This window comes from Athene cunicularia (genome assembly GCF_003259725.1).
Source record: "Athene cunicularia isolate RWA chromosome 11 unlocalized genomic scaffold, athCun1 chr11_part1, whole genome shotgun sequence".
In the NCBI taxonomy this organism is placed as follows: Eukaryota; Metazoa; Chordata; class Aves; order Strigiformes; family Strigidae; genus Athene; species Athene cunicularia.
Window position 1 is genome coordinate 17,310,801 of NW_020799113.1, and position 67,305 is coordinate 17,378,105.

General features: G+C 42.7%; 2 protein-coding genes across 4 annotated transcripts in view; both read left to right on the forward strand.

Moving 5' to 3' along the window:
- The first annotated feature begins 26,106 nt into the window (after positions 1 to 26,106).
- Positions 26,107 to 47,097, forward strand: OSGIN1 (oxidative stress induced growth inhibitor 1). Of its 3 annotated transcripts, none has more exons than XM_026856847.1 (9): positions 26,107 to 26,148; positions 27,264 to 27,370; positions 29,434 to 29,500; positions 35,915 to 36,029; positions 40,208 to 40,310; positions 42,973 to 43,109; positions 43,439 to 43,630; positions 43,968 to 44,059; positions 44,735 to 47,097. In XM_026856847.1, the coding sequence occupies exons 5-9, from the start codon at positions 40,226 to 40,228 to the stop codon at positions 45,726 to 45,728; spliced, it is 1,500 nt and encodes a 499-aa protein (XP_026712648.1). In that variant the 5' UTR covers positions 26,107 to 26,148; positions 27,264 to 27,370; positions 29,434 to 29,500; positions 35,915 to 36,029; positions 40,208 to 40,225; the 3' UTR covers positions 45,729 to 47,097. The 3 variants fall into 3 exon arrangements, with proteins under 3 accessions (XP_026712648.1, XP_026712647.1, XP_026712649.1); XM_026856846.1 differs by lacking the exon at positions 26,107 to 26,148 and adding an exon at positions 26,700 to 26,807; XM_026856848.1 differs by lacking the exons at positions 26,107 to 26,148; positions 29,434 to 29,500; positions 35,915 to 36,029 and adding an exon at positions 26,700 to 26,807.
- A 20,013-nt stretch (positions 47,098 to 67,110) lies between these two features.
- NECAB2 (N-terminal EF-hand calcium binding protein 2) overlaps positions 67,111 to 67,305 on the forward strand; it is an 82,490-nt gene continuing 82,295 nt past the window's right edge. The window contains exon 1 of the mRNA XM_026856964.1: positions 67,111 to 67,209. Within this exon, the coding sequence (XP_026712765.1) occupies positions 67,111 to 67,209 (99 nt within the window). The remainder of the gene's footprint in view (positions 67,210 to 67,305) is intronic.

Genomic DNA, 67,305 nt, shown 5'->3' on the forward strand with positions numbered 1-67,305 from the left:
AATGTTGTACGTTTCATCGCTCCTGCTGTTAACCCCTTTGGCAACGGGGCGGCGGCTGGTCCGGGGGACACTGGCCCTCGGGCCGCTGCCATCGTCGGCTCTCATGGGAGGGGGGGCACGTAATGGCGACCCAGCACATCGATGGCGGGGAGTTACTCGGGATGCAATAGTTGAGGGGCGGTTTAACCAGCTTGGATCAGTGTTTGTAACAGTAACCCACACGGCAATGAATGGGAGGCCTTCGATTGGAAAATAATTAAGGAGGCAAAATTAACAACACAATATGGTCTAAAATCACCATATACTAATTAGGATAATCCAGCACATTTTAACAGCAAATTTATTAACTCCTTATGATGTCCGTATGATTATACAAACTTTACTAACACCTTCCCAACAATTTTTCAGCGTTGGCAAACAGCCTGCGAGGCTGTGACAGCCGGACCCCGGCAGCAAGGAGATCCTCTGTATGGAGTGCGAGCTCAGATGCTGGTGGGGGCAGGTCCTTTTGCCAACCCGGGCTGGCAAATGGGACTTCAACCGGAAGCGTTTACGTATAGCCCGAGATTTGGCCCTGAGAACAATTTTAGCCGTACATGATGAAAAATCGGCGCCAGCATTTGCAGGAATAAGACAGGGACCCACAGAGCCCTATTCAAAATTTATTGCTAGATTGCATGTTTCTATTAATAGTAATCCTGACTTAAATGATGAAATGAAAGTTAGATTTCTTGATATGCTTGCTTATGAGAATACTAACGAGAAAACTAAGAAAGCCTTAAGTCTCCTACCGCGAGGATCCACCGCTGCTCAGCTGTTGGAGGCAGCTGAGCGAATGCTTGATCAGGAAAAAGCTGCCTCTATGGCTGCTGCGAAAGGAGCTGCAATTGTGCGAGGGAAAAGCAGAAAAGGGAAGCGAGATAAAAAGTGTTTTAATTGTGGAAAATTGGGTAATTTAAAATCAGAATGTCGGAAAAAATGTTGCCAGCACTGTCGAAGAGAATGGGAGAAAAGCAGGGAATGGGAAGGCGGAGCGCGCCCCGCCGTCGCTGGAGGACACAAGTCCGGCGGGCTCGGACCGCCGCGCCGCCGCCGCCGGGAGGGCGCGGGTGCGCCCGGCAGCAGCAGCAGCCGTCACTCTTACGGGTCCTACGGTGCGGCTGGGTGATTCAAACCTGGTGGGACCTTTAGGATATGGTTTAAGTGCCTTATTAATCGGACGTTCTTCGGCATCTAGGAAAGGTATTTTTCCAGGACTTATTGATCCTGATTTTGAGGGAATTAATGGTGTATACACTTACTCCCCCCTTGACTATCATGGAGGGATCGAAAATTGCTCAGCTAGCCCCATTTGAATCAAAAGTACCCAATGCATAACAAAGGAGGAGGGGAGAAAAAGGTTTTGGATCCACCGGACAACCAAATGTTTTATTAGCTATGGACATCAGTCGGGGAAAACCAGAGGAGCAGATGGAGATGAGACACCCTAGTGGACAAACGAGCAAATTACAGATGATCATAGGATGTGACGATCATACCCTTTTATAAGTGGCCTAGACAATGGGCTTTAGTGCCAGCGACTACAGGAATACTAGGAGTTGGAGGGACCCAAGTCACATCCATCAGTAGAGATGAAATAGCATTTATGTTTCCGGATGGCAATGTAGTAACCGCACGTCCCTACATGATGCACTTACCTATGGCACTGGTAGGGAGACATCTGCTCAGTCAGGTGGGGGCTCGATTGATTGCTTCACCTTTTTAGGTGTGGCCACGGTGGAGCAGCCAATCCTAAAGTTAACTTGGAGGACTGATGATCCTGTATGGATTGACCAGTGGCCGCTGAAACTGGATTGGCTGCAAACTATTAATGATTTGGTACAGAAACAGCTAGATGCTGGACATATCATGCCTTCAACTAGCCCAAGGAACACTCCGATTTTGCTAATTAAGAAAAAAATCTGGGAAGTGGCATCTGTTACATGATTTATGAGCAATTAATGCCATTATGTGTGATATGGGCACCTTACAACCTGGCTTACCTTCCCCAGTAATGTTGCCAGAAGGTTGGGACCTGGTGGTTATTGATTTAAAAGATTGTTTCTTTATAATCCCCTTACATCCAAAGGATGCTGAAAAGTTTGCCTTTACTATACCATCAGTAGATAAGGCCAAACTAGCAAAAAAAGTATCACTAGGTGGTGTTAACACAAGGCATGAAAAATTCACCCACGATGTGTCAGTCATTTGTTGTGTGGGCTTTAGAACCCGTCTGGAAACAGTATCCTCATTTACTTATTTATCATTATATGGATGATATCTTGGTAGCAGGAAAACAGCTGGATTATGAGACAATTTTGGGTCAGCTGCAATACAGTCTCAGAGAGAGGGGATTAGAGATAGTGCCAGAGAAAATTCAGAAAGAGGGGCCGTGGCTGTATCTGGGCTGGATTATTGCAAATTGAATGATTCGTCCTCAAAAGGTCAAAATTAACATGGCAATAAAAACATTGTCTGATGTGCAGAAATTAATAGGGGATATTCAGTGGGTTTGTAATATCTGTGGAATTACGAATGATGATCTGAAGCCATTGATGCCACTCCCGGGGACTTCTGTACTAGCTCAGGAGCACTGTCAACTGGATGAGGATCAACAACAAGCATTACAGGTAATAGCCAATAAAATGACAATTTATACCCACAGGCGATTGGTTGATAAAGCTCATTCTCTTGTTAGTTAACCCTGGGGGTGAACGTGAACACCCATTAGGGCTTATTATTCAGTTGAGTGAAACAAAACCAAATTTACGAATTTTAGAATGGATTTTTCTCCCATTCCAGTCCAGAAAAACAGTTGTTACATGCCCTGAATTATTTTCACAGCTTATCATAAAAGGGAGGCAGAGAATTTTAGACATCTCAGCCATCGAACCAGCAGTCACCTATGTACCTGTATCTGTTCGAATACAACTGCTTACCACAGATCAGATCAAGGGACATGACATAGCTTGTAGAGGGTATTAGCAGAAATTAGTTTAGAGCTTTGTAAATGCTTAACTTTGCATTGTGTTAATTAGAATAATAAGATAGTTAACTTTGCAGTGTGTTAATTAGAATAATAAGATAGTAGATAGGAGCTGTGGTGTTGGGATATACGTTCCTCGAAGTTGGCACGTATACCAGGACAATTGGAAATAAGAGATAAAAATGATGACAACATGTAAGGCAGGGACAACCCGGACAACATTTATTTTAACTTGTTTTATGTTCGGTAGTGAAGGGATTTTAACATATTACCTAGAGCAAACATTTGGATAACATGGGCAAATACATCTGGGGTAAAGGATTTCTGTGTGAGTTTGCAACAAGCAGACAACCTTTTTCGAACCTGTTTAATTGGTATTCCGTTGCGGGAGAATGAAACTAGCTTTGATGGATGTTGGAAACAGCAGAGAGTGGACTTGACTAGCAGTCAAAAGCAATGATGGTTGTTTCATTTCAAATGGCATCTTCATCTCGCCTTCCATGAGTAATGCAGCTTGGCAAAAAACAGTCACTGAGAATTTAAATCAATCAACTTCTTTACCTTTGCAAGAATTGGATTTGTTGGCTAGTGTTACACCTGTTGAATATGTTAATGTTACCAGGAAGCGGAACTGTGATGGGGTGGTTCCGCAACTACAGCCAGTGAATGGCACAGGAGTGGTTTGGTTTGGTGATCCATGGCTTATTAGGTTAGCACAGGATGGACAACATGATTTGTTTACAGGTTATCAAAATGTAGCAGGGCATTCCTCCTGAAATGATTTGGAAACAGGAGGATTTTATGACATGAAGACAACGGGAGGTTTTAAGCTTCCACCCGGAGTGTTTTTGATTTGTGGGGATAGAGCATGGCCTGGTATTCCTGTACGGCCTGTCAGTGGTCCTTGTTACCTTGGGTGACTAACCTTGTTTGCTCCCACATGAAAGAACTGTTAAATCCCAGAAAGAGTCATGAGCTAAGATCACACAGATCTGTTCTAAAGTTTGATGAAACATGCAACGATGGAGTACAGCTGACATCATTAGCTGCTGTTGTAGCCACATCCTTTTTCCTTCCAGGAGGAATGGCTGCCATAAATGCAAAAAACATACGTAGATTAGCATGTTGGGGTGAAAAACAATTCAATTTGACTTCACAAATAATAAGTGCATTACTCACTGATGTTGATAGTGTTAGGCACGCTACTTTACAAAATCGAGCTGCCATAGATTTTTTATTATTGATACATGGGCATGGATGTGAAGATTTTGAAGGAATGTGTAGCTTTAATTTGTCTGACCATTCGAGAAACACACCAGCAATTAGCAAAACTGCATGAGAATATGAAACATATCACTGAAGGACATGATCCCTTTTCTGACTGGCTCACTGGACTTGGGTTGGTGGTTGGTTACAAATCTTGGTTAAAGGAGTACTAATAGTGCTAATAGTATTAATTGATTTTGATGTTGCTTCTTCCCTGTCTATTTCAGTGCTTGCAACGGATGTTGAATGGTTTAATTGAGAAAATGTTTAAGAAAAGAGAAGTCTGGATCACTCAAAACAAAAAGGGGAATTTGTGGAATGGCTGGAAAACAATGGACATATTATGAGCGATCCAGACCGAGTGGCCTCGCTGTAACAACGGGCAGTAGCTGTTGTGAACACCTGCAAGGCCAAAGGATGGAAAAACTGCGTGCGCAGCAAAAAGATAAGGAAGCTGGACTGTGGAAAACAAGATGTTTGTCTGGCAGAGGAGCGGCGCGTGGACACCACACCGGGACCAACCACAGAGGGCAAAAGGGCGCGTGGACAAGGAGCCTTGGCCCGTCAGCCATCAGGTCGCTGTGCGTGTGCTTTATGTGGTCTATAAATTGCTGTGTATCCTTTAATAAAGTGGCATTAACTTGATCACATCGGTTGTATAAGTTGTGTCCAGGACTTCCGCATCAGCACTTCTGTAATTTGGGTTAAGTATGTTGAGAATAGCTGCATTTAGTCAGCTTTACAGTATATTGCACTAGTTTTTATATTCTTTTAAAAACTGTATTTTTTTCATAATTTTCTGATACTCATGTACAAATAGGGGTCTTTACAGCAGTACTGGATGCTTGGTAGTCTAAGGTGAGAAGTCAGAGTCCTCATATTTCATAAATCCCACCTTTCAATATCTATAAATGCAATCTTAATCCACAGCTGGTGTCAGTCTTTCACTGATACCATCAGGAAAACCAGTTTGACACATTTGCTCACTGTCCTTTGCAGATATGAGATTCAAATTCGGAAAAATCTTTTCACTACTGTTATCAGCTGAATTGAGTGTCACTGGCAGCAGTAAATGAGCAGTAACTTCACAACCTGCCAGGAAGCTTTCTGCTTATGGCTGCAGGGTTTGAGTTTGCTGCTTGCTCAGCCCAGTTTCACCACGCAGAGGCAGTGTGGGATCACACAGCTTTGCTCCACGCCAACTTTAACTTCCCTGGACTGGCAGTGTGCAGTAATGCCGGACTGTTCCAGGGGCCAGACTCAAATCCCTTATGTGCAATACAGGGACAGGTCCTGGTCCCTTGGAGAACTGAATGGAGAGAGAAGAGTTAGTGGTGGGAGGAAAGGGGAAGGACAGAGTGTTTTACATGTTGCTCCCACAGATTTAGCAGAATTTGTGGTTGCTCAGTACTTCATTAAGATCAAATGCAGAGGCTTATGACTGCTTTATGGGATTTGTGCTCTCATATGATCAAGTAAGAGTCAAGAGCTGAAAACATGCATTTTATCTTTTTTTCCTGTTTGTATTGCTTTTCTTTGTCACATGGGCAGTGTGGAGTGTAATGTACAGGCACAACACATGCCATTTACAGTTGGTTGATATTCTGAGGTTATTTTGTGATTAAAGAACAGGGCTTGAAATCATTCTTTCCCCTGAACTTAATGCCTCTGCCATCGATTTTTGGGTGCGACTGCAGGCAAGTCACCCAGTAGGTTGTGCCTCAGTTTCCTTCCCAGTAAAATTAACAAGAATATTTTTATGAGGGTAGTTCAAGGTTCATTTAATGATAACACTGGTTTTTGATAACCAGTGAAAGCATTAAAACACAGTTGTGGTATGTTCATGCCAGTAAATTGAAAAATAATCTTCTGTAGTTTTAAGCCCTCTTATTAGTAGAAACAGGAGTGCACTTACCTTGAGGCAAGAATACTTGCTTTTGAAAATATTGTTCTTTTAATTTATCTGAAAGAATATTAACAGCAGGTTTAATTTAGCTCAAGAAGTATGAAATAGCATCAGCCATACAGCAGAGGTCACTGCTGCATTATTTGGATAAATGCTGCCCGGTGGCTGATAGGCTTGCCCAAGAGGATTTCTATTTCACAAGAAATACTGGGAGTTCAAAGAAATAAACATTTCTCTGAAATTTTTGTTTCTTAGAGAAAAAGCACCAGATGACCTATATGTACACAGAGCTTGTACTCCCAGAATTCTGCAGCTATATGAAAAACTTGGCCTTGACAGTTTCACAGGCTGATAGGAAACTCTCACAGACAGATAGAATATAGGCAGCTATTTTCATATCACGTCTTTCACTCTTAACACCCACAGAACTGACAAGAATCAGCTTAACGGAGAAGACAGCTCAGGTTTGTGTCTTATTGGAAACGGGGCACTCAAAAGGCTCAAGCTCCCAGATCCTTGGTGGAGATCCTCAAGCACATGGCCTGTGGGGCTGGTGGTGTGCCCATAGCTGGTGTGCCCATGCTGTGCAGGACAAAGTCCTGGGGCTGCTTGGCCTCCTAAGGCACCAGGGGAGTCGTGCATATACGTGGTGCCTGGAGCAGTTTGGGTCACAATGTCGGGGTGAGTTCACTTGGCAGGTCTGTTTTGAAGACACATCAAGAAGTATACCACAGAACTAAACAGTTTGGAGAGGAAAAGATGGGAGAGAGACCCACTCCTGGAGTACTGGGCCAGGACTGTAGGCAGGAATTCACTTAGACCTGTCTTGGATTTGATGGACATTCATCATACCTTAGATCCTTGAATCATATTAGATTTAATACGTTAGCATTTTCAGATGTAGCCAAACTACATCTGCTATATAGAAAACTACATTTTCTGCAGACAAAATATTAGGCCTGAAGTATTTGTGTAAAATAGCAAAAGTAACCTGGAAGAGTATCAGTCTTATTTTCCAGTGTTTCAGGCAAATGTCATGACTGAAACCTTTCCACATGCAAATTATCTGCTCTATCCTATTTATAAATGCACAACAGCACTAAGTGGGACAAGTAAAGCGGTTCAGGACAAACTGGTGATATTCGTTTGAGCAATGTAAAAAAATATTAAAGAAAAACTATACATAGAATATTTTACATTTCAAATCAAACAATTTAATTTTAAACTGAAAGAGGGTAGATTTAGATTAGATATAAGGAAGAAATTCTTCACTGGTGAGGCAATGGAACAGGTTTCCCAGAGCAGCTGTGGCTGCCCCCTCCCTGGCAGTGTTCAAGGCCAGGTTGGATGGGGCTGTGAGCAACCTGGGCTAGTTGAAGATGTCCCTGCCCATGGCAGGGCTTTGGAACTAGATGATCTCTGATGTCCCTTCCAACCCATATCGTTCTATGATAATTACTTACTATAAATAATGCAAAAGGACCTCTTTCTCAATGTACACATTAAACATCAAATAATATATTAATAAATAACAGCTCATGTGCCATAAATTTGTAATTCAGTTACTCTTTATGTATTATGACTTAATAATACTTACTTGTTTAAGAATACTTACCCAGTTCACACCATTGATCACCTTATAGATCCCTGCAACATTTCAGCTCCATTCTGAAGTGAGGTGGGGTGGAAGAGTCCAAGATGTGGTGTCAGATCTGGTCATGTTGACTGAATAGCATCAGGCATCTGAAAGTTTTTTCAGGATGCTTGTCAAGATGAGAAGTAATTCCACCCAATGTCTTAACTCTGTGCCAACTACTGAACCCAGAAGAATGATGAAGAAATGTGGTATTCTGCCAGGACTTTGTGTTTCCTTATTTAAACAGAAAGATTCATCATTAACTTTAAATTCAAATCTGTAAATGATCCTTTTTAAGCAATCCTAAAAAAAAGTGAGCCTGCTGCACTTCAGTAATTTGGGGAGTGTTATCAGGGGTTATTTATCAATTTAATCAATTGATGGTTTTAGGGAGTTTTTGGAAATGTGTTGATCTTCCTCAATAGAAAAGTGTAGTGAACGGCCTTTGTCCCTTAAAAGGAACAATAATTAAGCACAGCACCAGATCTCTCTGTTCCCAGGCATAATCCTCTAAGAACAGTGATCAAGGTATAAGTAAAGAAAAAGAACAGGGACCCAGTGATTATGATTTTCAAAATGTTAAAGACTGCATTGAGGTCAGTCAGAATGCACAGACCTAGGAGAGACAGAGAGGAGGGGGCAGTGCAAGACCCCACTGTTCTGAAGAAGCCTGCCAAAAACATAACACAGGTGCAAGGAAGAGCAGCTTTCTTACCCTCCTTTGTTCCCAGAAAGCAATACAAAAAGGATTTAAACCAAGAATTTGTGTTATGGGAGACATAAGCGGCAAAGCCTCACTCAAATGAAAGGGGTTGTGTAGAAAAAAGGGTTTCACCTCTGCTGAACAACTAGCAGGGTCAGTGTCAAAGCCATTTCTGAACAGTGTTTACACAGAGACTATTTCCGATCACAACTGAGCCAGGTTAATATCAAAGTAAATTTCTGGGCTTGATTACACAGTGCTGTACATTCTGGCTCCAGTCTAGTAGGTTGTTTAAGCGTGTCCTTAATCTGCCTAAGGAGGGTTGTAGAATTCAGGAGGTGCATTGTGAGATCAAGACCTGATCTCCATAGACTAAGCAACACCAAAGCTACTCTGGGCCCTTCTGCACCCCATGGTCAGTCCTCCAAGCAAGACACTCTTCACGTGACTGATTATATTAACGATGTCTTCACATCTTTGGGTCCTATTTTTCAACAGGAACTTCTGGATTATGTATTTTAGCTCTTATTATCAAGAGAAGTCACAAGCTCTCTCTTCCCTTTGTAACTAACAGTTTGCAGCTGTTTGGTGTTGTGAGTCCTCAGGCTCTCTGCAAAGCCAGTCCAAGCTATTTATCAAACTGAGCTACTGGCACAAATGGAGAAAAGTATAAACATAAACCTCTAACAAACATGTGGATCTGCCCATACCAGTTGCAGTTCTGCAATGGGTAAGGAGGGTAAGCCTCCAGTCATTATGGATGCTGCTGAATTCAGTGCTAGCTGAACATTTTTAAAGCAGGATTGAATATTTCCATCATCACTTTATATATAGAGCTCTTTCCTGGAACTTTACCAGATTTTAGATAGTAGATTTTTACATACTGTGATCAACATCCGTGTTGGCATGAGGAAAAAATTCCTACAGTTAATAAATAAAACCAAACTGTCCCAGGAAATCTTAACATGAACAGTCCAGAGTGATTTTGGCACTTGTCCCTGGCATTAAAAGTTCCTTACATTGTTCCATTATAGTCTGTTCTGTTCCTAATTATTTAAGAAACCAAGCACCTTGGATAAATTCCCACCTGATACTAGCAGGCAAGTGCTGTGGAGTCCTTCATATAACTGTCCTTCAGCTGTGAAAGACAACAAACCATCAGCAGCACAGGCTGGGGAGCAGCAGTAACAGAGTAAGATTTAGTCTGGAATGGGAATAAGTGCAAAAACCTGTTGGTGTTTTCAAGTGAGCTGCACCAGAGATGTGCTTCAATCATGTTTTCAGTTAGCTAGGAATGTCTGGACCAGATTAAGTGTTCATTTGTCTGCAATACTGACAGTACAAAGCAATGCAGAAGAGCTTTTTTAGAAGCATCCAAGGAACTGATGTGCTTTCAGAAACTTTTCCCAGAAACTTTTGTGTGTAGGAATAACTTGAGCTATAAAAGATGATTAGTGATTGGAAAAAAAAAACCAACAAAACCCAACACCCCCCCCCCAACAAACTCAACAAACCAAACAACAAAGCATTGCTTTAGTATTTTAGTTAGCTCTTAAGTAAAGCAAAAAATGTGAGCTATTTCCTGAGTCGATAGTTGTTCTTGCCAAAGTCAACAATGAACACTCAGTCAAGAGTGGTACTTCATCCTCATGATCCCTGACCATGTGGAAACACAGTTTTGAAACCTCTTGCTCCCTGGACTCCAGTGCTGGTTGTCCACCCTCCCTCTGATCATTCCCCTTGGTGTATCTTTGGAAGTTTTTCCAAATTCTCTCTCCCGTTTTCTGTATGTAGGAGTCTCAAATGCCTCTTTTCTGCCACATTTTTTGCTATAGTTCATATGCAAAATTATCCATCATCACTTCTTGAGGACTAAGAAATCTACCTTTTTATTTCTGTGTTCTATCCAGAAGGCAGCCTTGGCTAAAATTTATACTTGTGGATAATTTAACATGGTGTTAAATTCACTGTAGCTGAAGAGAACAGTTGAGGTTGAAAGCGACTTCTAGAGATCATCTAGTCCACCCCTCCTGCTTAAAGCAGGGTTAGCTCAAGCAGGTTGCCTAAGGCCGTGTCCAGTTAGCTTTTAAATATATCCAAGAATGGAGGCTCCACAATTTCTCTGCACAACCTCTTCCAGTGTTCAGCCACCTTCACAGTAAAAGCAGGGCTCAACTTTTTCCCTCCTTCTACAAGTCATTTTATCTAAGTCTCTGTGGAGATCACTGTCCTGCTTGTCAAAGAGCTCACTTTGGGTTTAGACTTCTCTCTAGGTTCTTGCTTAGAGTTTCTAATTCTTGCTGCAGGACAAATACAATAGCTAAGCTTTCACCAAGACTCATACTGCAATTGAATTCTCAGCCTGAGATATTGTCTTCCCTTTCCCTGGTAAAAGTAGTCTTAACAATCAAGACATTTATGGAAGGGTATTTCTTTTAAAGTCTTCCCTACTTGCCATGTTGACTTGTCTTTTTTTATGGTTCTCTCTCCTAGCTCCGTGTTCTTTTCTGTTGGTTGCCAGTCAACATCTGCTTCAGTAAATGTGGAAAGAGCAGGATGGAGAACCAAACCAAGAAGTTATAGTGGATGTGTACTGTCTGTGTTGTTTTTTCCACTGTGGTTGTCTTGGACTGCTGTAGATGTGGGCCCAATAAGGCACCTTCACAATTTTCTTAAACCGGGTTTGTCTATAGGAAGGTCAGAAGCACTGCTTGTCTACATTTCCAGATTTGTCTCTGCATAGGAAGTCACTGGTTATAGTCTACTTTTGAAAGCTGTCAAATGAACACTCTTATTTCTCTCTCAAGGTCCACTCCATGCTTGAGAATAATTACTTCTATAACACTGTGTGGGTACTGGGAATGTGCCTTACCATTGACAAAATGTACCAACACCAAAACCATACAAAACCTGTGACTTCTTACTATTAACATACAATCTGATAACCTCATATTCAGCAAATGCAACTGGTGTTGACAGTAAGGGACTGTAATGAAGATTTATGATTAATGTAAAGAACTGGAAATTTACTGAAGCCTCTGTGAGACTTCTGTACCTATCTGCAATTTTGAAAGTTGCTGTCACTTGGTTACTAAGATATTGTTATTACTTGACACAAAGCATGATCACAAGGGTTTAGAGAGTTACCAGGATACTGATGCCAGGTTCACCAGACTGCAAGTCTGAGGAGTTCAGAGGAGCAGGTTTGCTATTAAAGTAGCAATATAGTCAAAGAGCAAAATCAGAAGATATCTGTTCCTCATTATTTCATCCTGGCACCTCACATTCCAACACACCACACACACCCCCACCCAAGTAGGCTTTAGAGCATCAATCTGAAGGTTGATGCATCCACATATTCCAAAACAGGTTAACAGATCCGTCTTCCACTGAAGATGTTTATACAACCTGTTTTCAGAAATCCTCTCTGATATGGACTCCAAGGCCTCCTCAGGTAGCTTGTTTCAGGCCATCTATTACAGGGGTGAGTGCTTTCTGAGAAAGTTCTCCCAAATGCCCCACTGAGATCTTTGCTGTAGTTTTACAGCACTGCATTCTGCCCTACCCGGTCTGCACAGAGCTTTGCAGCAGCCTTTTATGTTTTCAAATTCATTACCATGCCTCAGCCCCTTCCCCTCTGGAATGAGCAATGCTAATTCTTCCAGTCATTGTGTGTGTCTCACAGTATTCTCGGTTTCTCTTCTTTTCTATGGACTATACCGTATTTTCTGTATATTCATTAATTAGAAACAGAATGTGGGTTAGTTCTCAAAACTGGGAATGAATCACTGATTCCTCTTCTGGTTTGTGGGTAGACTCTGGACAGGATCTGAGGGTAACTTTCAGAAACCACAAGATATTATGGTACAGAAGTTCTTGGGGTGACATTCAGTAGATCATTACATTATTTTTCAATCTGCAGTAAGCTTACTGTGACTGATGCAGTGTGCATACCTTATCACTGATGTTATTTAGAGTAGATTTGACCGTTTTATTCCTGTTGGAAGTTTGCGGTGTTTTACTTTGAAACCAGCACATACTTAAGTCTTTGTGGTATCCTGTGTATATCATATTGGATGGAAAAAGCCTGCACTGTCATGTGACTGAGATCACTTGTATATTTTACGTGCTAAATTCATGCCATGGGCTGTAAGCACCAGTAACAAAGTGTATCTATGGGCAGGCTTATTTAAGCTTCTTTGCACAGGTTTGATTTTAGTTTGCCTGTTGTCTGCAAGATGCTACATCCTTAAAATATAAACTAGAAGGATTTTAAAAGCCCAGGTAATGAATCTATGGCATCTAGAACACATATTCCTAATCTATATTTGGACCAAGTATCAGAGGTTAGGAGTTACTGGGATCACAGAACACTATCCCTTTATATCCTTTAGGTTCTGATTCATAGAAAGCAATTACATTCTGATAAAACTGTAAGTGCTGGAAGGTGATTTTTTTGAGAACACTCACAAGGATGGGAGTTAGAAAGTAACGTATGCAATAAAAGATCTCTCTCTCATGTGTGTAAGTGACATTTTAGATGTGGTTTGGAATGCAGACTGTTACTTCCATATATATTACAAATAATTACATTAACACTTAAAAGCTTACATTTTATACGAATGGAAAAGGGCCAAACTGAGCAACATAGACCCATAGCAAAATAAAGGTCTCCTAAAAGAACTAGAAACTCCAGGTACTCTTTAGCTTTAACTTGTTTATTAAGCAACTGCTTCCTCTCACATCAGCAGGCATGTACCTTGGGCAGCTGAAAGTGTCGCTACATAGAGCAGAGCCCACGGAAGGATTCCAGCAGAGGCTTTAGCTCCAGAAACAGGAAAACTGGAGACTCCTCAGGTTGCCTAGAGAGACTTGTGGTTACATCCTTCCACAGCCTCCTTTCTTTTTGGCTAGTTTTATTGTTTTTTAGCTTGATCCCTTTACAGCAGCTTGCTTTTCTTATACCTTACTCACCAAGCACACTGTCAGGGAAAAAAGGATGCACTGCAAGGGAAGGTGAGCAGGCAGAGGCAGTGTCCTTCCCAGCAAAGGCTGCAGTCCTCCAGTGCCTGGACAAGAGAGGAGATCTGCTGGCCACTGTACAGGTCCCAAGCAGTAAGGTGAGAACAGGACAGGGATAGTAAGGCACTAGACTATGTACAGTTTAGGGAATGACTGAGAGCAAGGCCCGGGGCTTAAATGCAGTGTCTGGGCCAGTGGGCTGGCAGTTTGGGGGTGTTGGCCCCAGGTGATGTTGCTGAGGGCAGTTAGGATCTGTCGGTGCCCTCAGCGCTCTGGCACATTCCAGCAGATAAAGAAAACTTGTGCAAGTAAGATACTGCTTTTGTAAATGGAAGTCATATCTTTAGCAGTGTAGGGGGCTGCAACAACGTGAGTGCAGCACTAGCTGAGAGAGCAGATCTGGACCAGGGTGTCAGAAAAGCTTTGTACAAGGCAGTTTTGTTATTTCGACTGTTCCAAGGATGTGTGGTTTTGGAATGCCTTGGAACAAGAAAACCAAATTATTTTTCTGGGTGGTGGCTTTTTTTTTCTCCTTGCCTCTGGCTATCTAACACTGTCTTGGGTAGGTGGACTTAAGTTATCTTTTTCACTACATATCTGCAGCAAGGCTTTTTCTTCCACATAACTACATTTTATGTCTTCATCTTAACTCTGCAGTACTTTTATTTGGACATTGGTCTTTGAAAACAACGAGGACATTGACCGTTATTTAGCACAGCACACTAATCTCAGTGTATTTTATCTTCCAGTACAGTAAATATTTATTGGACAGAAAATAAAATTCCTAAATAAATTAATCCTTACAATAAGGAGGATGGAGAAGGGTAGAAAATCCAATCTGAGCTAAGAACATCAGCTAAAGTTATTTTAATGTTTGCATGTTGTGGGAAAACCGCTCCTTCATCTAATGGATTTTGTTTCTCAAAATATTTTTGCACGCTCCTATCCCATTTAGAAGCCATATAAATTTTTTTCTAAATAAAAACCCATGATTTCACCAGTTATTTGAAGCTACAAATACATGTCCATATAGTATTATGCTCATGTTAGTAGACTAGAAGTTAGAGAAGCTGGCTACCAATTCCCCAAAACAAAAGGCAGTGATCATTTAAAAACTGCTCTGTGAAGAAAAGCCACTTAAACTTATTTGAACCCAGAACAGACACAGCCATTCTCAGGCCAACTTGTTTTCCACTTCTATTAAAACACGTGCCTGGCAGCAGTACTGTCCCATGCAAAATGGTTAAAAAAATCTCATGGAAAGGTTATCTACTTTAAGTTCTTTCTACCTGTAACATTGATGTTGGGATATAAACAATAGAGTAAAACCTCTTTTTCTCTCTAATGAGGTAAAGTGAATGTATAAATCTTGACTAACAGACCTTTCTATGTATTAATAAAGTTTTTGGACTCTAGGAATATGGACTTTCTTACTGTTTTTCATTTCCTTTTTGAAGGTAGGCAGAGATCTTACCTCTCTGAGGATGTTCTGGTGGGCCTGGGGGGTATTCTTGTGGGTACATTGAACAGCTGAGAGCAGAAAACTATGAACCAGTATTACACTGTATGTCTCCACAAACAGTCAAAGTTTCACTCTGGCAGCTGACAGATGCAGGATATAAACCCATTACTGATGTAGAAGCTAGGTAAGGTTGGGTAAAGTTCATGTATGTTGAAAGATTTTTTCAGTCAGGAAGGTTTTGCTTTATTTTTTCAAGTTAATTAAATTAAAGGCAAATAATACAGCAAGTAATTGCATATACCTTGCTCTTAGGTATGGAAGCAAATGATGATGTTGGAAGGAGACACCTTCACACCAAATTAAAGTAGGAAGCATTTCTTAACAATGGATTTATAGCCTATTTAAGGCTTCAGAAGAGCAAAAGCTAGTTTAAACGGGCAGAAAATTCCCAGAAGAAACAGAAATTTCATCTGTTTAATTTTGAAATTTTGGGGTTTGAGAGTCAATACCTGTGAGAACTGCCTGGGACTCCAGACTGTGCAAGTTCCTGTCCACAGTTTTCTTCCCATGACACCTGGGCAGTATCCACTGCTGCTGCCACCCCTAATTTTTGCACCCTGTGTTTCACAACTGGAAGAAAGGAGATTATCAGAGGCGCCAATGGGATGAAGGAGCCTTGAGAATTCATGGTGCCAGAAGTGGTATAGAGGGTCAGACAAGGTGATAGAGAACAGCTCATCCTCACATGAGGCTTGAGGCGTTTTCTCTCTCTTGAGAATAATTGAGATCTTAGTGTTTGGTAGCCTTGTCATGTGCTCTGCTTTGCCTAGAGGACATGTCAGTGAGAAACTCATGGAAATTTAATTTTGTGTGCTTTATTACGGGAAGCTACACAGCTAAATTCAGTCTCCTCTTGCCCAGAGAATGACACAATGTTCTGCCATGCCAAACAGGCTAGTTTTCTACTTTTCTATTAGGAGAGTGATGTGATGAGGTAATGAATGCTAACCTGCTCCTGCAACTCAGGTAACTGTCTTACCTGTCCCCAGAATCCAGATTTCAGAACTGCCAGTGTCGAGTTTATGTTTGTGGTTTTTTAAACCCAAAATAACAGAGATTACATTGGTCAGAGCACTGGCAGAAGAGCAAGAAGGACCAAACAGAAATCCTATTTCACACAGAAGAAAATTGGCTTTATGTTTGATTGACATGGGGTGAACATGGGATGAACTTATATATATGCATACTGTCATAGACAAGTTTTTCCATTAGATCCAGAGCTGCTCTGGAGACAGTTCAATCTGTTTGAGCTGAATAAAATGTTAAAAAACATAACTTGTTCCTGAACCCACCTCTAGCATGCTCTAGTCTCTGCTGTAGTTATCCCCTTGATAACTCCTATTACTCCTGAGAACTGTGTTGTCTCCACTGCTTTCAAGGGACAACAATCAATACTCAGTTCCACAGTTAAAACCCAAATGTTTTATTTATCTCATGCTAGGAAATTTCCAAGTACTGTTCCTCAACATATCTTCCCTTTCTTCCATTTTTTCTTTTAGCTTCATTTCGTATATTGAGGCATGATTCAGACTAATGAAGTGAATGAAAAGATTTCTGCTGATTTCAGCAGCCCTTCAGTTGGGCCTGAGAGACCAAGTTAGATGCCAGTCACTTCATATGCATATATATATATATGTGTGCATATATAATAACTACCAAAAGTTTAGGGAGAACAGTAGTGCTTATAAGCCATTCAAATTAATAACTGTGGAGATGGAAATTGCCTATTTATTCATACAGTGAGAGGAGGAAGAGTTAGCCATGTTCTGCTGAATGTGCTTGTATTTGATGCAGAAAGATGAGTTTGAGGTAGTCAACCTGGGTAGTCTTACTGACATGATTTATTTCTTTGCCTTCCTGGACAGACTGGTAGGAGTCTTGATGGGACTTACTTTTGTAAATTTGAGAACCTGAGGGCATGATTTAATAGCCTTGGGCAGCCTCACCTGGGTCCTTCAACACACCTTGCCCCCTACCATGGGCTCAGGAGCCCATTCAAGCTCAGTCTTAGGCCTTTGGTCCTTTCCTGACCTGTGGATGTGCTAGTCTCCATGCCTGCTACTGGCTCTTGTTGCTCGTGATCTGTGGACTGACTTCTTACACTGACCTTGTCACTATGGGCCTGTTTAGAAATCACTGGCCTGCATCTGACCTTGGTTATCCTCACTGGTCCTGACCTGCATACTGAATTCCTGGCTTGGCCTTGGACCTGCCCTGTTACCATGAGCCTTTCTCATGATCTGGGCTTTCAGCTGGCCCCGACTGTCTTCCATGGACCTGGGCATGGGAACCTTCAGACAAAATTTCAAGGCTGTTTTTCCAGGTAGCTATTAATTTTCATGAACTACCTTGATCTTTTGCTATTCTTAATCAGCTTAAAATTAATTTCACATTAATCATGAGATGAAAAGCAAAGAAAGAACCTAGCTTGTGCCATGATGACTAATATAGTCGTTGGAGCCACAAGGCAAAGTGGATTTGTGTTTACTGGCTTAGAGAAGATGCAAGCACGTTTTTCTTCTTAAATAGGAGGTTGCTCCTGGTTCTAACTGGCTGTCACAAGAGAGTGAGCACAATGAGAAACCACTGACAGGCAAGGTAGACAAACAGGATGACTTAGATGTTTCTGTTGCTGAGGTTTTGTCTTGTCAAACCATGTCCTGAGAGTCCTCTTCTTAATTACAGCATAGCTTTGGGACTTACAGTGCAACATAGTTTATAGAAGTGATTTTTGTGTTGAGATTTTAAGGTTGTTCAAGTGGCTATGAATCTGTGCAATGAGATTAAATTCTCTGAACAAGCACAAGGGGTTTTTAAAGTATTGTTTCCCTCTATGCCAAGGCTCTTTAACTGTAATGCTGACTCAATTTTAAAATATAAACATTAATTAAAAGCAAATTACTTGAATATTTCTTTAATTTATTTTTGATAGGATTATAGTACAAGATCAAATATGGGTTAAATAGTTCTTGAAACATCTGGAATTGTATAGTAGTGATATAATTTGTGACATCTTAATTGGATCTGAATCCTCTGCTGAGTATTCCTCTCTAGAAAGATGGTTTTATTTCAGATCTCAGGCTAGCGGTGGGTATGTTGCATATATAACTGGTTTCTGTGAAGCTGCCATGGTGGGAATTCACAGGATCTGAAATCAAGCCTTAGATAACCATTTTCGTGTTGCAATAACATCCAGTTGACAGTTGCACTAAAGGTAGAGGCAATAACATAGCGTCATACAAACCCTTTCTTTCTATGTCAACAATTCAGTTAATCTTTAAAGCAATGTTAGGCAGCCCTTGTGAACAAAGTTTTCATTTTCTTAGTGTTATCTTTCTGATAGAAAACCTGGAAGTGTGAAGTGTTAGCAACCTGTAACTCTTGCCCATGTTTTTGACTGACAATGCCTGATGACAGGCACTTAAGTTTGCTTTTAGGCCATTTTAAAAACTGTTTTTTCAGTGGTTCTCAAAGCACAGATTCTACTGAAATCCATAATACCTGTCAGGGTGTAATCTCTGAAATTAGGGCATTGTGATTTTAAGTCACCTAGTTGGGAAAATACATTTCTGGTAGTTGAGAAGTGAAAGGTGGAGCTAATACGAAGATGTTAGAATGTAAAACACATGAATTTTTTAATTATTGACTTAGTATCTGTAGTAGACCGGTTAGTTATCTTTAAAGTGGAGTGGTGTGCATGTGTACATATAGGTTTGGGAATCAGAACAGTATGCCTTACTACTATGCATAAGCAATATTGATGTTGCCTAAAAATGAACACTGCTGATATTGGACTGGAATGTTATGAAGCTTCTGTAAGCTTAGACTTGCAGTAGAGAAAAGTAGATGTGGTAAATAAAATGGAAAATTCTTTTCTGGAGCATTGTCTTCTTTGTACAGCTTTTAAACGCTAAATTTAATTGTTAATGTTTTCTTGATATGTGAGTTGTTAAGGGTTTTTTCCTCCTCTTCTTAAAATATATCTTATTAAATGTATGAAAGTCTAAGCTGATGTAATGTTGCAGCTGTGCAGTGCCTGCTGGTGTTTATTAGCGGCGTAATAATTTGTGTAGTGTACCTTCCCCTCTACCTTCTGCAGGAGCAGCTGTGTTGGTTTGACGCAGCCAGTGATTAGAAGCACAGTCTGCTATTTTAAAGAATTTGTTGATATTTTCTTGCCTCCTTTGATTGAAAAGAAAATACTTAAAATATACATTTGCTATTCTTGGAGTCTCATGAGGCAGACTTTATCCTAGCTTTTCTTGGCTTACACTTAGCTGTATGGACTAGAGTTGAGTGTATTATTCACCTCGTAGTTATGCAGCCGGAACCTGCGTTGTTACTTTCTTGGGAACATGCTGGTGTGGTGTCAGCACAGGATTTGTTCTGTCTGTTCTAACTGGCAGCTATATTATTTCAAAAGCAAAGTCTCCTACGTAGTTCCTTTCATCTAGAAAGTACTTCATACCAGACTAGAACCTTCTTTTCACATCATCTATTGTTTTTTAGCTCTTTTGGCTGCAGTGGTCAAGCTGCACTGAACTATCTTCACAATATTTATGTATTCGTAATGCAAATAATACTGGACTGGAGAGCCAACAGCTTGTTGAATGTTGCTGTATTTTGCTAATTCCTCAGGCTGTAATGATAAAATATGGATGTGACCATGATACTATATCTGAATTTCTTTTGTAACTGGACTTAAGATGTCTTCAGTGTTGGTTTTTTTGTTTGTTTCTATGTCACTCAGTAGCTCAGACTGACCTTCCACAAGATGGCACTTCAAGTATCCTGATGGAATACGTTCAGTACTAACATACAGAAAACTATACTGCATTATATATTTCAATTTGTAATATGCTGCTTTTGCCTTGTCAGTGTTTTAAGACTGGAATCAGAATGGACACCTGTATCCCCAGGTACAGACCCTCTGAATGCAGTCACATCGTGTAGTCTCATTCAGACTATTCCACTCAGCTTTTATGCTTGTCAAGCTTGTTTTCCTTGGAAATTTCTGTCTAAATATGGCTTGGTCAGTCCTGTTGTGACACTGTATGAGATGAAAGCTTTAGGAGGTATGGCTGCAGGCCACTTAATACAGATATACAGCTAGAAGTCTTCTGAGTGTGTCAGCTGGAGTTCACAAGGACCATGCTGGGTTTAGAGACATGACAATGAAATACCACAGGAAGAGAGGCAATGTTTTTATGGAGAGTAATGTATCTTATTGATTCAATGCAAATGTAACTGTATATAACTTTAAAAACCCTCAAGAAACCATGAATATGTAATTCTAGAATATGTTCAGTTTCTATAGTGGTGTTAATATACCAACAGATTACTCATCCAGAGGCATGAAAAGTATACTTACATATTTGGAAAATGCCTCTAATTATGTGGTTAAAAAAAATACAAATCAGATGTTCATCATTATAGGTCTGTAGAAATGATCTGTTTAAACTGTTTGTATTAGCTTTTCAAGATGTAAAAAGGATTGTGATCTCATTTTTTCTCAATTCTGTATAAAAATGCTTTGAAAAATATTCCCTGCCCATGCAATGTAACTACAATCAGAGGATAGGAAGTTCAGAAAGCTCAAGTGACTTATCAAATGTGACTCAGGTCTGGAGATATCCTTAGTATCTGGGTTGTTTTAATCTATTGGGTAGTGGTTTTGTTAACTAACAATGTAAACTCCTCTTTTTACATAGATGTCTTCTGTTACTCCTCTGCATCTTTCCCACTTGCCATAGAGATCTCTTTTTATGTATGCTAGAGTGATTGTGTCAAGACACAAGACTTCTAAATCTTCCTACCCATTGCTTTTAAAATCATATTCTGAGTTTAAATTAACATTTTTAATACCTAAACATAGCTGAAAAGTGCTTTGAAGCACAGGACAGACGGAAGTAAAGACCCTTCTGCTACTGTAAAATGACTGTGGTACTGTCACATCTTCCAACAATTTGAGTGTTGGAGAGTGAATAGAGAACATCCAGGGAGCTATAACAAGCTGTATAACTGAGTTAATCTTTGGCAAAGATGTAAACCTTTTTATCCCTCTCACAGGACTCATTACTTACTGTTGATTTCACTGGGGGTGCACAGGTCAGTAAGAGATCATGTCCCTGGGCAGACCAGGTGCCAGTGCTTCCTGCTCTAGTACAGTTCGCTATCTTAGGAAGCTGGATGCCTTTGCAAAGTAACAGGATTCTGGTTTCTCTGGGTGTGAGTCTCTATCTTTCACAGCATCTCAGACTTGTTCAGATTGGATACTTGTAGTTCAACAAAACGTTGGAACTCTTTCAATTTTTGAATTCTCAGCTGAGTCTTATTCTTTGATTATGTAGTCAAACTGAACTTGGAAGTGAGGGGAGTATGATTGCAAAACTGTGGGTACTTTTGTCTTGATTGAGTTCAGTCCTGCTTGCAGCTGAGTTTCATATGTGAGTTGTCTGCAGCAATTTTTTTGTGCCAGCTGAACTGTAGGAAATAGCTGGTTGTTAATCACTGATGATGAGATTTCTATTTGCCCATTCCTTTTTTGATCAGTGTGTGCCTGTGAGAAGCAGGTTAAATCCAGTTTATAACATAAACAGGCTTTTTCAGACACAACTTTTTTTTTTTTTTTTTTTTTTTTTTTTTTTTTTTTTTTTTCCTTGAGATCTAATAAAACACCCTGAATGAGGCAGTTAAAATAATAAAGGTAAAGTGAACTTGCTGGGAGACATTTAATAAGATGAGTCAAGGAGGAGGAAGCTAAGAGACAAGTGATCAGTGTGGTCTCATCAGAGTAGGTGAGGACAGCATCCTGGCTTTGTCAGCATAAATAAAACCCTGGAGCTGAAAGGTTAAAATGTACCCGTCAGTCTCAAACTGGCACTTCAGGAGTTGTCTGCCCAGCTTTCGTAAGGGCCTAAAAGTGTGCAGATGTTAGATGTGAGAAACTAGAGCCCATTTGTGCTGCTCTCAGCAGCAGTCAGGGAATTGAAAGAGCAGTTGAAGATATTTCAAAAGCAAGAAAGTGATGTCTGAACTCCTATTTTCACATAAATGGAAGGTCCATGTGGTAGGCTGCAACTTACTGTGTTCAGATCAACTCGAAATTATTTGCACAGGCTGCTGCTGTGAGCCAAGGGAAGAAAAGGCTTGCAGATACAACTTAAAGAAGCCACTACCATAGATAGAACTGAAAGCAGATCGAGGTTTCTATAATCTATTTGGTTTTATTTATTAACTCAGTGTTTTGCACAAACATTTAATACTCTTGTATCATATAGGGCTGTGTATTTACTGTGTGAGTAATCATGCACTGTCTTTCATCTCTCTTGTCTTCTGAGAAGAGTCTGAATAAATGTCTTTGGTAGAGGTTGTTCCAGAGATAGGTTAGGAGCATATCCCTAAGAAATGGAGAGGGACTGACAGACAACAGAGCCATAGGCTGTACTTTTATAATGGTTACTGTTATTGTGTTTTATCTATGTACATGGACTGAAAAACACATTTGTGTATCCTTTGATAGATGTAGGATGAAGGGAGACTGGTCCAGGTCAAATCTCTAGAAAAGACTTATGTTCATCTTAAATATTACTTTACCTTTTTTCCTTTATTAGAAACGCAAGTGTGTTTGCTAGGAAATATGCAAAGCCCTACTAGAAAAGGAGCGATCTGATCCTAGTTTGATTAATCTTCTTTACCAGGTTTCTTCCTAAGACTTTGAGATTACTGCCTTGAAGTATGGAAAAACATTTTAACTTTTCCTATATTACAAACCCATCAAAATATAACAATTATGTAGGGAGGCTAATCCAAATGCCCTTGAAACTAATAGGAATGCTTACCTTTGCTTCAACAGGCCTTCCTATTTAATGTGGTGTGATTTGGCTGAGATCCCTCTTAAAAACAAAACACACAAGATGTTCCAAAAGTAAGTTTTCAGGAATGTTGACAGACACCTTCATCCCCAGCAGCCTCATTCTTGTTAGTGCTTTAGATGAAGAGATTCAAGTGGGTAATTAACATATATGAGCTGCATTTACAAGCTGAAAAATGTTTATTGTTTTATCACTTAGACTGCCTTGCTCAACAATAAACTAAATAAAACCTGGAGGAAAATGATCCTAGTTTTTATGAAAAAGCATTGCTTCTGAAAGGAACTAAGGCTAAGGTTGTAACCAATTCTGACAGCTATCGTATGGTATCTCAACTAACAAAATCCCTTTCATCTGTCACTGATACTCATCCAGAAAGAACTTCGTCATGATACCTGAGACTAGTCTGTTATAATGAAAGTCTATAAACTTGAAATTCAGGCTTGTTTTAGTGTGTTGCTCAGACACTTTTTGTATGTCTTAGAGTTCTTTCAAAACAGCTTTGTTTAGCAGTTTAAATAAACAAACCAGCAAGGTTTTGTTTGTTTTAGCGGGACATGGGTTACCTGCTGGCCTCCCAACAGGTGATTTTCTCCATAGACAAGGCATCTCTGGAGATGTGGGCTAATCTCATTCAAATGCAATACACTATGATCTGTATCTCCCAGTTTGTAGGACGATTCTGTGGTGAGCAATGTCCTGTGGAATAGGGTGTGTTGTGTGACACCTCTCTCCGCTGGTGGAAGCTGGCTGCTGCTGAAACTAGCAAGTTTCCTCCAAGTTGCACCTAATCAGCTAGAGATGGGTTTATTTCCCTTACGGCTCTTTTTCTCTGCTAGCTGTAACTAGTGAACCTGTCTTCCTGTGCTAGGCACATTATTTTGATGCACCAAACACTTCTGCAGCAAGCTGCCGAAATATCTGCTTGGCTCCAGTGAATATGCCAGTATTATTCCCAAAGTGGTATTGGGCAACTGATTTCCAAAGACTCTGGCAGAATCTTTAAAGGACTGGATTTGATATTAGGCAGAAGAGGTTTGGCATAGAGTTCTGCCTGACTCAATTGTTTCATTTCCCAACAGAGTCCCAAATGCAAACTCTCTGCTTCATGGCCTGTTGCTTTTGACGAGCTTATACCTGTACCAGGGCATGAAGCCATGTTTTGCAAGTTTTAGAAAAGTATGTTGTTTCTTGGCTGAAGAAATAAGGAACAGAGGAAAAAATATAATTTGGTAAGTTTCAGTAAGGAGTTTTTGTAGGGAAAAACCCTTGGAGGCAACATAGGTGCAGTATATGAGTCATCTGAAACACATAACATGAATTGGGTAGTAAAGTCACGATACCCTTCTCAGAAAATTAAGTTAATTATTATTTCTAGAAGATTAGGAAAAATAGGGGAGAGTGGATAGATGTTTAACAAGTTGACCTTCCAAAGTTCATGGAAGTAATTTCTCAGTACAGCCTAAAGATAAGATCAGAACGTGTGGGACAAACATGCCTCCAGAATAAATGCAGCATACAAATAGTTTTAACAAAGTTCAACAAACTTGCTGTAATAGACTGCTTGTTTTAGTTATTCACATACATGTTGGGAAATAAATGCTTGTATATTGGAAAATATGCCAAGTTTCTGTAGAAAATGGCAACATTTTGGAGATCTGTGAAACTCAATGTAGCTATAAAGATGCAGGTGTATCTAAATCGGACTGTTCCTGTAGTGGCCTATTTCACAGGGATTGCTGGGGGTTTTCCGGAAGAATGACTGATACTAAATGCACTCTATCCTAGTGATGCTGAAGCGTTTAGCAGCTGTAGCAGAAGAGATGCCTGTTTACAGCAGAACATGCCTGAACAGTGCTTGGGTATGTTACAGGGTGCTCTGTGGCTGAGGAGACTGCACAGGCATCTTGGGCCAAAAAAACCCCACTCACAGCATGCAAATGTGAATTCATTCCTGGGGGATCATATTCTATAACTAAAAATAGACTTGTATTGTAAATATCTATTGTAAATCACTTCAAACTTTCTAATACAATAGGCTATCCTTTTTTGAGATGCTCAGTATTTGGGTAGAGAAGGGTGTGACACAGGTTGTTCTCTTGTAGCACAGCAAGAAATCTGGATAATTTTTTGTGCTATCATAACCCCGTGGCTGAAGCACAGGCCAGGAGATCTGGGTTCACTCCTGACCTCTGTCACAGCAATTGCTAAGCAGACAATCTCTGTGAACTCTTTCTGTGTCCTTAAATGATTGAAAGCATTTATTTGACACCCAGTCACACCTAAGTGATACTCATGAGACAGACACCCTGTTTAAGATTGGAGTTTTTCCTTATGAAATTCTACTATTGTTTTGTAAGAGGATTTCTGCTATTGTATATTCATTTGTGTGCCACTCCTTTAATTGGACTTTTTTATTTTCTACTACACTTTTGTGTATTTGAACTGTGCAGTCTGAGGACACAGCTTAGTAACGACACTCTGACTTTTAATGGTGTTCCAAGACTAACAGCAGGACACGTTTTCTTACCCTTTCCCGAATGACAGAATAGGGAGAAAACCATTAAGACTTTATACTGAATGTGCTTCACTTTCAAGATATGATGGCATCCCAAAGTTAAGTGGCTCCTGTAGCAAGGTTTTATGGGAAACTAAAAGACCCTGCATATTTTCTAAAATTATGTTCCATTATAATAGTTTATATTAACACAGGTGAAATATTTCATAAAAATTGGAGGGATATAGGGAAAACTTGCATAATTGTACAGATGCATGTAATTAAAATTATTTTGCTAACGCTACTCTTGTCTCATTCTATCTTAAGATAAATGACTGCCATAATATTTGACCTGAAGTGAACGCTTTGATTTAGCAAAGAACTTGAGGATACTAAGCACTGTACCAAATCCTTTCCTCCGCAAAAGTACTTTATCACGTCTACCCTTAACTGTAAGTGCAGCTGCTCTTTTGTAATCACATGTATGCTTACATTCAAATTAAAATCTATGAAATGGAAAAGCAAAGTAATTCAAGATAATTGTTTGACAGTGATAGTTTTTTTACCTTGCAAAGCTTGTATGAAGTACAATTTATTTCCCATATATTTGTGCTCATATTTGATATTTTATTCACAGGCTCAATTGAAGAGTTGAATAAAGTGTGGGGTGTATTCATGTAGACTGATGGTAGTAGTCTTGGTAAGTGATGTGAGAAAATAAAAATTCCTTTTAGAATGGAATGAAGCATGTTACTTTCCTTGTTCTATTTAATCTTAAATTGAAATTTTTAGAATATTTTTTTAAATAATGTAAATGAAGAAATAAAATATATTGTCTTGGTATTCAAATTTCATAATATTTAGATGTAACTGAAATTATTACATATTTTTAACTGAACTTATAAATTCCCTCAACAGTATTTCTAGTGGAAGACATTTGTCCAATAACTCAGTTCTCAACTCTGGAGTCTTGACTCTTTGCAGTGCATTTTTCAGTACCAGTCAGCATGCTGGAGCATTTCTGGGCCAAGAGCTGAATTCCAAAGTGCCACAAAACATGCCCATGGCAGGGTGTGTGACTTGATTTTTCCAGAGGCATTGACTTTGCAATGCACTGAATGCTGAGTGCCAAAAACCTAGGAATTGATGTTTCCATTACAACTTACCACAGTGGGAACATCAAAAATAAGCAAATTGACAACTGGCACATGGCTTATTGTTGCTGCTGAGACATTTATGAATGCCTGGCTTGCTTTCTTCATGGTCACTAATAGAAAAGCTTTTAACATAGCTCAGTGGGCTCAGGGGTGATAAAAGGGTAGGGAAAGGTTGCAGGGAGAGAAGAATGAAGATTGTAAGGTAGGCCACAGTGGAAGATGGAGTAAGAGTCAATAGATGGAGAACGATGTGGTACAAAAGTGCTTGGATGTGTGCTGGCATTGTTGGCCTGAAGTGGAGAAGCAAAACTCAATGGAAGGCCAACAGAATGGACTGCTTTTCTAGCAAGCCTGCATGCAAAAGGCGGTTTAACATTGCACTGTGAGTAGCAGACACACAGGAGATTTGGCTCTTGGGCTCCACAGCCTTGTCTGTGTTTCCTGGCTGCAGTAAGGGTAGGGAATACTTTAGAAGTCCTGCACGTTATCTTGGGGCTGCTTAATATCCATTGTGTCTTTTCCAGATTAGTTAGAGGTTCAGTACATTCGCTGGCTGAGCATGTACTTCATCTCTTTGAAATATGCATGAATAACAGCAACTCCTGAAGCAAACCTAGGAGTGAATTTGCTTAAACTTTTCATATATGCTTTTTTCCAGGTGAAAGAATAAGAGCAGATCAAGATCAGGACAGGAGGAGTGCAATATGAGCTCTTCGTGCTTCTCTACTGTATTTACCTAAAGCCATCTCCCTCCTGAGGTATAAGGTGAGAACATGATTCCTCCTGCCTGCTTGCCCTTTAGTTATTTTGTTGAGGTTTCTTTGTGAACAAGAAGTATACCAAAAGTCTCCAAGGCTTTCCACTTTGCTTTTTATCAGGCATGTGGGTGACTGCATTGGTTTGAAGAACAAGCTGTGCAATGCTGTCATATTACTTCATGTTTTTGCACAATTCCTGTGTGTTGTCTCACACTCTGGCACAGGTCTAGGCAAGGAAGCTCACTCAGAGTAGGGCCTAGCTTGAACTTTAATCTAAGGTTAGGATAAATAATCCTGTGGAACTGTCAGTTTAGTGCTTACGGGTGGTGAAGCAAATTGAGTGCTAGAAAAAGATAGAGGCCAAATCAGAAGACTGCTGCATAAACCTACGGTTCATCTGTGCTTAGGTTACTGTATGATGCACTGCTTTTCTCATCTCAGCATATGAGAGATCTGGAGAAGGTCCAGAGGAGGCAAAACAGTTTGACGCAAGGTATGGAACAGTTTCTGTATTGGGAATAAGTCAGAAGACTGAGAGGAATATAATAGAAGTATATAGACTGAGCGATGTGGAGATGAATCAGTTGTGTAATCTCCCTTCAATACAAGTGCTACAGGCCACATGTGAAATTACTGGGAACTAGATGAAAATAACTGGAAGGTTCTAGCACATGAACAAACCTCATCAGATTTTAAGCCAGTTCCCTCAGCTGCAAATAGCTGGAGGTAGAGGAAGACAAGGATGACATGCTTGTCCTGTTCTCTTTGTGGGTGTCTGCTAATGCCCACTGCTGAGGATGGGATACCAGGCTGGATGGGCCCTTTGAGTCAGTCTGGCCAGTCTTATGCTTGTGCCCCTCCAGGCAGGGCAGGTGGAGTGAACTCGGGTTACCCAGTGTGACAACTTGGGCACGTGTTCAGGCACAGCGAGCTGCAACAGCAGAGACAAGGACACAAGCTCCTCATGACATGGCAGAATAGCTCTGCTCTGCAGCCACTGCCGATAACCTTCTGGATGTCAGGAGTGCAAAAGGCGGCTTTGGATGATAACACTCTGGTCAGAGCCCCCAGGGAATTGATATCAACGATAGCTTGTGCTTCTGGTCACCGTGGTGCCACACCCTTCTGCCCTGCTGAGCACCCATTAGTGTGGGCTGGTAAACAGCAAGTCAGGTCCTTCACTGTCACAGCTCTGGTGCATGGCTTCAGCCTGGGGGTAAAGGGTCACTTCAGCCTGAGGGCAAAGGGTCACTTAATATTAGTCCTCAGGCTCTTTGGTAGAGGTTTTGCTTGATGACTCAAATTTAGCATTTTCACAATCGAGATAAATATTGACCAGGGAACCAGAAACACCTCCTCCTTTTTATCCCTGCTTGGGAAAATTTCTCTGTGGAAAACCAGAAATATTGGGGCAGTATGACAGCTGCCAAAAATGTGAGTGGATTATGAACAAGTCATTTCTCTCTATAGAATAGTTATTGGCTAATCTAGAGTCTTTCATCTCTGGTTTAGAAATAGCCACTTGATAGACAAAAATTAGAGTACACTTGAAAAGAAAATCAAAACAAAACCAAAGTAATACAAGCAAAAAACCACCTGAAACAGGAATAGCAAGCTTTTGGTAAAATAGCTGGGGAGGAGAAGCAAGGAAGATACTTTTAGTGAAATTTAACTGAAACAAAGGCACTTGAACAAGATCTTCAGGGGATTTGGGGTTTTAATCTGTTAGATGCTAAATATGTATGTTGAGATATAATTCTTGCTACAGCAGAATTGCAGACTTGTTTCATTGACCTATGCTCAGTTTTAAGCTTTGACATGTGCAAAAATGGATGACTGTCAGCTAAATGTGGAATTACACAAATCACTAGGTATTTCTAAAACAAATGCATTGGGGAATTAGTTCCTGAATGGTTTTATTCTTGCAGAAATCCTGCCTCTTTCTTTCCTGTAAATTCACTGTGCCAAATCCTTTCAGAGTTCATAGTGAATATTTTTTATGTTCCTAAACCACAGAAATGACCCCAGAATATATACATATATTTCAAAATAGTGTATTCTGTTTTACAGCAAGTGGCATCTCCTTTCATGTTTCAGCCTCCTTAAACCAGTCTAGAAACAGAGCTGTCAATTACAAGTGAGAAACCTTGACCTATGAAATAATTTTGTTACACTTTAATGCATTACTGTTATACTGTGACTAAGTGATAAGATTGTCTTTGAAAAAGATACTGGTTTATCCAGTTTTATACAGTTCCAAAGGAACTTTATACAGAACAGTTCCAAAGGAACTTTAAATTTCACTCCTGGCAGTCAGTGTTGCAACACGTGCCACCACTGTGAGGGGAAGTTGTGCTCTAAGAAAAACTTACATTTGAATATATCACTTCAGCTGATCTTTCGATGTGCATGAAAGCCCTGTTAGGAGGAAGGGACTTGCATGCTAAAATCTCCCAGAATTTCCCAGAGACTCTTAAAGTTACAGCAGAAAGAAAATGTTGCAAATCAGGAGCATCAGAACTGGTAATCTGGATCTAAGCAGCATCTATCTCTGATAGATGATATCGGCTGATTAAGACGTAGACGAAAATAAACCCTGAGGGTAGGAAGTTGCACGATAACCCTGGCACAGCCCTTCTCTAAAACTTCACAGCTAAAAACTATTGTGCTCTGCTGTGGAAATCCTTATTTTTCTTTGAGGAAATCAATGATCCTGGCTATATTAGCTCTGGATGCCCTTAGTTATACACGTTTCTAAGCCTTTCAGGAATGCTACTAAATTCTTTATCTTAATGAATTGATTCTTGGTCTTGATAAAGAAAACTTTACAGTTAAGCTAAAGAGCTGCAGCATGGCTTAAGCTGTGGCAAGGAAATGAATCCAAGAATGTCCAAAGGCTTTCTGCAGCTCTCTTTATGAAACTTTGTGCTACTGAGTTAAACAAGCTCATTGCATTACATGCTCCTTTTCCAGTTTTGAATTTCCCACTTGTATTTGAAAATTACTGTTTTGCCTTGAGGGAAAATATGTCCAGAAAAGATGTTCAGTGCTCACAGTTAGGCTGTACCTCCTACTTCAAGGCTTCTTTTCTGTTGGTTATTCCAGTCAAGAAACCATCCATGAGTGTTAGCTTTTGTGGGAGAATTTCTCTTTTGGGGCATATGCTTGCCAGGTTGCTTGGTGTGGCACATCATAATATGAATCAGCAGTTTATTAAATTAAGCTATCGGTTGCTAAATGCCAGTATAGATTAAAAGAACGTAACTGAGCAGTGACTGTAAGATTATAGAGACTAAAGGCTGTGTCTTCAAATGATCCTGCTATCTTGAACTCCTGTACATATTTATAAATATACTGACATTAAGATAAGAAGAGGAAAATACCCTACCAGCTTCATGTGCAGTTTCATCTTTGACTAGGTCATAGTTGCTATTTGTTTGAAATGAAAGTGCATGTTTACTTCTTTCCCTAACTGCATCGACGTTGAGATCACAATGGAGGTCTGAGTGCAGTGCACGTGAGCAGAGCTTTCCTCTGCGTGTTGCACTTGGGGAACAAAGCATCTGCAAAGGGCCAGTCCTTCTGGGAAACAAGTGTGGCTGTACTCCCCTGAGCCTAAGGACTGTACCTCCTTGCATCCTACTAGTTTTTGAAAGGAAGCATATATGCTGGGAAGTAGAAAGCACCTGGGATTTGGCTATTATTTCCATACACTCCATGTCACCTGAGGAGACAACAGTGATTCTGGTCTGTTTTCTTAGGGGGACTGGGGGAAATGCATGCACAGCCACCCAGCACTCTGCACTACTCCTCTAGATGGACACTTCTCTTGTGAACTCAGGGTGACTATTTTTGCAAGATAGCTACTAACTCGCACTATAGTGGGCTACTTTGTACTTGCCAGCAACATGTTTTTCAGGGTGTGTTTATACAGACTAGCTAGATCTCTGCTAATGCTCTCCATTATTGTTCCCTTAGCCTGGATAGAGAAGATGTGCAATATCTCCCAATAAGGCATTCTTAGTAGGCACTACACTGCCCACACAAGTCTTCACTGCAGAGTAGCCAAAGATATGAGCAAATTAATGCAGACAGTAGAGCTTAATAGCCCTCCTGGGTAGTATAATTGATTCTCGCCTCCCCAAGTTCATTTCTTAACAGAAGTTTTCAAGACAGTAGTGGAAGTGGGTCATGCCTCTGGACAACGAAAGGTGGTGAAAATCTTTGGTCTGGTCTCATAGCTTTAGGAAGACAATCCTCTTAGAACAAACAGAGAACGATTTCAAGTTAATGACTTGAGAGCAGAGAAAAGCAAAATTCACTGTTTTAAAATAGTTCCAGCAAAGTTTTGCTCTTTACTTTCCTCAGACAATTTTTCAGGTCACTTGGACAAAATCATTTCAATCATTTATCTGACTGGGAGGTCAATGTTCTTTTGAATAACAACTGGTGTGGTGAACCTTTACTTTTCTCCCCTTGGACCCATCTGCCTAAACACTGCAAAACAAAGTATGAACACAGGACAGATATGGCCTTGGCAGGGCCACAGGAAAGTAGGATATGTGCTCTGGGCCAAACCTTTCTTTAGAGGAAGCCATGTGAAAGCACAAACACATGTAGGAAGTCACAAGTATAACTGGGAGCAGAACTGGGTCTCACACTTGAAAAGTTGCCTAAACTACTTTTCCTGTCAAGCCTAGCAATTATCTGGACTTCCCTATGGCTTTTCACCTCTGCCATTTAGCAGAGCAAGTAATGTACTTCAGAGATCCAGCTTCTGTCAGAGGTGCAGTGGCCACAGCTTGCTGCTGATGATTTGGGGAATACCAGAACATCTGTAGGGAGCATCCTGCTAATGTGGGTTCAGGTTATGGTGGTGGTGACAAATATGGGGTGTTTTTTAGTTGAAGCAAAAAGAAACCAGATAAAATGTTTCAATATTGATGTCAAACCATTTATTATCATTAAATATGTGGGTTCTAGTTTTGGCGCGTAAGCAAATTAGTTTTGTAAGTGGAACTTTTCCTGTATGAAAAAGGTGGAGATGCTTTAGGCAGCAACAGAGTGGATCTGGATTTTAGGTGCTGCACAGAGACCATATAGCACCAAAATACTTGATCAGTTTTTCTAACAATTGAATTTGAGATTCTGCCTTAGGTTAAATGATCTGAATTGAGGGGGTGGTGTGTGGGGGGTGAAGCACTTAATGTTCTCTTAGGCAGAAAACATGGAGAATTTTATATTTGTATTTTACCTTAATTGAAAGAAACACCAAAGCATCAAAGCACTACTGTGGCCCATGGAGGATGACACTGGGAATGTTCCTCTAATTATGAAAAAACAGCAGAACATGAAGTTCTAACGTGTGAAACAATGTAGTATATCATGTTAAATTGGCACAGAGTAAGGTCTGGCTAGGGGGGAGGGTGGGTGCTAGAGAGGTACTGTAAGAAGTGTTCTGCCAGGAGTTGTCAGCAGCAGAAGTAACAACAATGAATTCTGACACCAGACGCTCTTACTCCTTAAGCTCCCCCAGATCAGGAGCCCTGATTCTCTTGTCTATCTGACAGGTTTCATGAGTAGGACATGGATGGGTAGTGACCTGAGGTGAAAAGTCGATTGGTAACAAGGACATTTATTGCAATATGGGATGGTTCAGGTGCAAAATGTTCCCCCAGAACAGTATTATGGCTCTGTCCATGCTTCCTGACATATTCTTCAGATTTTACCTTGGTAAAACATGGCATTAACTTGTTGGAGTTCTGAGAACTATATCGTGGCTGACCTAGAAGGAAACAAACTGACCTTGGCAACAAATGCACCCAGGACCGCTGATACTGTGAACTGCAGAGCATATGACTTGAAGGTGGAATGAATGACTACTAGTGAAGCCTGCCTCTCTTTTCTGCAGGCCAAAACCTTCTCAGGTGGAGACTGGTGCAGTGTGTTGAATTCCTCCCTACCCACTGACAGTGGATGAATTGCTTAGCTACCATTATGTTATGTGCAAGGCTCATTCATATAAAAGCAACTGTAGTGCTGTACCCCGTGCCCTGTGGTTTTGGAAGTACAAAGACAGAATTGATCCTTTACATTATCTGAAGGACTCATTAATGTCATGGGTCCTATTTAAAAATAACAAACAGCTTTTCAGAGACAGAAGCTTTTCACAAGCTGCAGCCATAAAGATTATCTTGCTTTTGTTAAATCATTTGGTGTTGTCTTACAAATCTAACTTAGTATCTGTTCTATGGATGATGTTAATTAGAGGTTAAATTTCTATTTTATTTTTAAAATGAAAAAGCTGAAAGAACAGAGGAGAAATCCTTGCAAATAATTCATTTTGCTGAAAGTTTCTACTTAAGTCTGACAAATCTATTTGTATCCTATGTGACAGATGGGGGATTCAGCTGGAGTATAGTGAAATACACCTTGATCAATGAGCCTACAGACTAGTAGTCTAGAAGAGTTTTTTTTCTGTAAAAAAATCTGAATCCCTCTAAAGACCCTTAAATCTGTGCACCAATAAAATGTGTTTGTCAGTTTGTGCAAAGAAGTTAGTATTGTTAGTCAACTGCATACTCTGACACCTATGAATAGAGATAGTGCAAAGTCATCCTGGAAATCTCTATATAAGCTTTTTACTTAGGCACTTAACTAATCTGAATGTTACTGCTTGCAATAAATCAGGAAGAAAACACCAGTGAATTGCATAAATTTTTAGGTCAAAGGATGGCTGCCAGGTCAAGTGCAGATTGCACAATTACTTCCTATTCTGGAAAGTTTGTGCAGACCTTGTCGGGATGAATTATTTGTTTCTAGATAAGGTACACAAGGAGAAACAGTAACATTGATATATATTCCATGTCATGTTTTTGTTGGGATATCTGTAAAAACAAAGCCCCCAAATTGCTGTATTCAATGGTCTTATTGGACAAGCAAATAAAGAACAGTGGGTTATTGTCATACATTAACATTTTCATGCAAGGAGTTGTACTGTGTGCAAGAATATGACAAAGCTTGTGGTTTTGGAATGACATCCTGTCTGTCTTTACAGAGGTAATAGAGATTCTAGTGGGGGTAATAGAGATTCTAGTAGGAAATGGAAAGGATCTCTTCTTGTCATAGTGGACGACTTTATTTCTGCATGTTTGCCTACATAGGAAGTATTTCTGACTAAACTTTTATAAAGCCTGCCAAACCATCATATGCTTTCTTGTATCTATGCTATGAACATGCATGGACTTGAACATCTTTGTTCTGAAATTTCTGAAGTCCAACCCTGCAATATATTGAAGATAATTTTTCAAAAACCTAGTAACAGGACAGTCTTGACTCACCTAACCAAACAAATGCCTTAGTTTCTCTGGAAGCTTAATTTTTTATTGACTGATAAAGATATATTTGTTACCTGCCAATAAGTATCTGAATAATATATTTAAAAGGCTTTTCTCCTGTCAAAAATTCAGTATGAGTTAAAGAGCTCTGTGCATATGCTACCATGAATAAAAGCCCAGACAACTTGAAAGAGACCTTAAAAAACCACCTCTTGGTCTGACAAGTATTTCAGAGTGATCACTGTTAGTTAAAATTTAAGTGAAACAATGGCTTAATTTTTATTAAAACAACCTATTCTGGTGGAATTAAAATAGATTATGAAGTATCCTACTTTGGGAGTCATGAGAGTATAGAATTCCTTCTGATGAACTGTTTTATCTTTTTGTATCACATGATTGAAAGTATGCATCTTGACAGGGTATCAGCAGCCCTCCTGATTCCCTGGAGATTCTAGCTTCAAAATAGATGGCCTCAGAGATACAAATATGCTGCATTTACCCCCTGAACTAAACACTTTGGCACAAATTTATTTCATTTGTTAAGGACACTTTAAATTTAGCAAGCTTCATTGATTATTCCACTGAATTGAGTAAGATACCTTGGATGAAAATCCTGGCATTAAGTTTTACAGGAAGTAGTCTGACTCATTTTACTGCTACTGTGCACAGGTTCATCAGACTTTCCCACCGAAGAAAAAAATATAAACTGAAGTCTTTTTTTTCAGACCTGCTATATCTGTGATATAATATTAAAGTGAAACTAAACCCACAAACTGTCCAAAGTAGGAGGAAAGTAATCACATTTTCTTGTCCTTCTGTGGCCTAAAAGATCACTAGTTTTAAAGCAAGCCTACAGTGCTATCCTATCACTTTTATTCCCACTTGTAATTCTAACTAGCAGTTTTTCTTTTAAATACAGAGGAAGAACCCAGATCTGCCACAGGAAGCATTGTATTTTATAAAGTCTCAGGTTTTAATTTACTCCGAGGGTTAAAAACTAAGATATCTGTTCAGTGCAGGACTTCTGCCACATATGGCTTCTATAAGCCTGCTTTTGATGTAGTCATGCAGTCAGCTGAACATTACGAAGGAAGATCACTACCTCTTTCATTCACAAGCTGGAAAGGGAAACAGTCTTGCTGACTCATGCTTATAAGTATTTTCCTTGCTCCGCCTCCATTCATTGCAGCTCCTCCTCCCCTCTCGTCTCCTAGTGCTACTAGCCTACTATATTTAAACCACTGTCTTAAAGCAGAGACAGGATTCAAGGCTCGTACTTTGCCTGGCTTTCCTGACTACAGGCACTTCTCCTTTGACTGGCTGCTAAAGGTAAGGTTGTAAGTAAATGTAGAGAGCTCTGGCATACAGTAACATTGCTTTCTGAATATCACAGGGCTGGTTTTAGAAATATATTATTTTTATGTACCATAAAGTTGACATTTTTCCAAATACTTTAATTGTGTTTGTGGGGTAACTGGCCTGGCATGTAAGAGTGATGGGGGGGGGGGCAGTGACACGGGAACAAACTTCTGAAACTTGTAGGAAAGTATGAACTGTAAAAGCTATTGACACTTCTGGGGAGAGGGGGTGGTGGTGTTTAAGCACTAACGAATTAAATTTTTAAAACTGCTGGTGAAATGAATGGGATGATGAAGAAGTGAAGCTGAAGAGCTGTTGCATTTGTGTTAGAATTGTCCTTGTTTAAACTTGAGCGCTGTGGTAACTCAGTCTCTTCTATTATTTATATACTGACTGCACTGCTCTCTTGAACTCTCCGCATGTGCTGTACAGGCCACACTTGGTTCTCACTTGAGCAAAAGTCTCATTGATGTTATAGGGAGAGTTAATCGCATATGGCTGATGTAACTTGGCTTTTTATTTCTGTTAAAGATCATTTAGTGTCACTGTCTTGCTAAATGTATCTTTGCTTTTTCTTTTACTCACTTAAAACCTGTTTCACTTGTGCAGCCTGGAACTATTAGGGGCCACACTGACTGACTTTATATGTCCCTCTAGGCTTAAGGCTGTGTCGGGAAGGTATGCAGATTTTGGCCCAGAGTGAGCTGGGTGCTTTTCTAAGCCAGAACAGTTATGTAACATCACATAGACACTGAAATGCTTTGGAAGCAGTGAGGAGATAAATTGTGGAGTTTGTAGAGTGCTCCCAAATGAAGAGGAGGAAAGAGACAGCCATTTAAAATAGGAAGCCTAAATCAGGAGCCCCAAGAGGCATCAGTGTCACTAAGCTGACCAAGTGTGAGTGCTCAGCAGCCTACTCTACATAGAAGGAAGGTGAGAAGAGCAGTCTTGGGTTTCTTGCTAGCTCAGGCTTTCTCTTGCTGCTAACTAGTTCCGTACAGATTGGAAATGAACTTCAGTGTCCTGTATGCTTTCCAATAGCCTCTGCAAGAACAGGCTTTCATCTGCTACACTGTATTAGCTGTACAGGTTATAAAAGTATATGTGGTCCCTTGATTCTAAGACTGCCAAAAAAACCCCCAATAACTGACCTTTATTTCTGAAGGCAGGAAAAGTAAACATTTGGCCTGAAACTCAAATGTCTGAGATGCCCCGAGCTCGGATTTACCCCCAGAAGTCAAACATGTCCATCCTGTAGGCTAAAACGAGGTTCAGCATCTGGTTGACTTTCTAGCTAAGAAGAATTACTAACTATGAATTAGAGATGGTAGCTATAGGATGTGAAAGGAACTTCTCCCCTTAGTAGAGACATGTTAGAAAAGAAGCATCTCTGATGGTTAATCTTTTGTTGATAGAATTGCCCCATGTCAAAACTTCAGGAAACAAAGCACATAGCACTAAAATGGTCATTCTGGAGGTTTGTGAACCCAGATCCTGAATAAAATGGTCATGTGTGTGTGAGCACTAACAGTTGTGCTCCTCTAGCCATTATGGTTTTGTTTAATTCCATTAAATGCTCCTTTTTCATGTGTCAGAAGGTACAGAATGGAGGAGGAGGAGGGTGAAATGAGAGCGTTATCACTGAGCCCGTGGCTGCTGGCTTTGCTCTCTATCAGGGTGGGGTAGGGTGGCACAACAGCTAGGAGCCAAGACAACCTTCCTCTAAAGCAAACAGGACTGCCAGGCTGACTTCTACTGTCTTGTGCCTTTTTTGTCCCCATAAGGCTGCCCCAGAAAAATGCTAGCACACAATGGCATGACTTTGCACCCAAGTTTTACAAATGGACTTGCAGGCTTCTTATTTATATGCTGGCTTTGCTGCTCTCCTGGAACTGTTGCTGTGTGCCATACTGGATTGGTTCAGCAGTCCTTGCTTCCAGCAAAAGTCCCACAAATGTACCTGGGTTACTGCTGTCTACAGAGTGCATACGGTCTTTCTGTGCTTGCTGCTGCAGACTGCTATGGAGCAGAAGCCTGGAACATCGCTTCCAGAGATCTTCCTTCCCTCTTTCAGACTCCCAATAGTTTCATAGAAATAAGACGTGCGCTCTGTGTTAGGAAATTGTCTTCTTGTGTAGTACAGCCATGGAGAGGGATTTCTTTGTTACCATGGAGAAGAAACCTCTGCTAACCTTCAGATAGGTAGTGTGGTTTAGCTGGTTTGAGTGGAATGCCTTTACTGCTCACACCATTGTCCTGTTCCTTTGGTGTCTCTGACTATCCGAGGTGCTACTGTGGAATTCTACCAATTCCAACTCTGGAGCTTTGGGGTAGTGGATTATTTGGGGGTAAATTTACACAACAATCTGCTTGAAGGTGGTACAGGTTTTGGTTCATGTGGTAGAACCTACCCAAAGGCTGGGGAAATACTTGGGCAGTTAGGCTGTGCTCCTGCAGCTGCCAGGGTTGGGTTCAATACGCCTTAAGGAGTTGACACATGCCTTGGTATGGACATGATACACTGAAACGTTCATCTTCTGTACTGTATGCATCTACCTTTGAGTCTCAAATAAACAGGGAACCTAAGTTTGCTTGAAATCCAACTCTCTTCAAAGCTAGATGCTTGGAATTACTTAAATTAGAAAGCATGACTATTATGTCTTTTAAGTGGTTCTTGGCCTGTCAGGTAAAATGCATGGGAGTCTTAGACTAATGCTTAGTTAAGTAGTAATAGGCAACCAATGTGTGTTATTAAACTGTGATCCAAAAATGTGGTTGAAGCTGCTAGTTTTGAATTCAGCCTGTAAGCTTTATTATGTGCCTCTTTACTTGGATGAACCCAGTCCTCTTGGAATAGCTCTGCCTAGCCCAGTGATGGCTGTATATTGGTGTGTATGGGAACTGTCACATCCTTGCAGGCAAATGCACTTACAAGACTCCTCCTGAAGCCTGGGATTCTACAAATCCTAAACTTGCCTGTGGTTTTCTGGCTGCTCGTTCAATCACCGGGGTCTTACTGTGTTACTGTAGTTGCTGGTGATGTAAATGTCAGGCTTAAAGTGGAGCATTACACTTGTAGGATAACATTTGCTGCAATACCTGTGTCAAAGGCAGTGACGTGCCAGACCTCATGGAAGTGTGCAGTGCACTTGCCAAAGATTTTTCTGTGCTTGAAAAGGGTGTGGAGAACATGCCCTACTGAACAAAGCCATGCCATTCAGTGGATTTTTACTTAGCTTTTCAAAATGATAATAATGGTTTTATAGAAGACTTTTATCTGTAGAATAATTTAAAAGCTTATGCTGAATTTCAAATATCTTGTGTTTATTGTGGTAAAAATAACAACTTCTCTAGACTAGTGACGATATAGTTGAATTCCCTGGAAAACTAAAGTAGTCATTGTTTGACATGGTAGGATTCCTACAGGAATAGCAAAACCCTTTGATTCACTGTTCATTGAATATCTGCATAATGATTAGTTATGTAAATTCTACTCTAATGAGACCTTAGTCTCCCAGATAATTATGATGTATATGTTGTTTAAAGATTTGTTGTTATTTATTTGTTCAGACCTAGAACTCTGTTTTCTGGAAAATTAAGAAAGAATGTTCAGGAACTAAACTACCACTTATCAAAAAACCTTGTAGTGATGGAATGGTACATATTTGAAAATGCAGCCAGGAGATTTCCAGCCTTTGGGCAGAAATCTTGAGTGAGGTTTCCTCTACTTATCACTAAATGTGCAAGCTGCTTTAGAAAGTATGAAGTGTTCATGTTAATTATGGTAATTTTCTGCGCAGTATGGGCAGAAGTGAAGTTTTCAGTAACAAGCTTCAGTACTTCAGTTACTGTAGTCAGAGGGTTACTAAAGCTGCCAGTTGTTCTGGAGAGACTGGAATTCATGTACAGAAGAGGAGATAAGGGTTATCTCCTTTCTGTGGTGGATAATCAGGGAATCATCCTTCAGTTTTGGTGGCAGGAGGCAAAAAAGATAAATAGGCCTGTCCTGAGTGTGGAAGCGTAATGTGATGGTCTACAGCGCAAGGATAATACTTTAAATCAATCCAGGTTTGTGGGCTGTAGAAAGTCACAGGGTTGGGTTTTTTTGTCAAAAAAACAAATAATTCAAAACTTACTTGTTTTAACAGGAAGGCTCCAGGACCTAAATGCTTCCGGACTGGAAGATGCATGCGTTGTTGACTAGACCCCAAAATAAAAGTGGGTTTAAGCCACTGCCTGTTGTGATCATAGGTAAGCTTTCTCCTGCCAGCGTAACTGTGTTCCCTTGTGCTGTTGTTGCTTTGGACTTGCTGTCTGCAGCTCTTGTTCCACATGTTCTTAATCAAACCAGAAATGCCTGACCACTGCTTCTGCATCCCTTCCCTGACAGACAGTGTTTCTCTAGTACTAAGAGAAAGACCATTAAGAGTTGTGGAAAGTAGGTAACTAGGTATTTGAGAAACTAATACACATACCTCTTTTTTTTGTTTTAACTAGCAAAATTGGTAACCTTTTGAATATCAGTTTGGCTGAGCCTGGTTTTTCTCCATTGATTTTTTAGAAGGATTTGAAACCTTTTCACTACAGATAGTTATTCAGCTCACTGTGAAGTGATTATCTGTAGTGCTTGAATTGGAGGTGGATTTGTGTGATCTTCTTCTTCCCCATTGTGTGTGTTTAGAAAGTATTCCAGATACTGTTAAGAGTTTCTTGAAATCTTTCACAGATTTCTTTTAAAATGCAAGTCAGCTACACTGATGTTGTACAGATTTAACAGAATGGTAAAAAGCTGTGGGTTTTTGCTTGTTTAGAAAACAAGTTGTGTAGTAACTATCTTGTCTCCCTTGCAAGAGGGGAGCTTTGTAATGTGGGGTGAATCTTGGAGCAAAGCACAAGTATGATGTCAGTGCCTTCTCTGATGATGGATCATGTGTGGTGCTTGAGCACAGGTGCTGGACTCTGTTCATCTGAGCATGTGTTTAAATGCTTTGTAGAGCTGGGTTCCTTCCCTGTCATCTAATAGCACCCAAGAGAGCAAGTCCTAAGTTAGTGCACCACACAAATCATGCTTAATCCTTGCTAACAGTGAGTTTGACAAGGACACAACTACCAGCAGGTGCTAGTCTGAGAGTGGCTTTGTACTGCCCAGTTGTACAAGTCTTTAGGTGAGAGGGAGGATATTTTGGTACATCCATAGTGCACCTATACAGGGATCCAGTGTGGAGGTGTCACTAAAGCCTCAGAAGCACCAGTGTGAAGATGTGCACTACGAGGAGCCTGTTGGACTGAAGTAACTCAGCTGTTTCGGTGCAGCTGGATACTGCATGGAGGTCCTAGCTACTTCCCCAGGCCCTGCTCCAGGAAGGTTGTGGGCTCTCTGCTGTGCCGGCAGCCTCATGAAAGCAATTGCTTTCTAGAATAGTTTGAGCCCCAGAGACAACTGTATTTGTGACCATCCATATCAAACTTGGATGTGGTTCGGAGTAAATCCTCTCTGTGTGTTGCTAAGTGTCATGCACTCAGCTGATTAAATTTGTCTTAGGTACCTCCTTGTACTTCCTAAAGCAAAGAAGAAAACTGAGAAGTGTTGTATTTTACTATAGCTGTGGTTTAGTTTGCTTTTAATTTCTGCTGCTGTTGGTTTTGGATAACTTTCCTGCAAGTGGAATATTCCAAACACTGACCTGCAGCAGCTGGTCCTTGCTCAGCACAGCAGACTTTGGCCCCAGCTGCCGCACACACTGCCCTTTGCATAGCTCAGCTCACTGTTAGCTTTTACAGCCTGAGCCTCCCTCTGTCTCACATCCCCAAGAAGCAGCCTTTGCTCCAGTTGCTCACACATGCAGCACAGGCTGCTGTGTCACTGCAGCTCTCCTCTTCTAGATCGTCACTGCATTATGTAATGGTAGTTAGTCACATACTAGTAAGCAGCAAAGTCTGAGCTGCCAGAGAGGCTGACACCTAGTTATGCAGGCACTGTAAAATATTAAACGTGCTGGAGAACGGCCATGTGAAAACTTTCCATGGGTTACTCTCACTGGCCTCTGGAGTCTCATATATCAAGTTTTTCCACTGGCTGTTGGGTGGTCAGCAGGAGGAATTCAGTCATCTAGCAATCCCTTTGAAGTGCTGTATTTTGGGGGATTGTCTCAGCATGGCAGAGAACCTTTTTTCCTTAGTACACTGCCCGCAGTACCGTGGTAGGGCTGGTTCCCATTTGAAAGTTTCCTCAAGACCAGTTAGTCAAAACTGCTATTGCCAAATATCCCTTATTAGACAGGATTTCTTACTGAGCAGGGCTGTTTCCCCTTCACTTCAATGGCAGGAATGCTCCTGGAGGTGCCTGGCATGTATGTGAATTGAAGCCTAACTATTTGGGTCTTCCTGTTGTAAGATAGCCAAATGTGTTGACTGGAGGGGCAAAAGCTCCTCTAATATGCCAGTCAGCCACAATTGATTTTGTGTATATAGACAAGTCACCCTCTTTTCTGGACCTACTCTGTACCCTCTGCCCAATGAACTAGTCTGCACTGGTGTGAAAAGTGCATCCAGGAGAGCTGAGGCCCCCAGTCAGTATGTGGCCAGTTTCTAAACCTTTAAAGAGGTTAATGAGCAGTAACTCCATTCATCAGCATGGTAGAGACTTCAAGCTTCAGGTGAGGTTAACCTCTGGCTTTCAATAAGTTCTGAAGACCTTTCAATGCAATTAGATGCAACTGAGGAGGAAAAGGGGACATATCAGGGTAAAATGACTTCCCCAACTCCATCCAGTAGGTCAGTGGTCAATCTGGAATAAAGTCCCCTGTATCCACAGCAGTGTTAATCCTTTGAATTGGTCTGGATATTAGAAACACTGCTCAAAGGCTTGCTCTATCTGCAGGAATATAAATTCTTCTCCATTGCATCTTTTTAGGGAATGGACCTTCGGGAATCTGTCTGTCATATTTGCTGTCAGGCTATACCCCTTACTTCAAAAGAGACTCTCCCCATCCTCATCCCATTCTCCAGAGGAAACTGGAAGAGGCACCAGATGTCTCCATTTTGGACCAGGTTTGTGTAAAGAGAAACAGTATAACATCACAGTAAAACATCCTAGGGGTATCTTACACATAATAACCTCCTTTGAATTTTTAAAGTATACAGACAGAATGAGCTTTAAGCAAAGTGCTTTTAGTTGTTCAGATCTGCCTGTATGAAATGCCAGCATTGCTGCTAAGATGCTTGAGGTAGTCCTCGGGCAATAACAGGATCTTTGTGCTTGTGCCAGTAAATGAGATACACAGGACACCAGATCCACTGCTTGGAAATACTGGAGTAACAAGCAATCTGCTGCCTGGCAGGACATGGATTTTGAGCATCTGCTCTGCCTCTCTTTTTAGGATTTGGAGTATCTGTCTGAAGGCTTGGAGGGACGATCCCACAGCCCTGTGGCTCTTCTGTTTGACACTCTTCAGCGTCCAGACACGGACTTTGGTGGAACAGCAGAATCTGTCCTCACATGGTGGCATGAGACTGACAGAGCCATCCCCCACCTGGTCCTTGGCAGGAATGCTCCTGGAGGTGCCTGGCATGTATGTGAATTGAAGCCTAACTATTTGGGTCTTCCTGTTGTAAGATAGCCAAATGTGTTGACTGGAGGGGCAAAAGCTCCTCTAATATGCCAGTCAGCCACAATTGATTTTGTGTATATAGACAAGAAAAAGTTTAAAGGGAAGAAAAACATGAGAGGCATTTATATGTCCAGTCCACTGTTCTTTTTGGAGAACATGGATGGTTTGATGGTTTCCTCCATGACAGAGGAAATCACTGATTTCATGATCTGTGCCATATTGAAACATGACAAACTTGCATTTCACTTCTTGCATTAAATAACATTTAAAGTAATTTTTACTGTGTTTCTTGTTCCAGTCTATTGAGGGCTCTATGGTTACCCTGAGCAGAGGGGAATGGATGGGACTCCCAGATCTCCCATTCAAAGACTGGCTAAAGCAAAAGAGAAGGTAAGATATCTGTGGTGTGATTATTTGCAAACATCTGGAGGTTATTTGTGAACCTGGGGTGGAGTGAACTTCTTGAATGTAGCTACCCATCTGTTATGGCTGATTCTAGCAAGAGAAAGGAGACCCTCTCACCTCCCAGTAAAAGTTCATTCTGCATTTAGTGATGCAGATAAAGTTGCAGTGCTTCTTGGACTGTGTCCTTATCAACACCCACTGGGGAGATGGATCACAGTGGCCATGAGTTCTTAATAAAGCTTGGAAAAGGCGTGGTCATCTGACTTCTCCGTCTACAACTGCTGTCCTTAATGACAAGTATAATCAGCTCAGCTATTGTGCAGTCCCTGAGGTGCTTCTGCTCTTGAGATGTGTAACAGCCTTAAAAAGTCTAGGAGTTAAAAATGGAATGGAAGCGGGATGTGAGAGGAAGGCATAAATGAGCACCTGTGTTCTTAGGGATGGGATCAATGCTAGAGAAAGCTGCTTCTGTTCAACAGCTTGTGGACCTGAGTGTTAGCTCTGTATACCAGGAATAACTTTGCTGAAGTCAGGGAAACTAAATAAGTCTTCTCTGGTAGTGTCAGGATAGATGGCTCTAGGATACATTCACTGGAAGAGGGGAAAAATTCCCATCTGTTACTTAACTGCTTCTTGACCTTTGGTTGTACTATATTACAGAGGCCTCAGAAACAATAGAGCCACAGCAAAAGACATTGCTCAATATTACCAACACTATGTGATGAAGAAAGGACTGCAGAAGAATTTCAGATGTGGTACCGCTGTGACCTCTGTGAGGAAAGTGAGTGCAGAGAGCATCTCCAACCATGGACAGAAAGATCTGCAGGAGAACAGTGACTCACTCTGGAACACCAATGAGAAAAATACAGAGGTCTTTCAGGTGGATGGTTTTTTCAAAACTGTGAAAGGTGATAAAGAGTCCTTTTCCATCTATGCAGAGAATGTGGTCTTAGCTACAGGAACATACGATAGTCCTACTTGGCTTGGGGTCAAGGGAGAGAACCTTTCCTATGTCCATCACCAGCTGTCTGCCCTAGAGGAAGCAGTGAAAGACAACAGCATTGGCATCATGTCAGATCCAGTCTTGATTGTAGGTGCTGGTCTGACAGCTGCTGATGCAATTCTCTTTGCTCACCATTGCAATATTCCTGTCATCCATGTTTTTCGGAGAAGAGTCAGTGATCCAGGTCTTATTTTTAACCAGCTCCCCAAAATGATGTACCCTGAATACCACAAAGTCCATCAGATGATGAAGGAACAGTCAGCTGATTGTGCTGGGCCCTATGAATGTTACGTTAGCCTTCCTGAACATCATGTGCTATCCTTTGGCAAGGACAAGAAATGTATCTTTCAAGACAAGAATGGCTACCAGAAAGTTTATAAAATTTCCATGGCTCTTGTTCTAACTGGCTCAAACCCCAACCTCTCCTTTCTGCCAAATAACGGCATTGACTTGGCAATGGACAGTGACCAACCAGTCAATCCAAAGAGGAACCCCATAGATGTTGACCCATTCACCTATGAATGTACTCAGGAGAAAGGGCTTTATGCTCTAGGACCTCTAGCTGGAGATAACTTTGTACGCTTTGTACAGGGAGGGGCTCTGGCTGTTGCCAGCTCTCTGTTAAAGAAAGCAAACAAAAATCCCCCCTAACAAAAAAATCCTTACAATAACTGTCTGAATGGGTTACTGCTGTTTAAGAGAAGCAAGTCGCCTGATTCATATGTCCTCAAATACAAAGCCCACTCCTGGTATTCTCCAAGGTTATGCAAAGAGTAACTAAGTTCTTGCTGAGTTATTTGAGAAGATTAAGTGACCAAATACAGAGTGGGTTTCACACACGACAGTACCTTCAATCCCTGGGGATTCAGCTCCTTACCTGCACAGCTGTGCAGGAAGGCTGCAGGGGCTTTGAATCTTGTGCCTGGAAAAGTAGGCGGCAAGACAGTGATTGCTCTATGTAACACTCCCCGGTTGCTGAAAACTGAATTGGGATCAATGTTAATTCTTTCCAGGCAGCAGGCTGACAACCCTGTGTCTGTCAGTGTTTTTTTATGAAACAAAACTGACAATTTATTTGCTCCTGTGGCTCGGATGTGTGTTCTTATTAGACCAGAAATCACTGAAAGATGCTGCAGGTACCTCTCTGGCACATGAAGTGGCACACTGCAAATAAAAACTGACACAGAAACAGTCAGAGCTGTATTGGCTCACTGACACCACCACCAAGTAATATGTAATATCTTTTTAATCAAGAGATTTCTGTGATGGATTTTCTCCTGTCTGAGGAGGAATGGTACTGATTTACAAGCACTTAGTTTGCCATCTTGCAGCTTTCTGCTTTCTGAATCCTAAAACTGTGAGAGCCAAATTCTTGGCAGCTACTGTAGAGACAGCAGAAACTAAAGGGGAGCTAATGGTCTGTCTTGTAACTGCCCATGGGGCTTCTACTGCACAGAGTATTTCAGAAAGATGCAATATGTTGTGTGAATTTCTAATGCAATGTGATTTAAAAAAAAAAAAACCAACCAACAAACAAAAAACAAACCTATTTGTATAAAGGGGAAATTGGCACAGTCACTTTTTCATAGTTTTATGCTATATATAGCAAATTTTTATACTAGTTTTCTAAAAGATTTTTATTGGCACAATATTTTGTTACAGACTTTCAGTCAGTGTTTTGAATGAGCTGGGGTGGGTGGGAATGATGCCTTCTGTTGCAAATGGCACTCTCAACAGACCTACAGGGTCTTTCATACCTCTCACAGGAAAAATCAGAGTCATAGCTAATCTTATTTGATGTCAAGACAGACTCTGCTTCCTGTGCTGCGCTGAAACTCACTGACATGACAGGATGCTGCACTTGTCTCTGGAAAGCTGAGTATGTGGAGAGAGTGGCTGTAAAGGAATCAGCCTAAGCTTGAGATGTGTAAGGAACTTGACTGTGGTGTTGCTGTATCACACCTGAATATTTTTGCCACTGATTCTTCTTGTATGAAATTTTTCAATAAAGTGATTTCAAACTTCATCTGTGTTTTTTTAACTTTGTTTTTGACTGTTTTAACTCTGGTTTTGACTTTGAATATCTGACCCAGAGAGGATCTAATGAACTGTTTATCATCTTTCTGGCAAGCACCGGGGTGGTGTTTGTGCCTGTTAAAGTCTGCATCTTTCCTCTCCCTAGGAGCACAACACTATGGACTTGCTTTCTGTGTATATTCCTCTTTCCATTAGGACAGAAAACTCTTGTAGAGTGCTTTGGCAGTGTTTGTCTCCTGTGAGGCTAAAACATAATACCAAACCAACCTATTTTCCAAGCAAGTTCTTGCCTAGGGGACCTTAGATCTCTTTCCTGTTACCCATTGTCTTCTGTCTGGAAAAATCCCAAGTCAAGGTCTAGTCCAGTAAATCAAGACAGTTTAGATCACAGAAGGATGTTCCTCGGGGGTTGGAGTGGGGACCAGTGCTGTTAACTGTCCATATTGGTGACATGGACAGTGGGATTGAGGCACCCTTAGTGAGTTTGCGGATGACACCGAGCTGTGTGGTGTGGTCGACACGCTGGAGGGAAGGGATGTGCCATCCAGAGGAACCTGGACAGGCGGGAGAGGTGGGACCATGAGAATCTCATGGACAAGTGCAAAGTCCTGCACGTGGGTTGGGGCAATCCCAAGCACAAATACAGGCTGGGTGAGGAGTGGATTGAGAGCAGCCCCAAGGAGGAGGACTTGGGGGTATCAGTGGATGGAAAACTATGATCCAGCAGCATGCCTCACAGCCTGGAAAGACAAATGGTATCCTGGGCTGCACCAAGAGCAGTGTGGCCAGCAGGTTGAGGGAGGGGATTCTCTCTCTCTGCTCTGCTGAGACCCCCCCTGCAGTGCTGTGTCCAGCTCTGGGATCCCCAGCATAAGGAGGACATGGACCTTCTCGAGTAGGTTCAGAGGAGGCCACGAGGATGATCAGGGACTGGAGCACCTCCCCTGTGAGGACAGGCTGAGAGAGTTGGGGTTGTTCAGCCTGGAGAAGAGAAGGCTCCAGAGAGACTTTAGAGCAGAGTACTTTAGCCAGTACTTAAAGGGGGCTACAAGGAAGGTGAAGAGTGACTCTATCAGGGAGTGTAGGGATAGGATGAGGGGTAATAGCTTTAAATTGAAAGAGGAAATACTTAGATTAGATGTAAGGAAGAAATGCTCTACTGTGAGGGTGGTGAGGCACTGGCACAGGTTGCCCAGGGATGTTGTGGCTGCCTCCTCCCTGGTAGTGTTCAAGGCCAGGTTGGATGGGGCTGTGAGCAACCAGCCATGGCAGGGTGATTGGAACTACATGATCTTTAAGGTACCTTCCAGACCAAACCAGTCTATGATTCTATGACATTTGAAGGTCTCTGGTCCAATTCCACTGAAACAGGGCAAGCTTTGATGTTAGACCTAGTTACCCAGTGCCTTGCTGGGGGAAGATTTGGGTATCTCCTGGAGTAGAGACTGCACTTTCAACATTTGATTGATCCATTCAACATTTGACCACCCTTGTTACTGAGAACTGTGGGGTATTTTCTTTACTAGTTGAAGTGTCCCTATTGCATCTTATCTACTGCCTCTTGGTTGGTTGGTTTTGTTTGGGTTTTTTTCACTGAAGAGCTCTGAGAAGAGTCTAGCTAAATGTGTTAAAACACCAATTCTGATTTTCTCTGAAAAGTGAGAATGGAGGGCCCTTGGGATTTTGTGGGCTGAGAAGTGTGGTGTGGATGGGTTTCCTGGTCTATGCAATTGCTTACTGGCCAGAGGGGCTCTTTGGCAGCATTGCTGTAAATGAAGTAGTAGTTGTTCCCCTGAATCTGTTATGCTGGCAGTACGGGGATTCCTGAGTATGGATAATGTGGTCCTATGCCATCTCACATGTTTTTGGTACTCCCCAGGATAGATGAGCTGATGTTCCTTTCACCATGACTTATGCTCCTCTTAGGAGCTTAGGTCCCAAGCAGTGCATGATTGTGTTGTTCCTCTCCTGCAGCTGACCTTTGCTAGAAAAAAGTCAGTCATCAATGTTCACCTTTCTAAAAATACCATTTTCAGCTAAGTCTCAAATTCTTGCATCAAATGCAAAAGACGTGGAGAACAAAAGCCAAAGATCACCTTAAAAAAAAAAAAAGGGGGGGTGTGGGTATGCTGGGAATAAGGGCATAGGATTGCTGTCAAGTGAAATGCTGCTCTTCCCATCACTGGGTCACAGTGTTCATGCTGATCATTCCTGAATCACATATTGTGTTACAGTGATTTAATTTGCCCTGCACCAGGGAACTCCTAACTAGGGCAGCAGCCTGTGCTTGCATCAGGCTAGCCTGGGTGACCGTGTTTTAAATAGCTGGCTTTCTTGACCAAGAGGAATGAGCTGATTGCCTGCCCGGTGTAGGACCGGAAAGAGAAGTGATTTTTCACAACTGATGCTTAGAAAATATTCTGTGTTCTGCCCTCTGCCCTTAGGGGTGTCAAAGCAGAGGATCTCAGTAGCAGAGGTGGTGGTTTTACTCATCAAGAACAAGTCCTCAGGGCAAGGCTGCGCAGTGCTAATCCAAGTTGTCATTCAGTTCTCTGTATCCAGGAAGGCAAATATGAATTATTATTCCAAAACAATCAGCTGTGAAAGTCAACAGATACCAGCTCTGGTATGTGTGGGGTTCAACTTTGCATTATAACCTTGACCTACAGCATGTGACGGGACCGGGAAAAGAAAATAGTCTCCTCCTGGGCCTTCTGCATGTCACGCTCCACCTGTGGTGGTGGTGCAGCTTTGTGAGGTGAGATGCTAAATGCTTTCCCCACCGTTCTCATTGCTGCCTGTGAGGCCTGGTTAGGAGGTTACCTTGGTGAGTTAGCTGGCTATTTAAAATCAGAGGCCCCTCTGCTTCATTTCTCTGTCCCCTGCAAGTTCTTTGGTGTCCTCTCCATGCTGCCCAGTGGGAACCTTCTGCAGCCACGGAGACCAGAGCAGGTCAAGCTGGGAAGCCTTGAGCAATTCCCTGCTCTGCTCTATGTGGACAGAGCAGGTTTGTTTTTAATCCAGACCTCTGGCTGCCACTAAGCGGTGATGTTTGTCACACCGCAACAGGGGCTCCACATCAGGCACCCATTTTCTGCATTTCAGGGCTCCTCAGACTCCAGTTTGTGTCTTCACAGAACAAGCTCCTGAGACCCACTGGCACTTCTCAGGAACAGTGGAAAATTATGCACCCAGAACAGAAACAAGGATTTGACATTTACCAAACAAGACATAAAAAGAGAATTATGGAGTTTTTTTCTTTTATTGTGCTAGTGAGTCCTTGTAGTCAAGGCTGATGTGTTTTAAATAAACACACTCGTGGGTGTGGCAGAACTGACTGTACAAGTCTGAACTCAGGTACCTCTTATTATGCAATTAACGTACAAACTTAGGGCTTCTACTTTTTGCTTTGCTGCAGGACTCACGAGATGTCAGAGCATGTTTGTTGTGAGCATTTGCTTCTTAAATGAAGGGAAGGGTACCATCTTTCTCAAAAGACCCATCTTTTACGTATCGTCTGGATTGAAATTATTTTAGTAAAATAGTCTCAGGAACCCCTTTGGTTGTTCAGTATTCACTTTTTTTGGCCCCGCTTCTGTCTTTGAGCAGAGGACTAAAGCCAGATACATCTTGGCCAGACCACTGTATTTAAAAGGTCTATAGAGCATTACGATATATTGCAAGTTTGATGTTTCGTAAATCTTAGCTTTACAAGGACTCTTAGGGAGCTGTCAAACTATTGCAGACTGTGGTGGCTTAAATTAACCTGTTTTATTTGTGAAATATAGATATTTGTGGGCAGGCCAGCAGCCAGCACATCACTGCTAACCGATAGCTCCTGAGGTTGTGCTAAGCTGCTGGTAATTGGGGGGCACTTGGGGGGTGGATAGTGCAGGGGATAGTCTAGCAGAAGGGGTTTCAAGCTGGAACCAAGCCTGGAGGCTCCAGGGAAAAGCATCTGGCTTCCAGGGCTCTGAAGCAAGCCGTGAGCATCAAAGCAAGCTCCTGACTAGAAAGTGGCTAAGTAAGAAAAGGGAGCATAAATTTTGTTGCTTCTGTTGGCTGGGTCCTACCTCCTGCCAGAGCCTGGAAAGCTGCACAAATCTGCTGTCCAGGAAGAGTTTCCTTTGCCATCCCTGGGGACCAAGCTCTGAAGACCAGGATAAAACCTGGATCCTCTGCTGTGCACCTCAGAGACAGAGAGATTCTGCTCCTGCGTGGGAAGAAAAATGTCTCACAGCATTTCTGCCTTTGGCCATATGAATATGCCCTCCACCCCGTATGGGCAACCATATTACAAAGCTTGGCTAAGAGAAGCAGGATCTACTAATACATTGATTTACAGAAGGCTGTCTGATCAGGCAGCTCCAGCAAACCTTTCCAGTGAAGGAAACAGAATGGATTTTGTTTTCCAACCCAGTTTTTTTCTGGTTGCATTGATTTCTTGGAAGTGCTTTTGATGGTTCTGCCTGGTTTTATGGTTACACTGCAGCAAGCTGGAAATGAGGGAAAGGAGGGGAATCCTGAGCCAGGCAACACATGTGCACAGGCAGTGTGGCCCTGCTCTGCAGCATCCTTGGCATCACCATCAGCTGGGAAACTCTGTTGGGAAGGTGCAAGCACTATTTATTTAACATATTTAACCCACAGGTGAATTTCCACATCTCAGGGTCGCTGGAAGCGAAGGGGCGGCTGAAATAACCACAGGATCCACCTTTATGAACTGGAACACAGCTGCAAAGTGCTGCAGTCCCCATGGCAGCTGGCCAAGCTGGGGTGTTTGGTTACAGCCCAGCTATCTCGGGGAGTAAACAGCTGGTTTGGCCGTGGTGTTAGACTGGAGCCATGTCTGAGGAGGTTTGCTTGGTGAAATAGTAGCTAACTGCAAGCTGGGAATGAAGAGGCAGTTCAACAGGGGTTGTGAGCATGTGAAGTTACTGCTGCTCCTGAAGTGCAGATTTTGGGATATTATGTTATATATTATAGTCTCCAAATTTGAGTTGCACTTTTATAGGCCACTGAATCTTTTACAGGGGAGGCAAACTTTAACCAGAGGACAAGCAAAGGGCAGGATGAAATCAGTCCTTTAATAGCAAAGAAATAGAAAACCAGGAGAGCTGTGCTTTTTTATGAGACCACAGACACAGTTTCAGGCCTAAAACATTCATTTCTTTTGAGAGCTGGCCCAGTGGAGCAAACCTCATTTGCAACTTGGCATTAATACCCAAGTTATCCAGTATTACCGTAACTCCAAGTCACCAGAGGTCTCAGAGGCATAGATAGCTTTCAAAGCTAATAAACTGACCAATAGATCTTCCAGCTGAAAAAGCCAGGGAATTTGTACGTCAGAAGAAAATTCCTTCATGTTTTTTCTGGGGTAATAAATGGAATTTTCAGTTTAAACATTAAGGTCTAGAAAAAACAAGCGAATGACAAAGCAGTGAGATGCTGAATGCAGATGCCCCAGGGGCTGCTGTGCCAGGAGCACCCTGGGCTGGGCCAGATGCAGCCCATCCCTTGCAGGGCATCCTGCTCAGGGATGGGCAGAGACTGTACAGCCTTGTCCACACAGAAGGAAAGGGGTACATGTGCTGGGCACTATGACATGCAGAGAGGTGAGAGATTTGTCTTCCCGAGCTGCCACAGAGGCTTCAGAACAGATGGACAACAAGTCAAGTTACACAAAGTTAACTCAGCAGAGTTGTTTCTAAGCAAATTTGAACTGGTGGGAAATTTATGCCATGTGAATCCCTTGTGCTGTGCAGCTGAGTTTTCTGTTTTTTTTTTTTTTTTTTTTTTTTTTTTTTTTTTTTTTTTATCTGGTTGCTGGGATGCCAGTGCTGGATTTACTGTTTTATCGAACCGCAGCTTGGGAAAAGAATCATCATCAGCAGACGCTGACATGTTGTGGCTCGGGGCTAAAGGGATTTCACAGCTGATGCTTCTGAGCAGCTTTGTGGGTGGGATATGCTCTGGGCTCTCTCCCACGAGGGTGATTGGGTAGCAGCCCTGCCCGGAGCTGGCAGCCCTGCCCAGGGCACATGGTGTCTGCGTGGCTCTGGGGGCCGTGTGGGCGGGAGAGGTTCAGCAGGGTCTGACCCTGCCTGTGGAAAATGCAAGGAAAGGGAAACTGGAGATATGGGGCACCCACTTCCCAGCAACTTTCCTGCAGCTCGTTGGGTAGGACAGCGTCGGCATGACCAGAAATGTGAGAGCCCATCCTGGGCATTGTGGTGGGAGCACCAATTCCACGCTCAGATGTAATCAAAGTTTTCCCTGAGCCCTTTCCAGTACCTCTTGTCAAATTCCCTTTCACAGGGGTTGCTGGAGCAGCTTCCCTGTAAATGCTGCTCTTGTCATGGCATCTCTGGCAGCTGCCCAGGAAATTAAGGCGATTAATGAGCAATAAGACACATGAGCAGTGAGAGGGAAGGGCAGTGTTTCATATGAATGAATTACACGTGATTGACACTGCCTGAAACAACCTATTTGAAAAAACATATCTCATGACCCGTATTGCACTTTCACAAAGTTTAAGAGATTTCTCAGGAGCGTGAATAATTTGTGGTATTTTTGCTGGCTGGAGTATAACTAAGATGGCTTAAGGCAGTGTGTTAAAGCAGGCAGCACTCAGCCTCTGAGATATATTGACCTGATCAAATGTGTAATAGAAGGTTTTCTTCCCTGAAATGAAAGCTATAAAATCCTCCCTCTGTTTTACATAGAGGTGGGAGTAAGACCTTTGGAAATTTTTCATTAGAAACAGAGACAGAAGCCAGTGTTTGATCAGGGATTTACAGCAGAGCCTCAGACGCAGTGCAATGACGTTGTGGTGAACGTGGTATTCTCTGGGATTTTAGGGTGGATTTCTGGTTCCCTTTTTGTCTAGAGCTTCCATCTCAAGGCTGAGAGACATTTCCAGATTTGTGTTTCATCAGAACTGGTTTCTTCCCCTGCATAATTCTGTTTTTGATGAACTGGTGTTTGTAAGACGCAATAAAAGTTCCCAGGCAATGCTGTGGAGGTCTGCAGCAATCACTTGTACCATTTGGTAGTTAAGATGACTGTCATCCTGACGTTGATATAAATAAATTCATGTTCCTGAAAATATAAATATTTATAAATATTTTTCAGGAAGAGGAAGAAGCAAGTGTCTGAGAAAAAGATAAAGTTATATAAACAAATATTATCTGTCTGACGTAACACTAAATGCCTCATACACTGAGTAATCTGGATATGACATAATGGGGGAGCTAGACAAGAGCTGGCCAAGTGAAATATTCTCACCCTGAAACAAAGGAAAGCAAATCAAAGGAAGGTGGAATTGCTCATTCCCAGGCTGCCTGTTCCCTCTGACCTTTCTCGTGCTGTTACATCAATTTCCAGCAAAAGGCTTTTTTATTTTTTTCCCAGTGTTAGGTGAAGAAAATTACAGGGCTTTGAAAGCAATCTTGCAGCTGAAACAATAAAGTCTTACTCTGGTTGAATATAATTACGGATGAACCATCCTTCCCCCTTTCCTCATGTGAGCAGTCCCAACAGTCTTTGAATACTGCACTGATAAGGGAAGCAGAAATGCATGGGATAAAAGTGCTTATTCTGTTAAGGACTGAATGACTGAGCCCTAAATTCTCATTCTTTCTGAGGCTAGAAGGTCCCAACGGCCCCTGCTTGGTGAAAGAACTAATACTATGCATTTTCCATACAGAAATATAATTTCCATATTCCTCTGACTCCGTAATACTCAGATTTGTCAGGATGATACTTCATGAATTATTTACTACTTTGAAGATTATATTACATGGAAAAAGCTCAGCAAACAGGATGGTCCGTTTGATCATGCCTTGAAACTGCCACATGGATGTGTTGAGTTTTTTTTTTCTTTTCTGACAGCTCTTACAATAACAAATGGGAATTACATTCCTAGGAAATCTGACTGCCAGCCAAGTTTGGCTTCAAAATCCTTACTGTGGCTGCAGGTAGGTAGCCACCCTGTCTATGAGAAGGGTTTGACATGTCCTAGTGATGGACAGTGCCCAGTTCAGCAAACAGGATTGTCCAGAACAGGGAGCTGAAGGAAAGCCTTTAACAGGACAGCAGAGATGTAAAAGGCCAAAAGAGATCAAGCCTGAAGAAAATTAACTATTTGAGGTAACCTCCTTGGATTTGGGCTGGAGGATCTGAAGGTGGCAGCTGCAGCCATGTGCAGGGTGCTGATGTGCTTCCACGTACAGCTCTGCTGGTGCCAAGGCAGAAACTAGCTGAGCATGGGCTGCATATTTCTCATTCTCCTTTAGATGAGAAATGCAGCACATTTGTGGAGGAGGAGGAGGAGTGAGATTATTACAGGGAGCTGGGAAATTGTGTTGCTTTTTATTAAGAACGGACATTTTCTAGGGATGTCTAACTGCCCTTCACCAACACCACATGACCCTTGGATGAAGCTGGTCCCTGATGTATTTTTAGTCTGGGAAGATCAGCTAGTTTGCTGTGCTTCACTGTCAGGTAAAGATAGTGTGTTCAAACCGTTCTTCATGGGAGCCACAGGTGCCTTTTGCTTTCTAGCTCTTCTCTCCATTTTCAGATATCATAAACCCTAGTTACATCAAGAATCCCTTTGACACAGGCCACAGGCAAGCAACTTCATGCTGATTCTCCCTAAGCAGCACAGTATTGTATTTATCACAGCCTGTTTGCCCAGGGTGGGATCGCCGAGCCCTGCTCCCCGGTCAGCTTAACTCCTAATGTGACTGCAGTGTCAACATTTCCCAGGGCAAGCTGGTGCTTGTATATCAGTAAATATTAAAAGAAATAATTGTTTATTTGTTGAAGGAATGGCCAAATATGGCCTTCTGGCAGTTTCTAATCCAGCTGTCAGAGGTAGAGGGCACTGCCTGTACTTCTTGGCATTTTGCAGTTGACACTGGGCCAGGCTGTTACCCAAGTGTATTGTATTGTGAGGGTTGATTGTAACCATCATGAGAGGTTGAGCATGGACAGCCAGTCAGTCATTCAGGAGAAGGACGAACACATGACAGCATTATGCTGTCCTAACTCCATCCCCAAAAGTCATGGGGAAAACCTCCTCTTGGGAGGTGGACTCAGAAACATATGGGACTGTTTCTGTTAGTCAAATCTTTTGTATTTTGCCTTAAAAATGGAGCATCCAGCACTTTTCTGCAGCCTGCCAGGGTGGGTGAGCACTGGTGTCTGTGGCAGGGCATGGTAGGAGGCAGCGTTGATGTCAAGGATGTCATGATTGCCAGCGTGGAGCTTGCCAGCACAACAGAGCATGAGTAAGAGCCATAAGCTAGGGCTGGGGAAGGGTTAGTAAACCAGCATCACCCATATGACTGTTTTCCAAAATTCCAGATGGCTGTCTGAAGGGACTTTTTCCCCAGCCAGTTCAGGACTGCAACATGCAGCAAATTGCAATTCTAACCAAATGCCTCTGGCACCTATCGATAATTTATCTCCTCAGTCCCTGAATTTCCTAGCAACGAGATTAGCCCTAGCCCAGATGGCCCCACTTAGGGGCCCCACAGGTGCTCAGCTGCTTTTCACCAGGCTTTGTGCTCTCCCCTGGTCTCACTTCACCTCTCCCAAAGCCAACTGCTGCCTCTTCAGGACTGAAATGTGCCCACCCCTCTCAGGAGCAGTTGTTCAGTGTCACATCTCCGTGCTGCGATCACAGCCTTTATGTATTTTATGTTTGCAGTGGGACATTAAGGGTAAAGCTATAAAATAAACAACTCTGATTTTTTTTTTTTTTTTTTTAAAGTTTGAGACTTGTAGCTAGCATAGGTAGAATTGCTTCACAGCCATAAAGAACACACAGTGGGACAGGAGTGTTGCACTGAGAATCTGTCTGCTAAGATGGAATGGTTTTCAGGTCTATAATGGGCTTCTGGAGTCATTTGCCATAATCCTGGAGGCAAAGGTGAAGCAGTAAATCTGCTGTGACTGAGTGTGCACCTGGCAGAGAAACCCTCAGAAACATTACTGCAAGGCACCAGATTTATTCTGGAGATGGCTGGTAAGGCGCATTGGGGGAGTCCCTCTAAAACTGTCCAGAATCGAAGGGAACCCGGACAATGATCCAAAGCAACCCAACAAGCATTGTTTTCTCTGCCAGGAAGAAAACTAGAGATTAAAATAGTTTATTTAATTGCAATTTAAGATTTCTGTATTTCTACAGTCATGGACGCAAGCTTTATTCTGCTATTTAATATAGCCACTCTTCACAAATCTGAAGTGATGCCTAAAGAAAACTACTGGTGGATCTGTCAGCTGGGAGCCCTGTGTCCCAGTACCGCACATCCCACCCGATGCTCTCGCTTCCTGGGTGTCCACCATGAGAAACGGGCTTCTGCCATTTGAGAGTCAGTCCTAAGGAAGCCAAGAAAGAACCTCTCCTTTTGTGACAGAGCTTGCTGCAATGAGCTCAGACAATCCATGTGGCCTAGGAGTCCTTTGTAGTTGCAAGTATAACTTAGTTTCATTTAATAGCTCTGTTTCTGCCATTTTCGTGGGGAGAGTGTCTCATACTGCATTATGTCCTGATGAAATATATGGACCATCAGGTGTACTCAGAAACTGGGAACAAAGGCATAATTGGAAAGACATTACAACAGGTCTTTTAACACTTAAATCTGTGGTTTGCTTTGGATCTTTGTTCCATAATCTTCCAGAAGTTATGAAGTCGGAGTTACCTGGAGTTTAATTGCCACTCTGTGTCTTGCTGTCAGAAATCACTAAGTAGCACACAGAGGAAGGGGAAACCTCTCCAGGTATTTGGTGCTTGTGGTGGAAGAGGGGTTTCTCTGGAAATCTGTGCCTGGGAGCCCCCAAAAGATGCTGTTCTGTGCTAGGCTGAGGGCTCCGCATGCCAGCCTGGCAGCAGGAGACAGCCCAGGCTTTGTCAGTGATGCTTAGGGCGTTTGCACAGAAATGACAGGGAGATCTTCTCCATCACGATATTTTGGACATCAAATTATGTAATTACCTGGGTACGGATTGTACAGACATGATTTCAAGGAGGTGATTAACTGTCTTGCCAATCCTGAAGCACTGATCTGGACTTGCACAGGGCGGTAAAGCTGTCAGGACAAGTTTTGCTGGGAAACGGTTTCAGGCTTCTGAAGGTGTGATTCAAACCCCAATTAAGAAGATAAAACCTGTGTGCGTGTGACTTGGGATGCAGCTGGCAGTGGGAGGGAGGGTCAGAGCTGTAATCTTTCATTTTGGTAAAGAGATGGCGGGTGGCAGGTGGGATGAGGGAGGACGGATGGGTGCCCGGAGGTGCCAGGGTATTGCACAGAGGCTCTGTACGAGCAGGACAGCACCAGTACAGGGAGAGCAAGCTAGTTAAAAAAGTGATTTTTACAGGGGGCCTTAAGTTACTCATAAACTTGCACCGATTTTGTGAATAGCTATGGTTTTTTTAAACTTCCAAGGACAGAGGGGAAGACAACTAAAAAATGTTGATGCATTCAATTAAAATCTCTTTAAATCAATAACTTATTGAGGAAACATGAGCATATTGTGCCATCAAGTCTGGTGGAAATCAAGCTTCCAACCCTCCCCGCAGTGTCCGTGTGTCCGTCCGGCAGCAGCACAGCTCCCTCTCCTGACTCTGAAGCTCCCCAGCACCGAGGCAAACGGTTAATGAAGCTCACTGTGAGACAGGTTCGTTTGGGCAGAGTAAAGGTCCTTTAAAGCATCAAGGGACGCATCCTTACCTGTGAGGGTGGACTAGATTAAGACATCCCAAATCCATAATTATTTCAGGTTCTTTGTTGAACTGCTGGGGCCCACTGGGACCTTCCCTATTTCTAACCATCTTCTGTGAGTCTCCTTTAAAGAAAACCTCTATTTTACAGATTAAGGGCTGCTGCCTAAGGAGGAGTCGTGGGCAGGGGCATCTGCCGGCAGCACCTCTGTGCAATGAGTTTCTGACCTCAGCTGCAGCATGCCGCAGCGCTCGGCCGGGCGGCTGCCCTCCCTGCTGCCATCCCATGTCCCAGGGCTCTGCAGCAACATTAGCAGTACAGGTCCTGTGCAAACATGGTTTGTGCCTAAACTGCTGATACAGCTGTGGGCCACTCTGCAATGCCCTGACCTTTTAGCCCCATGAGACGGTTTTGAAGTCTTGATTGTCCACCTTCCTCAAGTGTGGATAGCTTAGATTATCCTCAGAAATACGGTATTTGTGCTTGTACAAAGGCTTGACAAGCCCTGTTTGTGTTGCCCAAGTAGCTTTAATGCACCAGCTTGGCTACAGATAGCTTGGATGGGAGTATGTCCTTTGAAAACAAGGTGGGTTTCTTATGCTGCAAACCGCGTGGCCAGCTCCATCCCCAGATGCAGCATTCAGTTAGGATGCCAGATCTGTGCTGGACTTTGAGAAGCTCACAAAACAGATAGAGAAATAGAAAGGTGGGCATTGCAAGTAGATGAAGACACAGATGTCAAACTCTCGTCAGCCGTGCTGCGTTACCCGTGTTACTCCATGAGCCGTGTGGGATGTGTTGAAGCCCAGCTGGTGAAATGGCCCCAGACTGCCCAAACTGGTCTCATCAGAGGAGCTCTGTTTCAGGCAAGGGGGCACAGGCTGTTGGGGAGCTCCAGCTCGTGAGACAGAGCCCCAAATGTCACAGACAGATGAAATGCATGTCAGAGCCTCGCAGAGACCGTCCCGCTGGGACCCTGCTCCCCTGAGCACTGCTGGTGCTGGGCCCTTTTGCTGCTGCGAGGAGATAAACCACCAGTAAACCACACTTTGCCGTAACCCAGTTCCTCCTTGCAGCCTCAGCATCAGGCACTAGATGTCCTTGCATGCCGTGCCGCGGGCGTGCAGCCCTCCGGTGCAGGCTCCAGGCGTGACATTTCCACGGGTGCAAGCACGGGAGCAAGGTGGCCCTTCTCCAGCTCTGGCCTTGGAGGATGGAAGGGGCTTCATCGGGGAAAGCACTTGCTGCTCCATTCACCATCATGCTCCCCTGGGGATGCCAGGTCAGGAGCTGCCTCGCTTGGGGGACATTTTCTGTGAGATCCGAGCAAGCTCTCTGTGCACATCCCAGCACCAGCAGCTTGAAGTCACTTAATGGTGATCTTGTAAATTATTTTAAGAGCAGCCCTTTGTTGTGAGAAATCAATAGCTGCCTCATGGGTCTGTTGAGGTCTCGGTGAAACCCATTAAATTACATGAGTTTGATCCCAAAGTGGCAAACACAGCAGCATTTTAAAATAGCTCCACAGCCAGGAAACCCAATATGTGCTTATAAAGTTAATTTCTTTGTGTCCAGCGGTGAGCAGGGCTGGAGAAATGGAAGATGTTACTCACCCAAACTCTTAGTGAACAATTACTGGAGCAGTGTAAGATACAAATAATTTCCCTACTTCTGTCACTTTGAGGACAGCAAATAAGGACAAATGCTGCAGGAAAAATGAATGTGCCTGGTGCTTGAGCAGTAAGGAGCGGCCTTGAGTATGCTATTAAATTGATGGTCTGTACATGAAAGACCAGTTCACTCCTGGGAGTTGCAATGAGCATCCTTTGGGGAGCAGATGACAGACCTCTCCCCCTCGCTGCCAGTGCTGGCTGCCATGCCACATGTTTATTCTGAACCCCCTTTACTGCTCATGATCGTGGCAGTGACATCCCATGCCTGGGGATCCCATCCAGGAGCACAGCCACCTGCGTAGGTAAGTACACCAGCAAACGCTGGAGCTATGTGGAACTTCTAGTCCCTGGTGTCCCCAGAGTGGCTGACGGCAAATTACAGGAGCCCGGCAGCTGCTTGAGTTGTCCCTGAGTGTTAGCACAACATGCCAGACTCCTCTTTTTCATGTCCAACTCTTTCTCCAGCCTCCCATAGAGCGGGTCGGGGGATGCTCCCAGCCCCAGGCTATAGCCTGCGGCTGAGGTGGTGTGAGGCAAGCCCAGCCTGTAGGTTTAACCTGTCTTGGCACAGGTTTTGTGCCAAAATCGCTCTTGTCCTGCAGTTTCAGTGTCACTCTAAGGACAGAGCAATGCCACAGGCAAGCGATACTCAGGCAAATTTTATGCCCATCTGAAAAACCTCCATGTGTTGGCAGCTTTAGCCACAGGCTGAACACATTAAAAATAAGAAAGGTTTCTATTTTATTTATTTAAACCAAGCTACCCCCTTGGGCAGCTCTCAGCCAGCATCCTGTCCATGCCCTGGCTGTGCCCTGTGACCTTGCCTGGGCTCTTGCCAGAGGGGCTTTGCCATCGTGCCTATACTGGGTACACAGAGAGAGTCCCTCTTACATTGAAAGCTGTCAGATTTTACCCTCTGAGCAGTAATTAATGGTATGTGTTGTTCCAAATGAATTGGGGAAATCTTCTTGTCCTCCCACAAATGCAGCCAGCAGTGGTATCTGCTGGGTAAAAGAGAAAGGTACTTTAGAAATTAATTATGAAGGGAATGAGCAATGGGAAAAATGCCAGTCCCTCCCTTCTCACTTCTGCTATGAAGAGCTTAATAGCTCTAATTTCAATACATTTACAGACACATTTTGTCCATTATAATCATGTAAATTAACAGTTTTATGTTGCAGTTGAGAACACAAGGTCAATTATAAGGAGGCAATAATTTATGTAGGTGCAATAACTCAACAGGTTTTTTAATTGGTGGTCATGCCCACAAACAGGCTTATGGATCTGAAAGTCTACAATTCCCCATTTCTGTGCTTTTTATACTGTAGCATATGAGCCGATGTGAGGTGTACCAGGCACGAGAAACAAAAGGATAATTTTGAAAGGTCACTAGAAATGGATTAGCTTATTCCAAGGGTTCTTAATAGTTCTGACCTAAATTGCATGTTGAAAGGAAAAATATTTTGGTCTATTTAGTGTGAACACTATTGTGGGTAAGAAACACGCAAGAAAAATGTTACAATATTCTTCTCCACAACTACACAGTCACAAGCTCTGTCAAGTCAGTGGCCTGTAACTTTAAGCAAGGGCAAGTCAGTTTTGGTGTTAAATGCTCTTTTTCTCAATTGCCAAAACAGAGTTGGGTAATGCCCCCTTAATACCCAAACAAGCAGGCTAAAAATCACCAAGCTGGAAACAACCACCACCCTCTGAATTTATTTAGCAGTCATCAGCAGAATTTTACCTGCTGTTTGCCTGCATCCCTGCATCTCAGCATAACAAAACCGCAATATTTTTTGGTTTTTAAAGTTTCCACAAAATGGTGACAGCTTCCCTGGGGAGGAAGGGCCGTGCCTGGAGCTGGTGTGGAGCCTCCAGCCCAGGTGTTTTGAATTTCACAGGATGCCCAGAGCCCAGGGGCAGGCCCAGGCAGGAACTGTGCTGCTGCTGAGGGCTTGGGAGAAGCTGCCCAGCTCCCAGGCCCTCCCCAGGATGGGCCTGGGTATGTCTCAGAAGGTTTGGAGATTTTTTATTTTTTTTTCTTATATTTCTTATGGTGCTGTGGAAAACCATCTCAGCTCTGGAGAAGTCTGGGCATCTGAGGACTGTGATCTCCTAATGCTGGAGGAGTTTTATTTGATGATGAGGTTAGTCCAGAAAATTCTCCTTTACAAGGTTTCCCAGGTATCTGTGGGTTACCTTTAGGATTGTGACCAGGAAAAGCCTGAACTCTCACACCGTGCCTGGTCTTCATTTGCAGTAACTGGCTGTACTGGGTGGTTGAGTAATTCCTCAGAAAAAAACCCATTGGTTGGCTGCTTCCACAGAGGGGCTCTCCCACCCCAGGCTGAACCTGCCCGTTTTCCCCAGTGGCTGGTTGTGTAGCAGGGAGGATGTTTGGATGATAGCAGGACTTTTTTTTTTTTTTTTTTTTTTTTTTTTTTTTGTTCATGATTGTAACTACAGTTTAAAGAGGCTCTGGAGGTATTTAGAGGCGAAGTCTACATTTTGTCTTAAGAACCAGTGTGGCACTCTCAGATCAATGACACATGAAATGGTGCATTTGAAGCTTCGTACTTCCTACAGCTCCTTCCCTGACTGCAGGGCCTGGATCAGAAACCCGTGATCCCAATGGCAGGGGTGTACTTGATACTTTGTTAGTGGTGTGGGTGAGCTGTGTTCCCCAAACCATGAGTTCTGCACCCCTTAACTTGCAGAGGCACTAACTTGTCTATTTTTCGAAGTTAAGATACATCACACATGCATATGGTCTCCCTGGGATGACTTCTGCTCAGACCAGTGCATTACCTTGGTGCTATGGGCAGTGTGGCATTTTCAAGATGGAGTATAAAACCACCTGGTGATTACACATTGCATTATTATAAACATAGATTAGTGCAGGGACTAAAGTGTCATTTCAGCCTCTGGGCTGGGCAGGCAAGGTTGCTCTGCCTAATTCCCATCCTGCAACAAGGTCGCCATTTCCTCTTCTGGCCATCGAACTGTTGTATTAACCTCAATGCCTCAGTCATTAGTAAATATTAGTAAGTCATATGTGACATTTTGCACTAAGTGAGGCTGCAGGTCCTGCCTGTTGGAAGTTTTTAATTAAATAAATCTTCCCGCTGTGCGCAGAGGGGCAGGGGGGAGAAGGCAGAATTCAAAGGGGAGATGAAAGCTACTATCTCTGCCTGCCATGCCAGGGTGCGGGCAGGACTTCTGCTCTGTCTCGGACCTTTCTTTCAAAAAAGCCCTTGGGTTCTTCAGGTGGCCTCTCATCTGAAACTACAGTACATGGTTTGTGCTCTTGCTCCAACAGCCTTTCCAGAAGATGCTGGAAAATATTTGGTGCAGCATCCGAATAAACCCCTTATGAAAGCTTGTAGAGCAAACATCACTGGTGACAGGGGTAAACCAATGCTCTGTGCTGAGCACTATGTGTACCAGGGAGGGAAAACTGTAGGGTCAAAATCAGACTTGAAACTGGAATGACAATAGCCTTTACTTGAGATCTCTGAGTTTCTGAACTTGGAGCTGGGGTGAGGGAGGATAGGTCTGATGTCTCCCAGCCTTCGAGAACCTTCCTGTCCTTATTGTATCCTTCATCTATAAGACTGTAGTGGTCTGGGCCCATGTGTGTGCCTGGCTAGCGCAGCAGTGGGGAAGCTCACCATTAAATGTCAAGGAAGAGAACGCGGAGCTGCAGCTGCTGCCCTTCCCTCTGCAGCTCACCCTTGCCACCATGGGGCAGGATTTGAGCTCTCTGCCTGCAAAGTGACATGGAAAGGAAAATGCCACCATGCCAGCAGTGGAGACAGCAGGCTGTGCTGCGTGCTGGGCTTTGCTGCCACTGGGTGCTGGGTGGCCTGACTGCTCTGGGTCTATCAAGACCTATATAATTAATGCTTGCTGCTTTCACTGGGATGTGCTTTGCCTGGATTTAACTGTGCTTTTTGTTGTCTCCTTTCTATTTTCTCCTATTTATTCCTACGATGCTCAGCAGCTTATTATGCATATGCATAAAGCTTTCAAGGCAACTGGTGGCTGCTGGTGGTCCTGTGTTCACCTTTAATGAAAGCAAAAAGTGTGCCGGATGCCAGGGAGCAGCAGCCAAAGAGATGTTCCACCATCTGGCTAAAGAGGCAGGCAGATGTCAAAACTGTATTGTCTCCACTTGTCCATCACTAGTTTGGTTTCTTCTTCTGGCCCTGGTTGATGGCTACTTGCTGGTGACCTGGGCAGTGCCACAGCTAGTAGCGCAGGGTGGCAGGAGAGGCAGGCAAAGTCCTGATGCTATGGCTGCGGTCGTATTTATTTGCACAGGACAGTGTCCCATCACTGTTGGCAAGAGGCAGGGGATGAGTTTGGCACACAGAGCCCAACCTGAGGTCTGTGCCTTTGCCTTCCCTCCTTGGCTGTGGTGTGACACATGGGCTGGGACCAGCCTGAGCACATGGCTTGGGGGTTCTTGGGCTTTCTCACCTGGCACAAATAAGTACAGAATTGTCTTTTCCATTTATTCCTTCAAGGGGAGACTTCAACCTCATGGAAACCTAGGAATAACTGAGTCCTTAGCAATACAGCTGGTTAACTTCCCAGTGCAAATGGCAAACTTCTTCCTAATGCCTGACTGGCTGAAATTTTTTCTGTCTAGATCCATTTAGGAGGAAAAATGAGTATTTAAATGCCACAGAGCTGGTTTTGACATAAGAACTAATTTTGACAAAAGCACAGAAATAGCCTTAAACTTCCAAGCCACGTGATGACTCTTCATGGCAAATGGAAAGGAAAATTCAAAGAACTTTATTTATAAACCTTTTCAGTAAATAGTTTTAAATGACAAACATATATATTAATCTGAAACTGGGTGTAATTAATACAGCCTGAACCAGCCATTTAGCCATGTCTAAAGGAGAAAGAAGCATATGAATAATCTGAGGATTGTAAGAAGAGTGCAGTAATTTAGGCCATGAAGGGTACGGTCCGATTGGCACCAGCAGTTGGTGCGTAGGGATCCAGCCCACCTAAGCCCATGACAGAGATGGTAAAATAAGTCTTGTCTTGGATTATCTTTGCTGTGAGATGTAAATGGAGATTGAGCGATGACTGGGTTGCACAACAGCCTGCTCTGAGCACCCCTGTAAATGAACACAGAGCCATTAAAATGCTCCACACACCTCCCATGAACCAACATAACCCCCTTGAAATTATTCCATTTTCCCCCATTAATTTTGTATTGCTGGAGAAGAAAGAAACCTTGAAAGGCAAGAGCTTGGTGAAAGAGGGGCTCAGCCCATGGGTGTCCTGGCCTACTGCCACTCTTCTCTGTGCCTCGTCTATTTAAAAGCCTTTCAAGAGCCTCGAGCCATTATCCACATACTCCAGCAGAGAGAAGCAGGCACCCACTTGCTTTTCTTTCAGCAGCAGCTGAGAGGAAAATGCACGTTCCCCCACCTGACACCTCAAATACAAAATTTTTATCCTAATTTACCTGAATAAAGATGGGTGGTTAGAAGAAGAGGCTAAATAGTACCTTGGAAAGGCTTTGCTGGGGATCTGGGCTCTGGTGCACTGCAATATGTAAACTCTGTTTAAAGACATGATTTATTGCTGGTTTTTTCCTCTTAAAGCAGTAACTGGTCAGGCCTTTTGGAGTGATCATGCTGTTCCTCATTTGGAGATCAGGCATAGGGCTCAGCATGGGAAGTGTGTAACGCTTGCATGAGGTGCTGGGCTTGCTGGCTCCTGTATCAGAGATGTTCATTTATGGGGACATGGGCCTTGTGGGGCATGAAGTCTCCTAGAGCTGCCTGTGCCATGGTTGGGCTGCCAGGGTGGGCAGGGTGGAAAGGCCATTTAGATCCTGTGGCCGCTTCAGCGCTCTGGGGAACCCTCCAAGAGGGTCTGGGTCTGAGTGCTCTGGGTCAGAACTCAACCTCAGAGCATCTCCTCAAGTGTGGAGGGGGAGATGAAATGTTTTAGTGTTATTTTGGCCAGAAGACTTTCTGCCCCTACTTCAGGTCTAGATCTTGACCTGTGTAGGTGGGCACAGGAGCATCACAAAGGAATATCCTCGTAATACAGAATTACAGAATAAGAAATACTAGACCATCTGACACCGTGATTAGCACTGTAGCCATGAATGCTGTGATACCCCAGCTGGAATTGCTGGCTATTCACTGCATAGGGGCTTTTTGGAGTAGAGGTAGGGAGGCAGGGGCAAGTTTTATTTACTAGCAAGAAATGTGTCCTCTGCTGTCCTTACAAAGAGCTGCTAAAAATCTGTTGTGGGGGTAGGGAAGCTTCAGCAGGGAGACTACATGCAATAGGAATACTCTTTTTAGATAGAAAATGCCTAAAAGGATGCTTTGTGTTGGAGCTGGGGGCTGTATGAGGGTGGGGGCACGCAGGCAGCACCCACCGGGGCTGCTCCAAGGTGACCTACCCCCACCCCAAAACGCCCCCTCGCTCTTAGGGCAGGAGCCCCCCCCGGGGTCCCGCCCTTGCCCGCTGCCCGCCGTGTGGCGGTGGGAGGAGGAGGAGGAGGAGGAGGAGGGAGTCCCCAGCTCCGGCATGAGGCCGGGCTGAGCGATGTGCGAGCAGGCAGCGCGGTACTGCCGGGCCGGCGTGCAGAGGCTCCTGCGCAAGCCTCCGCCGGCGCTCCGCGGGCTGGATGGGTGCGGGACCTCGGCAAGGGGGTGCGGGACCCGGGCTGCACCCCCACTTCCACCCGGGCGGGGGTTGCAGGACTCGGGGTACCGCCCGTCCCCAGCCTGTCCCGGGAGG

Coding starts and splice junctions, on each gene's coding strand:
- OSGIN1 (XM_026856847.1), top strand. CDS start 40,226: ATGCTTCCGGACTGGAAGATGCATGCGTTGTTGACTAGACCCCAAAAT. Junction 43,631..43,967: donor CTCCTGGAGGTGCCTGGCAT/GTATGTGAATTG, acceptor TTCTTGTTCCAG/TCTATTGAGGGCTCTATGGT. Junction 44,060..44,734: donor TGGCTAAAGCAAAAGAGAAG/GTAAGATATCTG, acceptor ACTATATTACAG/AGGCCTCAGAAACAATAGAG.